The sequence below is a fragment of the Aegilops tauschii genome, chromosome 1 (assembly GCF_002575655.3).
Source record: "Aegilops tauschii subsp. strangulata cultivar AL8/78 chromosome 1, Aet v6.0, whole genome shotgun sequence".
NCBI classification, from domain to species: Eukaryota; Viridiplantae; Streptophyta; class Magnoliopsida; order Poales; family Poaceae; genus Aegilops; species Aegilops tauschii.
This window is the reverse complement of record NC_053035.3, coordinates 160,051,895-160,123,983: the sequence shown is the minus strand read 5'-3', so window position 1 is coordinate 160,123,983 and position 72,089 is coordinate 160,051,895. Positions and strand designations below refer to the sequence as shown.

At 47.4% G+C, this 72,089-nt stretch overlaps 1 protein-coding gene across 1 annotated transcript; it reads right to left on the bottom strand.

The window, feature by feature from the left end:
* Positions 1–21,371: 21,371 nt before the first annotated feature.
* LOC141027882 (uncharacterized) lies at positions 21,372–40,301 on the bottom strand. The gene is made up of 7 exons (XM_073505453.1): positions 39,678–40,301; positions 23,777–23,932; positions 23,450–23,698; positions 23,304–23,368; positions 22,811–23,231; positions 22,287–22,563; positions 21,372–22,195 (listed from the first exon to the last, which is right to left on the bottom strand). Exons 1-7 carry the CDS (start codon positions 40,299–40,301, stop codon positions 21,552–21,554), a joined length of 2,436 nt encoding a protein of 811 aa, XP_073361554.1. The 3' UTR covers positions 21,372–21,551.
* Between the last annotated feature and the right edge of the window lie 31,788 nt (positions 40,302–72,089).

The following is a 72,089-nucleotide window of genomic DNA, read 5'->3' as shown; positions in this document are numbered from 1 at the left end:
TTACAATTGCTTCTGATCAATAAACAAATTTTCTAGGTCTTCCTATTTTGGCTGATTTTTTGGAGTTCCAGAAGTTTGCGTTAGTTACAGATTACTACAGACTGTTCTGTTTTTGACAGATTCTGTTTTTCGTGTGTTGTTTGCTTATTTTGATGAATCTATGGCTAGTAAAAGAGTTTATGAACCATAGAGAAGTTGTAATACAGTAGGTTTAACACCAATATAAATAAATAATGAGTTCATTACAGTACCTTGAAGTGGTCTTTTGTTTTCTTTCGCTAACGGAGCTCACGAGATTTTCTGCTGAGTTTTGTGTTGTGAAGTTTTCAAGTTTTGGGTGAAAGATTTGATGGATTATGGAACAAGGAGTGGAAAGAGCCTAAGCTTGGGGATGCCCATGGCACCCCCAAGATAATCCAAGGACACCAAAAAGCCAAAGCTTGGGGATGCCCCGGAAGGCATCCCCTCTTTCGTCTACTTCCGTCGGTAACTTTACTTGGAGCTATATTTTTATTCACCACTTGATATGTGTTTTGCTTGGAGCGTCTTGTATGATTTGAGTCTTTGCTTTTTAGTTTACCACAATCATCTTTGCTGTACACACCTTTTGAGAGAAACACACATGATTCGGAAATTATTAGAATACTCTATGTGCTTCACTTATATCTTTTGAGTTATATAGTTTTGCTCTAGTACTTCACTTATATATTTTAGAGCACGGTGGTGGATTTGTTTTATAGAAACTATTGATCTCTCATGCTTCACTTAGATTATTTTGAGAGTTTTAAATAGCATGGCAATTTGCTTAAATAATCCTAATATGCTAGGTATTCAAGATTAGTAAAAAACCTTCTTATGAGTGTGTTGAATACTATGAGAAGTTTGATGCTTGATAATTGTTTTGAGATATAAAGATGGTGATATTAGAGTCATGCTAGTTGAGTAGTTGTGAATTTGAGAGATACTTGTGTTAAAGTTTGTGATTCCCGTAGCATGCACGTATGGTGAACCGTTATGTGATGAAGTCAGAGCATAATTTATTTATTGATTGTCTTCCTTATGAGTGGCGGTCGGGGACGAGCGATGGTATTTTCCTACCAATCTATCCCCCTAGGAGCATGCGCGTAATACTTTGCTTTGATAACTTGTAGATTTTTGCAATAAGTATATGAGTTCTTTATGACTAATGTTGAGTCCATGGACTATACGCACTTTCTTCCTTCCACCATTGCTAGCCTCTCTAATACCGCGCACTTTTCGCCGGTATCATACACCCACCATAAACCTTCCTCAAAACAGCCACCATACCTACCTATCATGGCATTTCCATCGCCATTCCGAGATATATTGCCATGCAACTTACCACCGTTCCGATTATTATTACACGCTCCATCATTGTCATATTGCTTCGCATGATCATGTAGTTGACATTGTATTTGTGGCAAAGCCACCGTTCATAATTCTTTCATACATGTCACTCTTGATTCATTGCATATGCCGGTACACCGCCGGAGGCATTCACATAGAGTCATATTTTGTTCTAAGTATTGAGTTGTAAGTAAATAAAAGTGTGATGATCATCATTTTTAGAGCATTGTCCCAAGTGAGGAAAGGATGATGGAGACTATGATTCTGTAACGCCCACGATGCGGCTATATCTCCCATGTGTCGAGGCACGACTTAGAGGCATAACCGCATAGTGGTTTTGTCGCAAGAAGGGTCATCTTCACACAATCCCATGTAATGAACAAGAATGGGATAAAGAGTTGGCTTACAATCGCCACTTCACACAATACATAAATATAAATCATACATCATCCAAAATACAATCATATAGACCAACTACGGTCAAAATCCAGATGAAAATAAGACAACCCCAAATGCTAGATCCCCGATCGTCCCAACTGGGCTCCACTACTGATCATCAGGAAAAGACACATAGTAACGACCACGTTCCTCGTCGAACTCCCACTTGAGATCGACCCCATCATCTGCACTGGCATCGTCGGCACCTGCAACTGTTTTAGTAGAAACTGTGAGTCACGGGGACTCAGCAATCTCACACCCGCGAGATCAAGACTATTTAAGCTTGTAGGAAAGGATGGTGTAATGAGGTGGAACTGCAGCGGAAATAAGCATATATGGTGGCTAACATACGCAAATGAGAGCGAGGAGAGAAGCAAAGGAATGGACGTCATCTAGCAATGACCAAGAAGTGATCCTGAACACCTACTTACGTCATACATAACACAGACCGTGTTCACTTCCCGGACTCCGCCGAGAAGAGACCATCACGGCTACACACGCAGTTGATGTATTTTACTTGGGTCAAGTGACAAGTTTTCTACAACCGGACATTAACAAATTCCCATCTGCCTCATAACCGCGGGCACGGCTTTCGAAAGATAATACCCTGCAGGGGTGTCCCAACTTAGCCCATCATAAGCTCTCACGGTCAACGAAGGATAAACCTTCTCCCGGAAAGACCCGATCAGTCTCGGAATCCCGGTTTACAAGACATCTCGACAATGGTAAAACAAGACCAGCAAAGCCCCCGAATGTGCCGACAAATCCCGATAGGAGCTGCACATATCTCGTTCTCAGGGCACAACGGTTGAGCCAGACGTCGGGTTGGCATAGACCCTGGTTGCCCAGGGGGCGCCGGACATCGCTCGGTTTGGGCCAGCACTCGAAGGAGCACTGGTCCGGGGGTTTAAAATAAAGATGACCCTCGGGCTCGCGAAAACCCGGGGGAAAAGGCTTAGGCGGCAAATGGTAAAACCAAAGTTGGGCCTTGCTGGAGGAGTTTTATTGAAGGCGAACTGTCAAGGGGGTCCCATAAATCACCCGATCGCGTAAGGAACGCAAACTCAAGGAACATAATCCCGGTATAACAGAAACTAGGGCGGCAAGAGCGGAACAAAACACCAGGCATAAGGCCGGGCCTTCCACCCTTTACCAAATATATAGATGCATTAATTAAATAAGAGATATTGTGATATCCCAACATATCCATGTTCCGACATGGAACCACTTCAACTTCACCTGCAACTAGCAACGCTATAAGAAGGGCTGAGCAAAAGCGGTAACTTAGCCAAACAACGGTTTGCTGGGAAAGGATGGTTAGAGGCTGACATGGCTAAAATGGGAGACATGATATAGCAAGAGATAGGTAGCGTAGCATGGCAATAGAGCGAACAACTAGCATAGCAAAGATAGAAGTGATTTCGAGGGGTGGTCATCTTGCCTGCAAGGTTCTCAGAGTTGTCGAAAGCTTGATCCTCGTAAGCGTACTCAACAGGTTCCTCGTTTACGAAATCGTCTCCCGGCTCTACCCAAGACAAGAACACAAACAAACGGAACCACAATCAACAACGAGAAATGCGCACGCAACATGATGCAAAACATGTATGATATGCAAGATATGATATGCGATGCATATGCGTGCTCCGGAAGGAAAATGATGAATATGGCAGTAACTTGGCAAACCAAGCATGCCACTGAAAGATGAGATGATTTCGGTCGAAATCGATATAAAGATCACCGGAAACGGATGCACGGTTTGCAAATGGCAAGCAAAACAAGAATGACACGAATCTGCGATAAACAGCAAGATAGCACTTAAAATGCAACAAACAACAATGCTACAGCATTCCAACATGGCAACAAAGCACATGGCAGTAATCTACAGGAGATGCTTGACAAAAGATGAACACTGAGCTATGACTAGATCACAACATATCAAGCTCAAACAGGCATGGCAAAAATGCAAAAGATAACAGGATCACAGACTTGGTGAAAAACTGGACATGGCAGAAAACAGCATCAGGTAGCAGTGTTCAGAGCACGAAATCAACATGCTACAGGAACTTCACATATCAAAACAAGGCATGGAAGTGTTCTACTAAATACATATGACAAAAGTTCCTTACTGACCATAAGCCAAAAAGGACCAGAAGATATGATGGCAAGCATGTAAACATAGCAAGTTTCATTATCAGGTTTCAGACTTAGCAGAAAACAGAGCATGACAGAAATAATAATAAGTAGGCCTCTTTGTGAGCTTGATGCACTCACTACAGAGAAATTCATGACAAACCAAGCACACCTACAGCAATATGGCATGTTTATGAAGCTATCCAGGGCAAGAACAAATACATAGCATGTATGGATCAACTACAATAAGCTTGGAAAAATTGTATATCATGTTAAGAATCTGCCAGAAATATTTTATAGCAACAGTAGAGAAAAATTGAGTCATGCTATGGCACTCCATAATTGCAAACAATTGCCGGAATGGATCAATTACAACTATATCTACAAAACATCCTTAGTGAACATCTCCAAAATATGCATGGATCTCTCTGTAGCATCAAGTTTACATGGCAACAAAATAACAGCAGACAAGGACTTAGAGAAATCACTAAGTCCCTGAAATCAGAAATATTACGGAGCCTACTTTGCATGCTTGTGCTAGTCACCACAGAGATCACAAAAATACATGGCATACACCCTTGGAAAGATGGCATGGCATACTTCAAAACAAATCTCCAAGTTCTGATAAGAACCAGAGAATAACAGCAACTAGCCCTCTCCCAACAGAGATTTGGGCATCAAGATGACCTCTAATGAACATGGTGCAATTGAACAAAATGAACAGCATCGTGAGAAGAACAATTTGACATATTACACGCGCGAATCGGAGCTACATGCAAGGAGTTATAGCATCACGAACAAGTGCACATCCTGTAGAATTTCAGGGACTTAGGAAATTTGAGGGGGTACGAGAAAGTCAACGCCGGGGCTTTACCAGATCCGATCGAGGGAGAGGCCGGCTCGGGCTGGTGGAGGAGCTCGAGCTCGCCGACGGGCACGGGAGAGGAGAGGCCGCCGGAGAGGGGAGGAGAGGCGGCGGAGGGCGGCACCGGCGGCGGGGCGGCACGGCGGCGCGGGGCGGCGCGGCCGCGGCGGCGGGGCACGGCGTGTGTTGAGGATATAGACCTTAGAGTTACCCGCCAGGAGGGGCCGGGTTACTCATATGGTCGTTGCCAGAAGCCCGGAGCCAAGCTTGAAGACGATAGGCCAGAGATGGGCTTAAGACCCGGCTATGGCTTAAGGCCCGTAGTTACAATCATTATTATGGTAGAACTTGTAGTGTAAGGCAAGACTAGTTGAGAGACCGAGCCGGACACTCTTATGAGCCGGCCGGGACTCTAAGAGCTGCTGGGCGTCAGCCTCCCTATATGAAGGGACGACCCGGCAGCGGTTTAGGGGGGAGAAAGATCTCGTCGAAAGCCAGGCAAAGTAGTTAAGCTCCCTGGTCATCGAAACCCTAATCAATACCACCTCAAACTGGACGTAGGCTTTTACCTTCACCGTAAGGGGCCGAACCAGTATAACCCTCGTGTTCCTTGTCCCACTTAACCCCTTCAAGCTTCCCAGTTGTGATGGCTCCACGACTAAGTCCTAGCTCGAGGACATCTGCCGTGAAAATTCCACGACAGTTGGCGGCCACCGTGGGGCCAGCGCACGGTGGATTTGAGTTCTTGAAGGGCAGCTTCGAAGGGCTCAAGGGATACGCTGTGGGCCGGATGACCAAGAGTCATCGCGGCAAGCTCTACATCGACGATGCAAACTGGGGCCCCGACGCCGGCTCAATTGAGTACGGGTACCGGGTCCCCTTCGGCGGAATTCACGTTTTCATCGGCAAGATCGGGGAGGCGGGCCCTGAGCCGGATCTCTGCGCCGATCTCATCGAGACGGCTCAGCGTGCACGACCCGCCCGGGCCCGGCCTGCCGTAAGACATGCTTTTGTGGGATGCGTCCATGGAGGGATCTCTGATCGATCTGGGTCTGGTGATGAGACGGCCGCCGGCTCTGACGGCGAGTCGTCCACCGATGAGTCAAACTTGTTGTATCAACTTCAAGATGGCCGGCTCATGGGTTATTCCGATGGTGACAGTGTTCCGGACCCGTTTGAGCCGCCAAGTCAGGTTGGGGTCTTTATGACCGGTGCACAGCCTGTTCAGAACCCTGCTGCTGGAGCGGGAAACCCGATGCCTCGCCGACTCAGGTGCTAATGGATCTCACGGACAAGATGACGGCCCTGTTAACCACCACGGTTGACCCGGTGGATCAAGCTCAGCATGATGCGGAGGTGGCACAGTTAAAATTGGATCTAGTGAAGGCTAAGGAGGATCTGGCAGCGGAAGGGGTCAGGATGGCTGCCGAGCGGGCGGCTCCCGATGCCCAAACCCAGTTGATTCAAGCGCAGTCCTTCCGACTCACGATGGATCAAAACGCGTCCAATGAGGTCCTGAGAAGGAGGCATCAAAAGGCCCAATCTTGACTCCCTCCGGTTTGCGATCCACGCAACCTCTTCAACACGCCAGGTGCAGGGTCTAGTAACCCGCCAGGGGTCATAGTGCCCGGGTCGGGGACCCCTATTCAGCCACAAGTAATGGGGCCTCCCCAGATGCCCCCTGCCCCGCCTCAGTACGTGCCAATACCACCGAGTCATTATAACAATCCGCTGGAGAACATGGTCGCTGCGGCAGCATGGCTGGTGGCTCTCCCGGTCGACGGCGACTCTCCGACGGCTATTGAAACCCGCCGGGTCAGGGAACTCCTTCAGACAGCACTGGCACAGCAAGAGGCGTACTCCTACAGCCGGGACAGGATCCACTCGACCCCTCGTCCAGGCCGGAGCCCGAGTTACATCCGGCACATGGTCTCAACGACCGGCTCAAGTAACGTCCGACGCCATGACCCGCCCCCTGGCCATGGCCCGGCTCATAACGGAGCCTTTCACGTAGCAAACCAAGACAGAGCGCGGCAAGAGGCGGAGCAGGTGCCTCAGTTGACGGCCTACCAGACTCCCCCGGCTTATCCGACGACGTCCGTTGATGTGGGTATCCCTACCAGGACTGGGGGTGTCCCTTGCTTAGTACCAGCTATCCGCAATGAACGTTTACCCAAGGACTTCAAAGGCCCTAGGAAGGTGCCCAACTACACGGCTGACTTACAACCCGCGGCCTGGATCGAGAGTTACGAGATGGCCATGGAACTGCTGGAGGTCAGTGAGGCGGCAATGGCCAAGTATTTCACCATGATGTTGGACGGGACTGCCCGCACTTGGTTGAAAGGGCTCCCACCGAACTCCATCGGGTCTTGGGCTGAGCTGAAAGCCCGGTTCATCCAAAACTTTAAGGATACCTGCAAGCAGTCTATGTCAATTGTGGATTTGACTAACTGTAAGCAGCAGGAGGTTGAATCCACGACGCATTGGGTTCGCCGGGTCAAGGAGATCATACATTCGTCAGATAAGATGGATGCCGGCTCTGCAGTCTTAATGCTGGAACAGAATTGTCGTTTCGTGCCCCTGAAGATGAAACTCGGGCGGCTTAAGCGCGACTGCAGTGATATGGGTACACTAATGGCGGCTCTTGTCAAGTACGCCGATTCGGATGGTCCAAGGATCCCCCTTCAGATGATGAAAGGGCAGGGAAGGGAAAGAAGAATGGCAATGGCAAGGGTCCTCAGCATAACCCGGGGAACCAAGGAGGAGGCAAGCGCAAGGCCGATGGCAGCCTAGAGTTTGTAGCCAACGCCAGCTCACAAGGTAATAACCAGTGACGCAAGGGGAGGCCCCCTCCCCGAGGCGGCGGGTCGGGCCCGACACTAGAGCAACTGTTGAATGAGCCTTGTCCAAGGCATGGCTCTAGAGAGAAGCCAGCGAATCATCTATGGAAGGATTGTGCAATCATGAAGGCCTTTAAGAATTACAACGGCCCGGGCGGCGGCTCAGGCGCCGGCGGCTTTCATGGTCCGGGCGGCGGCCCAAATTTTGGTCCTCCGAACGGTCAAGGGGGCTTTAATCAACAGTCTGGTCAGGGTCATCAACAGCAGCAGGGGGGTTATCAGACCAATCCAAAGCAGCTTAGCGGTGGACAATATCATGTATTTACCACCAGTTTGTGTAAGCGAGATCAGAAGCTTCATAAGAGGGCTGTGAATGCTGTTGAGCCGGCGGTTCCACGCTACTTGCGATGGTCTGAGCAGCCTATAGTGTGGAGTAGGGAGGATCACCCTCCACGGGTGGATAATCCGGGTCACTTGGCCCTAGTGGTGGCTCCTCAGGTGGGAGGATATAAGTGTTGGGAAACGTAGTAATTTCAAAAAAAAATCCTACGCACATGCAAGATCATGGTGATGCATAGCAACGAGAGGGGAGAGTGTTGTCCACGTACCCTCGTAGACCGACAGCGGAACCGTTATCACAACACGGTTGATGTAGTCGAACGTCTTCACGATCCGACCGATCAAGTACCGAACACACGGCACCTCCGAAGTTCTACACACGTTCAGCTCGATGACGTCCCTCGAACTCCGATCCAGCCGAGTGTTGAGGGAGAGTTTCGTCAGCACGACGGCGTGGTGACGATGATGATGTTCCACCGACGCAGGGCTTCGCCTAAGCTCCGCGACGGTATTATCGAGGTGTAATCTGGTGGAGGGGGGCACCGCACACGGCTAAAATATCGTATATCAAGTGTGTTCTTGGGTGCCCCCCTGCCCCCGTATATAAAGGAGCAAGGGGGAGGCCGGCTGCCTATGGGGCGCGCCAAGGAGAGGGGGGGAGTCCTCCTCCTAGTAGGAGTAGGACTCCCCTTTCCTAGTCCTACTAGGAAAAGTAGGGGGAAGGAAAGAGAGGGAGAGGGAGAGGGAAAGGGGGCTGCGCCCCCCTCTCCTAGTCCAACTAGGACTCCTCTGGGAGGGGGCGCACCACCTCCTGGCTGCTGCCCTCTCTCTCCCCTCAAGGCCCACTAAGGCCCAATACTTCCCCGGGGGGTTTCGGTAACCCTCCGGCACTCCGGTTTAATCCGAAACTTCTCCGGAACACTTCCGGTGTCCGAATATAGTCGTCCAATATATCAATCTTTACGTCTCGACCATTTCGAGACTCCTCGTTATGTCCGTGATCACATCCGGGACTCCGAACAACCTTCGGTACATCAAAACATATAAACTCATAATAAAACTGTCATCGTAACTTTAAGCGTGCGGACCCTTTGGGTTCGAGAACTATGTAGACATGACCGAGACACCTCTCCGGTCAATAACCAATAGCGGGACCTGGATGCCCATATTGGCTCCCACATATTCTACGAAGATCTTTATCGGTCAGACCGCATAACAACATACGTTGTTCCCTTTGTCATCGGTATGTTACTTGCCCGAGATTCGATCGTCGGTATCTCGATACCTAGTTCAATCTCGTTACCGGCAATTCTCTTTACTCGTTCCGTAATACATCATCCCGCGACTAACTCATTAGTCACAATGCTTGCAAGGCTTATAGTGATGTGCATTACCGAGTGGGCCCAGAGATACCTCTCCGACAATCGGAGTGACAAATCCTATTCTTGAAATACGCCAACCCAACAAGTACCTTTGGAGACACCTGTAGAGCACCTTTATAATCACCCAGTTACGTTGTGACGTTTGGTAGCACACAAAGTGTTCCTCCGGTAAACGGGAGTTGCATAATCTCATAGTCATAGGAACATGTATAAGTCATGAAGAAAGCAATAGCAACATACTAAACGATCGGGTGCTAAGCTAATGTAATGGGTCATGTCAATCACGTCATTCTCCTAATGAGGTGATCCCGTTAATCAAATGACAACTCATGTCTATGGCTAGGAAACATAACCATCTTTGATTAACGAGCTAGTCAAGTAGAGGCATACTAGTGACACTCTGTTTGTCTATGTATTCACACATGTATTATGTTTCCGGTTAATACAATTCTAGCATGAATAATAAACATTTATCATGATATAAGGAAATATATAATACTTTATTATTGCCTCTAGGGCATATTTCCTTCAGTCTCCCACCTGCACTAGAGTCAATAATCTAGTTCACATCACCATGTGATTTAACATCAATAATTCACATCACCATGTGATTAACACCCATAGTTCACATCTCTATGTGACCAACACTCAAAGGGTTTACTAGAGTCAATAATCTAGTTCACATCGCTATGTGATTAACACCCAAAGAGTACTAAGGTGTGATCATGTTTTGATTGTGAGATAATTTTAGTCAACGGGTCTGTCACATCCAGATCTGTAAGTATTTTGCAAATTTCTATGTCTACAATGCTCTGCACGGAGCTACTCTAGCTAATTGCTCCCACTCTCAATATGTATCTAGACCGAGACTTAGAGTCATCTAGATTTAGTGTCAAAACTTGCATCGACGTAACCCTTTACGATGAACCTTTTGTCACTTCCATAATCGAGAAACATATCCTTATTCCACTAAGGATAATTTTGACCGCTGTCCAGTGATCTAATCCTAGATCACTATTGTACTCCTTTGCCAAAATCAATGTAGGGTATACAATAGATCTGGTACACAGCATGGCATACTTTATAGAACCTATGGCCAAGGCATAGGGAATGACTTTCATTCTCTTTCTATCTTCTGCCGTGGTCGGGCTTTGAGTCTTACTCAATTTCACACCTTGTAACACAGGCAAGAACTCTTTCTTTGACTGTTCTATTTTGAACTACTTCAAAATCTTGTTAAGGTATTTACTCATTGAAAAAACTTATCAAGCGTTTTGATCCATCTCTATAGATCTTGATGCTCAATATGTAAGCAGCTTCACCGAGGTCTATATTTGAAAAACTTCTTTCAAACACTCCTTTATGCTTTGCAGAATAATTCTACATTATTTCCGATCAACAATATGTCATTCAGAAATGCTGTAGTGCTCCCACTCACTTTCTTGTAAATACAGGCTTCACCGCAAGTCTGTATAACACTATATTCTTTGATAAACTTATCAAAGTGTATATTTCAACTCCGAGATGCTTGCACCAGTCCATAGATGGATCGGTGGAGCTTGCATATTTTGTTAGCACCTTTAGGATTGACAAAACCCTCTGGTTGCATCATATACAACTCTTCTTTAATAAATCCATTAAGGAATGTAGTTTTGTTTATCCATTTGCCATATTTCATAAAATTTGGCAATTGCTAACATGATTCAGACAGACTTAAGCATAGATACGAGTGGGAAACTCTCATCGTAGTCAACATCTTGAACTTGTCGAAAACCTTTTTGCGACAATTCTAGCTTTGTAGATAGTGACACTACTATCAACATCCGTCTTCCTCTTGAAGATCCATTTATTCTCAATGACTCGCCGATCATTGGGCAAGTCAATCAAAGTCCATACTTTGTTCTTATACATGGATCTCATCTCAGATTTCATGGCCTCAAGCCATTTTGCGGAATCTGGGCTCATCATCGCTTCCTCATAGTTGGTAGGTTCGACATGGTCTAGTAACATAACCTCCAGAAGAGGATTACCGTACCACTCTGGTGCGGATCTTACTCTGCTTTACCTACGAGGTTTGGTAGTAACTTGATCTTAAGTTACATGATCATCATAATTAACTTCCTCACTAATTGGTGTAGGAGTCACAGGAACAGATTTCTGTGATGAACTACTTTCCAATAAGGGAGCAGGTACAGTTACCTCATCAAGTTCTACTTTCCTCCCACTCACATCTTTCGAGAGAAACTCCTTCTCTAGAAAGGATCCATACTAAGCAACGAATGTCTTGCCTTCGGATCTGTGATAGAAGGTGTACCCAACTGTCTCCTTTGGGTATCCTATGAAGACACATTTCTCCGATTTAGGTTTGAGCTTATCAGGATGAAACTTTTTCACATAAGCATCGCAACCCCAAACTTTAAGAAACGACAACTTTGGTTTCTTGCCAAACCACAGTTCATAAGGCGTCGTCTCAACGGATTTTGATGGTGCCCTATTTAACGTGAATGTAGCTGTCTCTAATGCATAACCCCAAAACGATAGTGGTAAATTGGTAAGAGACATCATAGATTGCACTATATCCAATAAAGTACTATTATGATGTTCGGACACACCATTATGCTGTGGTGTTCCAGGTGGCGTGAGTAGTGAAACTATTTCACATTGTTTTAACTGAAGGCCAAACTCGTAACTAAAATACTCTTCTCCACGATCAAATCGTAGAAACTTTATTTTCTTGTTACGATGATTTTCGCTTCACTCTGAAATTATATGAACTTTTCAAATGTTTCAGACTTCCATCTGTGAAGGTCAGAAAATAATGATACCTGCTACGAGCCTCAATATTCATCGGACCACATACATCCGTATGTATGATTTCCAACAAATCTGTTGCTCTCTCCATAGTTCCGGAGAACGGCGTTTTAGTCATCTTGCCCATGAGGCACGGTTCGCAAGCATCAAGTGATTCATAATCAAGTGATTCCAAAATCCCATCAGTATGGAGTTTCTTCATGCGCTTTACACCAATATGACCTAAACGGCAGTGCCACAAATAGTTTGCACTATCATTATTAACTTTGCATCTTTTGGCTTTAATATTATGATTATATGTATCACTACGATCGAGATCCAACAAACCATTTTCGTTGGTGTGTATGACCATAGAAGGTTTTTATTCATGTAAACAGAACAACAATTGTTCTCTAACTTAAATGAATAACCGTATTGCAATAAACATGATCAAATCATATTCATGCTCAACGCAAACACCAAATAACACTTATTTAGTTTCAACACTAATCCCGAAAGTATAGGGAGTGTGCGATGATGATCATATCAAACTTGGAACTACTTCCAACACACATCCTCACCTCGCCTTTTACTAGTCTCTGTTTATTCTGCAACTCCGTTTTCGAGTTACTACTCTTTAGCAACTGAACCAGTATCAAATACTGAGGGGTTGCTATAAACACTAGTAAGTACACATCAATAACTTGTATATCCAATATACCTTTGTTCACTTTGCCATCCTTCTTATCCACCAAATACTTGGGGCAGTTCCGCCTCCAGTGACCAGTTCCTTTGCAGTAGAAGCACTTAGTCTCAGGCTTAGGACCAGACTTAGGCTTCTCCACTTGAGCAGCAACTTGCTTGCCGTTCTTCTTGAAGTTCCCCTTCTATCCCTTTGCCCTTTTCTTGAAACTAGTGGTCTTGTTAACCATCAACACTTGATGTTTTTCTTGATTTCTACCTTCGTCGATTTCTGCATCACGAAGAGCTCGGGAATTACTTTCGTCATCCCTTGCATACTATAGTTCATCACGAAGTTCTACTAACTTGGTGATGGTGACTAGAGAATTCTGTCAATCACTATTTTATCTGGAAGATTAACTCCCACTTGATTCAAGCGATTGTAGTACCCAGACAATCTGAGCACATGCTCACTAGTTGAGCGATTCTCCTCCATCTTTTAGCTATAGAACTTGTTGGAGACTTCACATCTCTCAACTCGGGTATTTGCTTGAAATATTAACTTCAACTCCTGGAACATCTTATATGTTCCATGACGTTCAAAACGTCTTTGAAGTCCCGATTCTAAGCTATTAAGCATGGTGCACTAAACTATCAAGTAGTCATCATATTGAGCTAGCCAAACGTTCATAACGTCTGCATCTGCTCCTGCAATAGGTCTGTCACCTAGCGGTGCATCAAGGACATAATTTTTCTGTGCAGCAATGAGGATAATCCTCAGATCACGGATCCAATCCGCATCATTGCTACTAACATCTTTCAACATAATTTTTCTCTAGGAACATATCAAAAATAAACAGGGAAGCAACAATGCGAGCTATTGATCTACAACATAATTTGCAAAATACTATCAGGACTAAGTTCATGATAAATTTAAGTTCAATTAATCATATTACTTAAGAACTCCCACTTAGATAGACATCCCTCTAATCATCTAAGTGATTACGTGATCCAAAGCAACTAAACCATGTCCGATTAACACGTGAGATGGAATAGTTTCAATGGTGAACATCACTATGTTGATCATATCTACTATATGATTCACGCTCGACCTTTCGGTCTCTGTGTTCCGAGGCCATATCTGTACATATGCTAGGCTCGTCAAGTTTAACCTGAGTATTCTGCGTGTGCAACTGTTTTGCACCCGTTGTATTTGAACGTAGAGCCTATCACACCCGATTAACACGTGGTGTCTCAGCACGAAGAACTTTCGCAACGGTGCATACTCAGGGAGAACACTTTTGTCTTGAAATTTTAGTGAGAGATCATCTTATAATGCTACTGTCAAACAAAGCAAGATAAGATGCATAAAGGATTAACATCACATGCAATCAATATAAGTGATATGATATGGCCATCATCATCTTGTGCTTGTGATCTCCATCTCCGAAGCACCATCATGATCACCATCGTCACCGGCTCGACACCTTGATCTCCATCATAGTATCGTTGTCGTCTCGCCAACTTATTGCTTTTACGACTATCGCTACCGTTTAGTGATAAAGTAAAACTATTACATGGCGATTGCATCTCATACAATAAAGCGACAACCATATGGCTCCTGCCAGTTGCCGATAACTCGGTTACAAAACATGATCATCTCATACAACACATTATATCACATCATGTCTTGACCATATCACATCACAACATGCCCTGCAAAAACAAGCTAGACGTCCTCTACTTTGTTGTTGCATGTTTTACGTGGCTGCTACGGGCTTAGCAAGAACCGTTCTTACCTACGCATCAAAACCACAACGATAGTTTGTCAAGTTGGTGCTGTTTTAACCTTCGCAAGGACCGGGCGTAGCCATACACGGTTCAACTAAAGTGAGAGAGACAGACACCCGCCAGTCACCTTTAAGCAACGAGTGCTCCGAACGGTGAAACCAGTCTCGCGTAAGCGTACGCGTAATGTCGGTCCGGGCCGCTTCATCTCACAATACCGCTGAACCAAAGTATGACATGCTGGTAAGCAGTATGACTTATATCGCCCACAACTCACTTGTGTTCTACTCGTGCATAGCATCAACGCATAAAACCAGGCTCGGATGCCACTGTTGGGGAACGTAGTAATTTCAAAAAAAATTCCTACGCACACGCAAGATCATGGTGATGCATAGCAACGAGAGGGGAGAGTGTTGTCCACGTACCCTCGTAGACCGACAGCGGAAGCGTTATCACAACGCGGTTGATGTAGTCGAACGTCTTCACGATCCGACCGATCAAGTACCGAACGCACGGGACCTCCGAAGTTCTACACACGTTCAGCTCGATGACGTCCCTCGAACTCCGATCCAGCCGAGTGTTGAGGGAGAGTTTCGTCAGCACGACGGCGTGGTGACGATGATGATGTTCCACCGACGCAGGGCTTCGCCTAAGCTCCGCGACGGTATTATCGAGGTGTAATCTGGTGGAGGGGGGCACCGCACACGGCTAAAATATCGTATATCAAGTGTGTTCTTGGGTGCCCCCCTGCCCCCGTATATAAAGGAGCAAGGGGGAGGCCGGCTGCCTATGGGGCGCGCCAAGGAGAGGGGGGGAGTCCTCCTCCTAGTAGGAGTAGGACTCCCCTTTCCTAGTCCTACTAGGAAAAGTAGGGGGGAAGGAAAGAGAGGGAGAGGGAAAGGGGGCTGCGCCCCCCTCTCCTAGTCCAACTAGGACTCCTCTGGGAGGGGGCGCACCACCTCCTGGCTGCTGCCCTCTCTCTCCCCTCAAGGCCCACTAAGGCCCAATACTTCCCCGGGGGTTCCGGTAACCCTCCGGCACTCCGGTTTAATCTGAAACTTCTCCGGAACACTTCCGGTGTCCGAATATAGTCGTCCAATATATCAATCTTTACGTCTCGACCATTTCGAGACTCCTCGTTATGTCCGTGATCACATCCGGGACTCCGAACAACCTTCGGTACATCAAAACATATAAACTCATAATAAAACTGTCATCGTAACTTTAAGCGTGCGGACCCTTTGGGTTCGAGAACTATGTAGACATGACCGAGACACCTCTCCGGTCAATAACCAATAGCGGGACCTGGATGCCCATATTGGCTCCCACATATTCTACGAAGATCTTTATCGGTCAGACCGCATAACAACATACGTTGTTCCCTTTGTCATCGGTATGTTACTTGCCCGAGATTCGATCGTCGGTATCTCGATACCTAGTTCAATCTCGTTACCGGCAATTCTCTTTACTCGTTCCGTAATACATCATCCCGCGACTAACTCATTAGTCACAATGCTTGCAAGGCTTATAGTGATGTGCATTACCGAGTGGGCCCAGAGATACCTCTCCGACAATCGGAGTGACAAATCCTATTCTTGAAATACGCCAACCCAACAAGTACCTTTGGAGACACCTGTAGAGCACCTTTATAATCACCCAGTTACGTTGTGACGTTTGGTAGCACACAAAGTGTTCCTCCGGTAAACGGGAGTTGCATAATCTCATAGTCATAGGAACATGTATAAGTCATGAAGAAAGCAATAGCAACATACTAAACGATCGGGTGCTAAGCTAATGTAATGGGTCATGTCAATCACGTCATTCTCCTAATGAGGTGATCCCGTTAATCAAATGACAACTCATGTCTATGGCTAGGAAACATAACCATCTTTGATTAACGAGCTAGTCAAGTAGAGGCATACTAGTGACACTCTGTTTGTCTATGTATTCACACATGTATTATGTTTCCGGTTAATACAATTCTAGCATGAATAATAAACATTTATCATGATATAAGGAAATATATAATACTTTATTATTGCCTCTAGGGCATATTTCCTTCAATAAGTTCACTAAGGTGCTCATGGACGGAGGCAGTAGCATCAACATCCTCTATTATGAGACTTTTCCATCGTATGGGGTTGATTGATAAAAACCTCAGGCAGTCCAACACTATTTTCCACGGTGTGGTACCTAGTAAGTCGGCTTATCCAGTCAGCAAGATTGAATTGGAAGTGGCCTTTGGAGATGAGAACAACTACAGGGTGGAGAAATTGACCTTTGAGGTGGTCAAGATAAGAAGCCCATACCACGCTATATTTGGACGGCCGGCTTACGCCAAGTTCATGGCACGGCCGTGTTATGTGTACTTACAGCTCAAGATGCCGGGTCACAATGGGACCATTACGGTTCACGGCAGCCGGAAAGTGGCTCTGGAGTGTGAGGAAGGCGATGCAGCTTATGCAGAATCTGTTTGTGCAACAGAGGAGTTGAAGTTTTACAAAGATAATGTTGACCCAACAGATATGACCTCTCTGAAAAAGCCAACTACGGAGAATGAGCCGGCGATGAAATTTAAGTCGGCTGATGAAACTAAGCTCGTTGATTTTGTCCCAGGAGATTCATCTCAGCAGTTTAGCATCAATGCAAATCTGGATCCGAAATAGGAAGGCGCGCTCATCGAGTTCATCCGTGAGAATAGGGACATCTACGCATGGAAACCTTCTGACATGCCGGGTGTACCTAGGGAACTCGCTGAGCACACTCTCAATGTTGATCCGAAATTTAAGCCGGTCAGACAGTTCCTTCGGCGGTTTAATGAAGAGATGCGGAAAGCCATTGGTGAAGAGGTGGCCAGGCTCTTGGCGGCCGGGTTTATTGTTGAAGTCTTCCACCCAGAGTGGTTAGCTAACCCGGTGCTCGTACTCAAGAAGAACGGCACTTGGCGGATGTGTATAGACTACACGGACTTGAACAAGGCGTGTCCGGCTGATCCTTTTGCCCTTCCCCGTATTGATCAAATTATTGATGCTACGGCCGGTTGTGCGCGTTTAAGTTTTCTGGATGCTTATTCTGGATATCATCAGATTAAAATGGCGGTTAAGGACCAGGAGAAGACGGCGTTCATCACTCCCTTTGGAGCCTTCTGCTATGTGTCCATGCGCTTTGGACTCAAGTGTGCACAGGCGACTTATCAGCGTTGCGTGCAGAACTGTCTTCATAAACAGATTGGGCGCAATGTTCACGCCTATGTGGACGATATTGTGGTTAAGTCCATAAAGGAGGAAACCCTGATAGATGATTTGAGAGAAACCTTTGATAATCTCCGGGTCTACAAGATGATGCTTAACCCGGCCAAGTGTGTCTTTGGTGTTCCTGCAGGCAAACTCTCGGGTTTTTTGGTTTCTGACAGAGGCATTGAAGCTAACCCAGAGAAGATCAAGGCCATCACCTCCCTGGCTAAGCCGGCGTGTATAAATGACGTTCAGCGCTTGGCGGGTCGCATCGCTGCATTAAGCCGGTTTATAAGCCGTCTGGGTGAGAAGGCCATGCCATTATATCAGTTGATGAAAAAGACTGATAACTTTGTCTGGAATGATGCAGCTAATACTGCCTTCGAGGATTTGAAGAAGCAGCTGGCAGAGCCTCCAGTCCTTGCTGCTCCGGTTGATAAGGAGCCCTTGTTATTATATGTAGCGGCGAACACACGAGCCGTCAGTGTGGCTATTGTGGTGGAGCGCAAGGAGGAGGGCAAGGAGCATCCGGTTTAGCGGCCGGTTTATTATGTCAGTGAGGTGCTCATTGAGTCCAAGCAGTGGTACCCGCATTGGCAGAAGCTTGTGTATGGTGTGTTCATGGTGAGCCGGAAACTTAAGCATTATTTTCAGGGTCATCCCATCACTGTCGTCAGTTCTGCCCCTCTTGGTGATATCATTCAAAACAGAGAGGCCACAGGGAGAATTGCTAAGTGGGCTATAGAGCTTGGACCTCATGGTCTCAAATACGTGCCACGCACTGCTGTTAAATCTCAGGCCTTGGTGGATTTCATCAATGATTGGACAGAGTCACAGGTGCCCGAGCAGAAGCCGGATACCACATATTGGACTATTTACTTTGATGGGTCCAGGCAGTTGGAGGGATCGGGGGCTGGAGTCGGGTTGGTTTCCCCTAAAGGTGACAAGTTCCATTATGTGCTACAGTTGCTGTTTCCTTGCACTAACAACGCTGCTGAGTATGAGGCCTTGCTCCATGGTCTTCGGATGGCTAAAGAGATGAGCTTAAGCCGGGTAAGGTGCCTCGGCGACTCAGACTTGGTGGCTCAACAAGTATCAGGGAAGTGGGATTCCAAGGACCCTCTCATGGCGGCTTATCGCCGCGAGGTTGATGCCATTGCTGGGCATTTTCAGGGTTACCAAGTGGAACACATCGACCGCAGGAAGAACGAGGCGGCGGATGCGTTAAGCCGGCTAGGCTCCCAGCGAAAGCCGGTGCCACCTAATACTTTCCTGGATGTCCTGTATAATCCTTCTGTTAAGCTGCCTACGGAGGAAGACTTGGTTGTCCCTGACCCAGTGGCACGACTGGTGGCGGCTCTCCACATCATACCGGACTGGACAATGCCCTATTTGGCTTACATGACCCGGGGTGAGTTGCCTGAGGATGAAACTTTGGCCAGACAAATAACCCGGCGGGTTAAGTCAATGATTGTTATCGATGGCGAGTTGTATCACCGCAGTGTTACAGGGGCGTTTTAGCGTTGTGTCTCCCCTGAGGAAGGTCAAGAGATCTTGCATGAGATTCATGAAGGGGATTGTGGCCATCACGTCGGTTCAAAGTCTCTTGTAGCCAAGGCTTTTCGCCATGGTTTTTATTGGCGGACGGCTCATGCGGATGCGGAGGACTTGGTCAGTAAATGTGATGGTTGCCAGAGGTTTTCACGACGGGCTCATGTGCCGGCTCAGGAGCTGAGGATGATCCCAATCACTTGGCCCTTTGCGGTCTGGGGGCTTGATATGGTTGGGCCTTTTAAAAGGTCCAAGGATAAGAAGACCCACCTCTTGGTGGCAGTTGAGAAATTCACAAAGTGGGTGGAAGCTGAGCCAGTTAGCAAGTGCGATGCAGCCACGGCGGTTCAATTTATGAAAAAGGTGATTTTCCGCTTTGGCTTTCCGCACAGCATTATAACTGACAATGGCACCAATCTATCCAAAGGTGTCATGGAAGAGTTTTGTCAACGAGAGCATATCCGACTTGATGTCTCCTCAGTTGCTCATCCTCAATCCAATGGTCAAGCTGAGAGAGCTAATCAGGAGATTCTGAAGGGCATCAAGCCACGGCTTTTGGTCCCTTTGCAACGAACGCCGGGTTGTTGGGTGGAGGAGTTGCCCTCCGTGTTATGGAGCATCAACACTACTCCTAACAGGTCTACAGGTTTTACACCTTTCTTCATGGTTTACGGGGCAGAAACAGTCCTCCCCAGTGACATCCGTCATGACTCACCACGAGTGGCGGCTTATGTTGAGGCGGATAATGAGCAGGCGCGTGATGTGGCAGCAGCCCGTTCAGCGATTTACCAACAAGACCTGCGTTGTTATCATAGCCGCCGGGTTAAATCCCGGGTCTTTCAGGAAGGGGATCTCGTGCTCCGGCTTGGCCAAGATCAAACTGATACGCACAAACTCTCCCCGCCTTGGGAAGGGCCCTTTGTGGTCAGCAAGAACTTGCACAACGGGTCATATTACCTCATTGACGTCCGGGAGCACAAGGATTCACGTACGTCGGAGGAAGAGACCCGTCGGCCGTGGAACATAGCTCAGCTACGGCCTTACTACACTTGAGCCACCGGCTCTCATAATGTACATATTTCTCTCAGCCATGTATATATTATGATAAAGCAATAAAGCAGGGCCTCTGTCCTTTTTTCTCCTCCAAATGTGCATGTGTTTTCTTTGCAAGATCAACATGGTAACCTGAAGGAGGATCCGGCTTATGATCGTATCCGAATCTAGCCGCAGGTAATAAGGTCACTTGGGGGCTTCCTGTTCAAACATGGGTCGTATTCGAACCAAAGAGAACATAGCTGTCGATACCCATTTGATTGGCAAAGTGCCGAGCTCATTGGGAGGTTTTCTCTGATCATATTTGAATCATAGTTTAACCCCTTTGAGAACCAACGTGGATCATATTCGAATCAGCGTCGTTAAACAATTCTTAAAATCACTTGGGGGCTTCCTGTTCAAACATGGGTCGTATTCGAACCAAAGAGAACATAGCTGTCGGTACCCTCTTGATTGGCATCGCCACACCCACTGGGGGCTATATGATCGTATCCGAATCATAGCTTAACCCCTTTGGGCCGGGTCTCTGGTCGAATTCGAACCGGAAGCCCCTGAGTTCTTCTGCTTTATCACAAGATTTCTCTGATTATGTCAAAGTGTGTACAGCCGGGTCTCGCTTGGCCGGTTTAAATTTTGATTTCTAGTGTTGGTTCAGCACAATAGGTGTCATTAAAACAGATACACCGGAGTTAAGGTACCAACCTTATTACCCGGGTTATCTAAACCAGAAGTATGCTTGCAGGCCGCTAAGTATGATATTACGGCTGCATTAAGGATATAATTGGAGATTAGTCCTTTTTTATTCATATTCCGGGTTATATATCTAAAACTTATGATTCTCAGGGCGGTAAGCCGCCTTGAGACTTGTGATTTGCCCTTCTATGCAGGATAGTTAAAGGCAGCTATTTTGAGATTAAGGAAAACAAAGGATTGATTATGACCCGGAGAAACATAAAGGAGACAACTTCATCAAACTTTAACATTCAAGGCGTGCACGATGGCACGGCAAGGATAAAAGTATTGGTCCTACTCTATTACAAAGACTCATTGAGTCCAAAAGGGTGAGGCATTGATTGATAAGCCGCCAGCTGAATTACAACGCTTGCTGAGTTGAAGTCTCCAGCTCATTCCTCTCTTCTCCTCCGGCTGATCCCAAGACCCGGAAAGTTGATGACTTCCAGTCGATGCCGCTGAGAGCTTCGAATTGGGCTTCCTCGTCAATTAACCCGGCCGGGTCAATCTCCGGGGCGAAAGTGTGCTGACGAGCCGGCGGGATCAAGTTGAGGGCTTCATAGCGCGGAGTAGGGATCCTCTGATTTTCTGCGTCGTAGCCCGGCTGATACTTGGTCAGATCAGTATCGTTGCCAATAAGAGTGGCCACCGGGCGTACGGCCTTCACGCAAGCTGCGAAGTCCTTCTGATCAAAGGCGGTGCCGTCTTCCTTCAGACTTGGGTAGCCGAGGGCGATGTCCGCCGGGTCTAACTCTGGCAAGAACGCCTTGGCCCGGCTCAGCGCAGCGATCGCTCCGGCTCTTGCAGAGGCCCGTCGCAGCTCTTGGATCCGTTGAGGCAGAACGGCGAGCCGACGAAGGACTTCTGCCAGATGAGTCGGCACCTCGTTGGAGAGGGCCACCACAGCCAGAGCACGTTGTGACCCGGTGTAGAGTTGCTCCACCAGGGTGTATACGGCCTTCAGCTTGGTCACCACACCCTGATTCAGGTTGGCACTTCTGGGACCTGTTTAACAGAGTCAGATAAGCCGCCGACAAGGATGAAATTATGAGATATAAACATTCTAAACTTGATGAAAGCCGGTGAGATGGCTTACCGAAGATTGCGGCCACCATCTGGGACACTTGGCGCTTTAGGCCGGAGAGCTCGGCGGTCTTCTCGGAGAGAGCCTTCTCCGCCTGTTCAGCCCGGTTCACCAATGCGGCCTTTTCTTCGGCCCACGCCTTCCGCTCAGCGTCGAACTCCGTCTTCAGCTTCTCTTGCGCGGCGATGCTGGACACAAACTTGGCGTTTGCCTTCCGGGTCTCCATCTCTTGCATCTTCAGCCGGTTCTTGAGATCAGCAAGGTCAGCCTCAAGCTTCTTGCCAGCAGCCTGTATAAATTTCTGGGTTATGGCATGAACAATTACTCTACAAATTTAAAGTCCCAAGCGTTTTCCAAGCAAAGACACTTGGCACTTGGGGGCTAATGCATATTGAACGTTTCTATCTACACATTGCCGGTTCAAATGGAGTAAGCCGGAACTTAAGTCTACAACATACTCAATCATAAGTCATCGACTTGGGGGCTAGCATGGTACAGGTAACTAAGCAGTAAGTAAGAGGACAGAAGAGTATTACCTCAGATTTCTGCTGGATCTGGGTCACCATAGCAATCTCGGCGTCCCGGCTCTTGTGCACTTGGCTGATGAAACCGGAGACGATCTCTCCAATGTTCAAGTTGGAGTAGTCGGTGAGGTCCAGGTTAACCCGGCGCGACTCTAGCAGCTCCCCTTTGGCGGAGCACTTGGCCAGCACGGTAGGTCTCCCCGGCTCAACGAACTCCGTCCGGGTGATTACCACGTCCGGGTCATCAGCTGGGGGAGCCGATCTGGAGGCCTCCGGGTTAACAGCAGCTTCTGTAGTTGTCTTGGTGGTTGGGGCTGCGGCCTCAGGTGCAGAGGCAGCTGGCGGCTCTTGAGCGGCTGCCTTTGGCTCAGGCAAGTCCGGCTCATCGACCGGCTTGGACCTCTTCGCCCTCTTGGTGATCTTGGCCTGGGCACTGAAAGGACAAAATGATTAAGCATAATAGGTAAGTGAAGACAAAAGTATAACATGAGATGGTTATCATTACCCAGGCACGGTCTTGAAAGCCGGCAGGCTTGATTGCATAGAGTCGCCGGAAGAGGGGGAAGTTTCCTGATAATTTGAGTCAGAAGAGTTGAGCGGTTGACGTGTAACACCTGCCAAAGGATGAAAAGGGAACAATTTTGAGATCACCTCGGTCCGGCGTTTCCTCGATGCGTCAGGTAACCCGGAGGAGAGGTCGGTGCTTTTGTCGGTCCGGGTGTGCCGCCGGCTTTCATGAACCTGTCGCTTCAAAATAAATTGAGGGTCTTGATAAGCTAAAGGATGTGAAAAGCTTACTTTCTGGGTTACCCTTCGGACTTTCAGCTTTGGCAAGGGCTCCGAGTCGGAGGAAAGTGACATTACCTCTTCAACCACAGGGTTACTTGCGCCGGTGTCATCCTGTCAATGAACAAGTATTGATAAGGCGGACAACAACAAACAACAAATACAGCAAGGACTTAAAGGCTCAGGGGTTACCTCTGACTCGGAGCTGTCGCTTAATTGCATCAGCTCTGAAGTAGTAGGCCTGCTTCCTTTCTTGCGAGGGGCGGCTTTCTTGGCGGTTTTCTTCGCCTTTCTGGCCTTCTTGGCCGCCTCATGGTCATATTTGACCCGCCAGAATTTATCATCAGCCTGAAAAATGCAATGAGGTTTTTTTAAAATGATTCGGATAAAAGTTATGTACAGGTAAGATGTTTAGATCAGCACCTTACCGCTGGGGCTGGGTTGGTCTTGCAGAAGGGGGCTAACCCGGTCCTCCCGCAGTCTGCCAGGCTCTCGTTCAAAAGAGCCTTGGTCATATCTTCCGCAACGTCTTCAGGAAGATCGTTGCGGCTGTGTCTCTGAGGGTCATCCTTTCGGCCCGTGTACTCGCACATTAAGCCAGGGCGGCGGCTCAATGGGATCACCCGCCACAATATCCAGACCCGGACCAGATCAATTCCATTCAGACCATTACCCAGGAGAGCCTTGATCTTGTTGATGGTGGGGAGCAGAGGTTGGCGCTCCGCTTGAGTCAGCTTGTCTGACAGTGGGTGAGTCGGCTCCAGACGCGAGGGGCGAAAGCCGGGCAACGGACTCTCGTCAGCCGGCGACGTATCTTGGCAGTAAAACCACGTCAGATTCCAGTCCTTGGGGTGGCTGGGCGGCTCTGCGTAAGGGAAGAGGCAGTCCCTACGCCGCTGGATGGAGATGCCACCTAACTTCAGACTTGGCCCATTGGCACACTCATTCTGACGGTTCAAGTAAAAAAGCTCTCTGAAGAGCAGCAGACTAGGTTCTTCTCCAAGGTAAACCTCGCAGAATACTTGGAAGTTGCAGATGTTGGACACTGAGTTGGGTCCTATGTCCTGAGGCCGCAAGTCGAAGAAGTTTAGAACGTCTCTAAAAAACTTTGAGCCGGGCGGTGCGAAGCCCCGGCTCATGTGATCCGCAAAAATCACTACCTCCCCGTCCTTTGGCTGTGGTCTCTCTTCTGACGAGTCGGGGGCACGGTAGGACATGACGTCCTTCTTGGGCAGATATCCAGACTTAACAAAATCTGCTAGTGTCTCACTGGTGACATTGGACCTCATCCAGTTGCAAGTGATGGAGGCTTTGGGAGCTTTGGGAGGCATGGTGAAAGTCGGAAGTCTATGACAAAAAGGAAAACGTCCGGATTAATTATAGGCCGGAGGAGATCTGCAGTTCAAAGCCAAGGTGGCGGCTTATGAAGGGGACTAATGGTATATACCTAAGTACAGCGGGTTATTTAAGCCGCGGGAGGATTCAGAATAATTTGATTGCCTACGGCCTTATCGCAGCTAAGCCGGAGGATTCTATGGAGCATGGTTTTCTTTAACCCGGAAGGTTCTATGGCGTGTGGTTTCTTTAAGCCGGAAATGTAAACCGCCGTGATTCAATGGTTGCAGTTTTTTACTAAGTGTGGTAAAACAGGTTTCACACTTTGTAGTAACTATTTCGGATCAAAATGGTCGGGCAACAGAAAAGTTTCTAGACCTAGAAACAGAAGCGAGGGAGTTCTTGGGCTCGAACAAGGTTCTTATGCAGCACAAAGAGGGCTGCTTGCATATAAAATGGGTGCTAAGCAGTCACCGCAATAGTTCTATGCAGGTCTAAGATCAAAAGAAGGCAGTAAAAATCAAATCTACTGAGGCCTGCAATGAACTACGAGGAACACGGATGAACTACTCGAACCCTACTGCAGATCTGTTCTACAGGGCAGAAGAAACTTACAGGGGCTGGTGAGTCGCGGAGGTCGTCGCGTTTCTCTGGTCAAATCAGGGTGATGCAGCGGCCTGAGTTGGTGACGACGAGAAGACCCGCGGCGGCGGCAGCATCAGAGCTTGAGCAGGGGAGCAGTGGCGCGAGGAAGAAGACGAAGAAGAGAGAAGTGGCTGAAAGCCCGTCGGGCCGGCCTATTTATAAGGGAGAGCTCATAAGTGGGCGCGAGAATCAAGGAGACCACGGCGTGGTTATCTCCTCACGAAACGCCTCGATTTTCGGGATGACAGTAAATGTAAAGATCCGTTGCGGATCTGGCGGAGTAAAAAGGGCTTAATGGAAGATGACGTCACGGCGGATTATCCGGAGTCCAGAGGATGACGTCATGCCGGGTTATGGTCTTCACACAAGTATAAGCCGGCGATTTTCTGTCGAAGGGATTGAAGATTGACATGAGCCGGCTCAAATCAATCTGGGGCCTAATGTTGAGGATATAGACCTTAGAGTCACCCGCCAGGAGGGGCCGGGTTACTCATATGGTCGTTGCCAGAAGCCCGGAGCCAAGCTTGAAGACGATAGGCCAGAGATGGGCTTAAGACCCGGCTATGGCTTAAGGCCCGTAGTTACAATCATTATTATGGTAGAACTTGTAGTGTAAGGCAAGAATAGTTGAGAGTCCGAGCCAGACACTCTTATGAGCCGGCCGGGACTCTAAGAGCTGCTGGGCGTCAGCCTCCCTATATGAAGGGACGACCCGGCAGCGGTTTAGGGGGGAGAAAGATCTCGTCGAAAGCCAGGCAAAGCAGTTAAGCTCCCTGGTCATCGAAACCCTAGTCAATACCACCTCAAACTGGACGTAGGCTTTTACCTTCACCGTAAGGGGCCGAACCAGTATAACCCTCGTGTTCCTTGTCCCACTTAACCCCTTCAAGCTTCCTAGTTGCGATGGCTCCACGACTAAGTCCTAGCTCGAGGACATCTGCCGTGACAATTCCACGACAGCGGGGCCGGGCGGCGGCGGAGGGCGGCGAGCGCGACGGCGGACCGGCGGACGCGGGAGGCGGCGGCGCGCCGGATCCACGGGCGAGGGGCGGCAGGCGGCGAACGGGCCCGCGGGCTCGCGGCGGGCTTCGCGGGCCGGCGGCGGGGTGAGGACGCCGGGCCACGTGGCGGCTTCTGATTCGCCGGGACGCGGCGGCGGACGTGTCCGGTCCGGTCCGGACGTGTCCGGCGGTGAAGAGGGAGCGGAGCTAGGGTTGGACTGAGTTCGTTTTTGGGGATGCCCACATATTTATAGGTAGAGGGAGCTAGGAGGCTCCAAATGAGGTGCGGTTTTCGCCCACACGATCGTGATCGAACGACCTAGAGCATGGAAAAGAGTTTGGTGGGTTTTGGGCTGGTTTTAGAGGGGGTTTTTGCTGGACACTCAAATGGACATTGCGGATGCCCGGTTAACCGTTGGAGTACCAAACGACCTCCAAATGGAACGAAACTTGACCGGTAGTCTCCGAGTGGTAAATTAAGGCCACTTGACAAGCCTCGGTCCATTCCGAGAAAGTTTGACACCCGCACACGAAAGAAAACGAAAGGGGTGCACCGGAGGAGATAGGAGCGCCGGATTGCAAAACGGACAACAGGGAAAATGCTCGGATGCAAGAGACGAACACGTATGCAAATGCAATGCGCATGATGACATGATATGAAAATGCATGACATGATAAAATGCAAAACGAAAGACAAAACCCGACCACGGAGGGAATAACATATCACAAAGCCGAAAATGGCAAGAGTCAGAGTTACAAATATGGCAAGTTGCATGCGGGGTGTTACAACACTCCACCACTACGAGAGGATCTCGTCCCGAGATCTAGGACTGAAAGAACTCTGGATATTCGGAACGGAGATGATCCTCGCGTTCCCAGGTGGCTTCCCGGTCAGAATGGTGCGACCACTTCACTTTCAGGAATTTGAATGACTTGTTGCGAGTCTTGCGCTCAGTTTCTTCAAGAATAGCAACGGGATGCTCATGATAAGACAAATCTTCTTGGATGTCAATCTCTTCGAAGTTGATAGTGCGCTCAGGAGTCTTGAAGCACTTGCGGAGTTGTGACACGTGGAACACATCGTGCACGTTCGCGAAGTTGGAAGGAAGCTCAAGTTGATAGGCGAGGTCGCCTCTTTTGCCAATGATCTTGAAAGGACCCACGTATCTAGGGGCAAGCTTCCCTTTGATACCGAAGCGACGAGTGCCCTTCATTGGAGAGACGCGGAGGTAGACATGGTCTCCGATCTCGAAAGCCAAATCACAATGCTTACTATCATAGTAACTCTTCTGGCGCGATTGCGCGGCTTTGAGGTTATCACGGATGACTTTACACATTTCTTCAGCTTCAGTGATTAAATCATTGCCAAGAAGTTGGCGTTCACCAGTCTCTGACCAATTGAGAGGAGTACGGCACTTTCTGCCATAGAGAATCTCGAATGGGGCCTTGCCCGAACTCGCTTGGAAGCTGTTGTTGTAGGAGAATTCAGCATAAGGAAGACAATCTTCCCATTTCATGCCAAAGGAAATGACACAATCCCTGAGCATATCTTCAAGAATTTGATTGACTCGCTTGACTTGGCCACTAGTTTGAGGATGGAAAGTTGTGCTGAAGCGAATGTTAGTGCCCATGGCCTTCTGGAAGGAGTCCCAGAACTTAGAGGTGAAGATGCTTCCACGATCTGAAGAAATCAATTGTGGAATGCCGTGCAAGGAGACAATTCTGGAGGTGTAAAGCTCTGCCAGCTGAGCTGCTGTGATGGATTCTTTGATTGGAAGGAAATGAGCCACTTTAGAAAGCTTGTCAATGACAACGAAGATAGCATCATTTCCGCGCTTGGACTTGGGAAAACCAGTCACGAAGTCCATTTCAATATGATCAAACTTCCACTCTGGGATAGCAAGAGGTTGGAGGAGACCAGCTGGTCGTTGGTGTTCTGCTTTCACTCTTCGACAGACATCACATTCATTCACGAATTGAGCGATCTCTCGCTTCATTCGAGTCCACCAATACGACTGCTTGAGGTCATGATACATCTTCATACTTCCAGGATGAATGGATAGGAGAGAATTGTGCGCCTCGTTCATTATGACTTTCTTTAGATCACCTTTAGGAACCACAATCCGGTCCTCGAAGAATAAAGTGTCTCTGTCATCAATGCGATAGCACTTGTATTTGGAAAGACCCTTGTCGATACCACGTTTCACCTTCTTCACCATGGCATCAAGGAGTTGTGCCTCACGAATTTGATCTTCCAAAGTAGGAGAGACTATGAGGTTGGCAAGAAAGCCTTGAGGAACAACTTGGAGATTCAGCTTGCGGAAAGCTTCACAAAGATCCGGTTGGAAAGGCTTGAGAATTAAGCTGTTGCAATAAGCCTTCCTGCTTAAAGCATCTGCAATGACATTGGCCTTGCCTGGAGTATATTCAATACTCGGATTGTACTCTTGAATCATTTCGACCCATCAAGTCTGCCTGAGGTTGAGGTTGGGCTGAGTGAAGATGTACTTGAGACTCTTGTGATCAGTGAAAATGTCCACTTGTCTTCCCAACAAGAGATGTCTCCACGTTATTAATGCATGGACAACTGCCGCCAACTCAAGATCTTGAGTGGGGTAGTTCTTCTCGTTGGGCTTCAACTGATGAGAGTTATAGGCCACAACTTTCTTCTCTTGCATTAACACAGCACCGAGACCTTGGAGAGAAGCATCACAGAAAACTTCATACGGCTTGGATTCATCAGGAGGAGTCAAGACAGGAGCTGTGACTAGTTTCTCTTTGAGAGTGTTGAAAGCAACGTCACACTCAGGAGACCAGACATACTTCACATGCTTCTGGAGGAGGTTGGAAAGAGGCTTTGCAATCTTGGAGAAATTCTCAACGAATCTTCGACAATAGCTTGCAAGACCAAGAAAACTGCGGAGCTGCTTGACATTTTGAGGAGGTTCCCAATTCACAATTGCGGACACCTTCTCGGGGTTAACAGCGATGCCCTTGGCAGAGATGATGTGACCAAGGAAAAGAACTTCATCGAGCCAAAACTCACATTTAGAGAACTTCGCATAGAATTGATACTCTCTGAGCTTGTCGAGCACCAATCGCAAATGTTTGGCATGATCCTTCTTATTCTTGGAGAAAACCAAGATATCATCGAGATACACCAGAACGAATTCATTGGTATAGGGGTTGAAGATGAAATTCATCATCCGAGAGAACACCGGAGGAGCATTGACAAGGCCGAAAGACACGACAGTATATTCATAAGAACCAAAGCTTATTCTGAATGTTGTCTTGGGGATATCTTCTTCACGAATGCGAATCTGATGATAACCCATACGAAGGTCAAGCTTCGAGAATACTTTAGCCCCTTTGAGTTGCTCAAATAGCTCATTGATGTTGGGAAGTGGATACTTGTTCTTGATTGTCTTCTTGTTCAATGGGCGGTAGTCGACACAAAGTCGGTCTGTGCCATCCTTCTTCTTGACAAAAAGAACACCACAACCCCATGGAGAAGAACTCGGTCTGATCAAACCCAGACGCTCTTGTTCATCGAGTTGTTTCTTCAATTCCTTCAGCTCGTTGGGTCCAAGCTTGTATGGACGCTTGCAAACGGGTTCAGTGCCAGGCTCCAGTTCAATAACGAACTCAACTGGCCGATGAGGAGGCATACCCGGAAGCTCTTCTGGAAAGACATCTTGATACTCACAAACGACTGGAATTTGAGAGATGGCATTCAATTCGCCCTTCTCATTGAGAGAGAAAAACCCAATGGTTTCATCACGAGCGGCATAAATAATCACATCCTCAGACGAGTGTGTCAATTGAATTTCCCTGGCAGCAAAATCAAGTTGAGCCTTGTGCTTAGAAAGCCAGTCCATCCCGAGAATTAGATCAATATCCGAGTCACCAAGAACAATTGGAGAAGACTGAAATTTATAGTTGCCCATCTTGATGGTAACATTCGGAACCATAGAGCTTGCATTCATGAATTTACCCGGAGAGACAACTGATAACGGTCTAGGCAAATCTTGATAAACCAACTCATGCTTAAATGCAAATGGCCTTGATATGAAAGAAAGCGATGCACCAGTATCAAAAAGAACTTTTGCAGGAATATCATTAACAGGAAGATTACCCATTATCACATCAGTAGATTCCTTCGCTTGAGCTGCATTCATCATGTTCACCTTTGCAGACTTTGGATTATGCTTGACCACTGCATTGCTGGAAGATCTGACAGGAGGAGGAGGAGGAAGGCGCCTTTGGTTGAAGCACTTGTTAGCATAGTGACCTTTCTGCTGACATTTGTTGCAAGTCACCTCTGAGAGTGGACGGTGATAAGGAGCATTGGACTTTGGAGCTTGATTCTGAGACTTGTTCTGATAGCCAGAGTTGGAAGAGTTGGAAGAACCATGGCCACCTTTGTTCTTCTGCTGATAAGGCTGGCGAAACGGAGGAGGAGGAGGCAACCAGAACTTCTGTTGCTTAGCTGTCACAAGTGAGGAAGAAGAAGACTGAACTGCGTCTCTGACTCTCTTCTTAGAAGCCTCACACTTGAGCTGAGCAGCCTCTTGCTTCAGTGCCATATTGTAGAATTGATCAAAGTGAGTAGGCTCAACAAGAACGAGAGCTAACTGCAGATCCTCTTTAAGGCCACCTCTGAAGTGATAGATCATGCTATTTTCATCAGGAACGTCTTGTTTAGCGAAGCGAGCAAGTTTCTGAAACTGGATGTTGTATTGATACACAGACATGTTGCCTTGCTTGAGATTGTGGAACTCCTCACGCTTGCTCTCAACAACACTTTGTGGAATGTGGTGCGCTTTGAAGTCCCGACAGAAGTCAGTCCAAGTGATCACACGACCTCCTCTGGAATCTTTGTATTGTTGATACCAATCAGCAGCTTGGTCCTTGAGCTGGAAAGAAGCGAACTTGACATAGTCCTCAGGCCTGACATTGCTACATTCAAAATGCTTGTTGATGTCCACGAGCCAATCATCGGCATCCGTGGCCTCGGCACAGTAGCTGAAAGACTTGGGCTGATTTGCGAGAAACTGGTTGAGAGTAGCAAAGTGAAACTGATTGCTGCCTTGACCTTGATTGCCTTGCCCTTGAGTACGTTCTTGCAAGAGTTGCAGAATCATCTGAGCATTGGCGTTGGTGGCTGCCATGATTGCTTGCCATGCCTCCGGAGGCGAAGGTGGTGGCGGAGGGTTCGCTTGACTCCCTTCATTGCGATCCGGATTCTGACGCGTTGGCGGAGCCATCCTGAAGAGGGTGACATCCGTTAGCATCTTGATAGACAAATAGACAAGTAGAATCAACGGATAGAAATTGCAACATATAGTCTTCACAATAAGCATTCGAACGAAGATGAACGAATGAATTCCGTAGTAAAACATCACACTTCCATAAGTTGAGAAGCCACTTGAAAGAGATATGGAATCAACATATGAATTCGAAGCAACTCGAATACCACAATACAAAACAAAGCAAGTATTGGCTTGCAGAGTAAGCCGGAACAAACATATGATAGATATTTCGTCCGAAGTTTTCATGGTGGGGCCCACACGGGCTCAATCGTACAGCACCATCATGTACAAGGCTGTGCACATGACATACGAAGCGTCCCCGAGTCGGCATAGCCATGGACTCTTTAAGACACTACGAGACCACTGTAAAATCAATCGTGTACAGGCGGACCACTAGACGTCGAACCCCAATCTCATATCATGCGTCTGTCGGAAAGATATCCTAAGGCTACTTGAATTCCCACTTATAAACTCCCGAAACTTTCTGGTTATGCAATCTGGTGTTGGGGATACAGGGGACACAAAATATATCACCCAAACTAACAATCCCTAGATCCAGCTGTATCCATCCGTCAACACATAACTAAGAAACCTTCGGAAATCGTTTACCTCAACCTTCGAAAAACATCCGTTATACAAGTTATGGCAATACTCCCGAACTCCCGCCCCAGTACTGGGTGGCGTCGAGGTGATCTCACCAACAACTGCATAAAAGAGATTTCGATGTCGGCGAAACTCAGGTATTCCAGAACTGCAACGATAAAATTGTGACGACAACACCTCGGAGCTCAACTCCCCGGGACACTGCCACAACCCCTAAATGTCAGGAGGCACCAAGAACAATGTTCTCGTCACAAAACCATCGGAATGATTCCAAGATACCCGCGTGATCCTAAAAAAAATTTAGTGAAATTTGAGGAGAGAATAGTCAAAACTTCTACGTCAGGAGACCTCACCAGAGCGACGAAGGGACTGAGGAGTAAAAAGAATCCTACTCTCCGATATATATAATCCTAAGACTCAAAACATTTTTATTCTAGACTCAACAACGCCAGCGATTCGATCAAGCAGGGGCTCCTAAGTCGGGGATGGCTCTGATTACCAACTTGTAACGCCCACGATGCGGCTATATCTCCCACGTGTCGAGGCACGACTTAGAGGCATAACCGCATAGTGGTTTTGTCGCAAGAAGGGTCATCTTCACACAATCCCATGTAATGAACAAGAATGGGATAAAGAGTTGGCTTACAATCGCCACTTCACACAATACATAAATATAAATCATACATCATCCAAAATACAATCATATAGACCGACTACGGTCAAAATCCAGATGAAAATAAGACAACCCCAAATGCTAGATCCCCGATCGTCCCAACTGGGCTCCACTACTGATCATCAGGAAAAGACACATAGTAACAACCACGTTCCTCGTCGAACTCCCACTTGAGATCGACCCCATCATCTGCACTGGCATCGTCGGCACCTGCAACTATTTTAGTAGAATCTGTCAGTCACGGGGACTCAACAATCTCACACCTGCGAGATCAAGACTATTTAAGCTTGTAGGAAAGGATGGTGTAATGAGGTGGAACTGCAGCGGAAATAAGCATATATGGTGGCTAACATACGAAAATGAGAGCGAGGAGAGAAGCAAAGGAACGGACGTCATCTAGCAATGACCAAGAAGTGATCCTGAACACCTACTTACGTCATACATAACACAGACCGTGTTCACTTCCCGGACTCCGCCGAGATGAGACCATCACGGCTACACACGCAGTTGATGTATTTTACTTGGGTCAAGTGACAAGTTTTCTACAACCGGACATTAACAAATTCCCATCTGCCTCATAACCGCGGGCACGGCTTTCGAAAGATAATACCCTGCAGGGGTGTCCCAACTTAGCCCATCATAAGCTCTCACGGTCAACGAAGGATAAACCTTCTCCCGGAAAGACCCGATCAGTCTCGGAATCCCGGTTTACAAGACATCTCGACAATGGTAAAACAAGACCAGCAAAGCCCCCGAATGTGCCGACAAATCCCGATAGGAGCTGCACATATCTCATTCTCAGGGCACAACGGATGAGCCCGACATCGGGTTGGCATAGACCCTGGTTGCCCAGGGGGCGCCGGACATCGCTCGGTTTGGGCCAACACTCGAAGGAGCACTGGTCCGGGGGTTTAAAATAAAGATGACCCTCGGGCTCGCGAAAACCCGGGGGAAAAGGCTTAGGAGGCAAATGGTAAAACCAAAGTTGGACCTTGCTGGAGGAGTTTTATTCAAGGCGAACTGTCAAGGGGGTCCCATAAATCACCCGACCGCATAAGGAACGCAAACTCAAGGAACATAATCCCGGTATAACAGAAACTAGGGCGGCAAGAGCGGAACAAAACACCAGGCATAAGGCCGGGCCTTCCACCCTTTACCAAATATATAGATGCATTAATTAAATAAGAGATATTGTGATATCCCAACATATCCATGTTCCGACATGGAACCACTTCAACTTCACCTGCAACTAGCAACGCTATAAGAAGGGCTGAGCAAAAGCGGTAACTTAGCCAAACAACGGTTTGCTAGGAAAGGATGGTTAGAGGCTGACATGGCTAAAATGGGAGACATGATATAGCAAGAGATAGGTAGCGTAGCATGGCAATAGAGCGAACAACTAGCATAGCAAAGATAGAAGTGATTTCGAGGGGTGGTCATCTTGCCTGCAAGGTTCTCAGAGTTGTCGAAAGCTTGATCCTCGTAAGCGTACTCAACAGGTTCCTCATTCACGAACTCGTCTCCCGACTCTACCCAAGACAAGAACACAAACAAACGGAACCACAATCAACAACGAGAAATGCGCAAGCAACATGATGCAAAACATGTATGATATGCAAGATATGATATGCGATGCATATGCGTGCTCCGGAAGGAAAATGATGAACATGGCAGTACCTTGGAAAACCAAGCATGCCACTGGAAAGATGAGATGATTTCGGTCGAAATCGATATAAAGATCACCGGAAACGGATGCACGGTTTGCAAATGGCAAGCAAAACAAGAATGACACGAATCTGCGATAAACAGCAAGATAGCACTTAAAATGCAACAAACAACAATGCTACAGAATTCCAACATGGCAAAAAAGCACATGGAAATAATATACAGGAGATGCTTGACAAAAGATGAACACTGAGCTACGGCTAGATCACAATATATCAAGCTGAAACAAGCATGGCAAAAATGCAAAAGATAACAGGATCACAGACTTAGTGAAAAACTGGACATGGCAGAAAACAGCATCAGGTAGCAGTGTTCATAGCATGAAATCAACATGCTACAGGAACTTAACATAGAAAAACAAGGCATGAAAGTGTTTTACTAAATGCATGTCGCAAAAGTCCCTTACTGACCATAAGCGAAAAAGGACCAGAAGATATGATGGCAAGCATGTAAACATAGCAAGTTTCGTTATCAGGTTTCAGACTTAGCAGAAAACAGAGCATGGCAGAAATAATAATAAGTAGGCCTCTTTGTGAGCTTGATGCACTCACTACAGAGAAATTCATGACAAACCAAGCACACCTACAGCAATATGGCATGTTTATGAAGCTATCCAGGGCAAGAACAAATACATAGCATGTATGGATCAACTACAATAAGCTTGGCAAAATTGTATATCATGTTAAGAATCTGCCAGAAATATTTTATAGCAAAAGTAGAGCAAGATTGAGTCATGCTATGGCACTCCATAATTACAAACAATTGCCGTAATGGATCAATTACAACTATATCTACAAAACATCCTTAGTGAACATCTCCAAAATATGCATGGATCTCTCTGTAGCATCAAGTTTACATGGCAACAAAATAACAGCAGACAAGGACTTGGAGAAATCACTAAGTCCCTGAAATCAGAAATATTACGGAGCCTACTTTGCATGCTTGTGCTAGTCACCACATAGATCACAAAAATACATGGCATACACCCTTGGAAATATGGCATGGCATACTTCAAAACACATGTAGAGCTCATGCCCGAAGGTGCACAGATTAAATGATACAAAAAATAACAAATCTCCAAGTTCTGATAAGAACCAGAGAATAACAGCAACTAGCCCTCTTCCAACAGAGATTTTGGCATCAAGATGACCTCTAATGAACATGGTGCAATTGAACAAAATGAAGAGCATCGTGAGATGAACAATTTGACATATTACACGCGCGAATCGGAGCTACATGCAAGGAGTTATGGCATCACGAACAAGTGCACATGCTGTAGAATTTCAGGGACTTAGGAAATTTGAGGGGTTACGAGAAAGTCAACGCCGGGGCTTTACCAGATCCGATCGAGGGAGAGGCCGGCTCGGGCTGGTGGAGGAGCTCGAGCTCGCCGATGGGCAAGGGAGAGGAGAGGCCGCTGGAGAGGGGAGGAGAGGCGGCGGAGGGCGGCACCGGCGGCGGGGCGGCACGGCGGCGCGGGGCGGCGCGGCCGCGGCCGCGGGGCACGGCGGGGCCGGGCGGCGGCGGAGGGCGGCGAGCGCGACGGCGGACCGGCGGACGCGGGAGGCGGCGGCGCGCCGGATCCACGGGCGAGGGGCCGCAGGCGGCGAACGGGCCCGCGGGCTCGCGGCGGGCTTCGCGGGCCGGCGGCGGGGCGAGCACGGCGGGCAACGTGGCGACTTCTGATTCGCCGGGGCGTGGCGGCGGACGCGTCCGGTCCGGTCCGGACGTGTCCGGCGGCGGAGAGGGAGCGGAGCTAGGGTTGGACTGAGTTCGTTTTTGGGGATGCCCACATATTTATAGGTAGAGGGAGCTAGGAGGCTCCAAATGAGGTGCGGTTTTCGCCCACACGATCGTGATCGAACGACCTAGAGCATGGAAGAGTGTTTGGTGTGTTTTGGACTGGTTTTAGAGGGGGTTTTTGCTCGACACTCAAATGGACATTGCGGATGCCCAGTTAACCGTTGGAGTACCAAACGACCTCCAAATGGAACGAAACTTGATCGGTAGTCTCCGGGTGGTATATTAAGGCCACTTGACAAGCCTCGGTCCATTCCGAGAAAGTTTGACACCCGCACACGAAAGAAAACGAAAGGGGTGCACTAGAGGAGATAGGAGCGCCGGATTGCAAAACGGACAACGGGGAAAATGCTCGGATGCAAGAGACGAACACGTATGCAAATGCAATGCGCATGATGACATGATATGAAAATGCATGACATGATAAAATGCAAAACGAAAGACAAACCCCGACCACGGAGGGAATAACATATCACAAAGCCGAAAATGGCAAGAGTCGGAGTTACAAATATGGCAAGTTGCATGCGGGGTGTTACAGATTCCCCCACAAGTCGGGATGAGACTCCGGACAAAATAAATAAATAAATAAAAAGAGGCCATAAAAAAAGAAAAGGCCCAAATAAAAAAATTATTATGGGAGAGAAAGAGAGAAGGGACAATGCTACTATCCTTTTACCACACTTGTGCTTCAAAGTAGCACCATGATCTTCGTGATAGAGAGTCTCCTATGATATCACTTTCATATACTAGTGGGAATTTTTCATTATAGAACTTGGCTTGTATATTCCAATGATGGGCTTCCTCAAAATGCCCTAGGTCTTCGTGAGCAAGCGAGTTGGATGCACACCCACTTAGTTTCTTTTGTTGAGCTTTCATATACTTATAGCTCTAGTGCATCCGTTGCATGGCAATCCCTACTCACTCACATTGATATCTATTGATGGGCATCTCCATAGCCCGTTGATATGCCTAGTTGATGTGAGACTATCTTCTCATTTTTTGTCTTCTCCACAACCACCATTCTATTCCACATATAGTGCTATGTCCATGGCTCACGCTCATGTATTGCGTGAAGATTGAAAAAGTTTGAGAACGTCAAAAGTATGAAACAATTGCTTGGCTTGTCATCGGGGTTGTGCGTGATTTAAATATTTTGTGTGGTGAAGATAGAGCATAGCCAGACTATATGATTTTGTAGGGATAACTTTCTTTGGCCATGTTATTTTGAGAAGACATAATTGCTTAGTTAGTATGCTTGAAGTATTATTATTTTTATGTAAATATTAAAATTTTGTCTTGAATCTTTCGGATCTGAATATTCATACCACAATTACGAAGAATTACATTGAAATTATGCCTAGTAGCATTCCACATCAAAAATTCTGTTTTTATCATTTACCTACTCAAGGACGAGCGGGAATTAAGCTTGGGGATGCTTGATACATCTCCAACGTATCTATAATTGTTATTGCTCCATGCTATATTATCTTATGTTTTGGACATTATTGGGCTTTATTATTATCTTTTATATTATTTTTGGGACTAACCTATTAACCGGAGGCCCAGCCCAGAATTGTTGTTTTTTGCCTATTTCAGAGTTTCGCAGAAAAAGAATATCAAACGGAGTCCAAACGGAATGAAACCTTCGGGAACGTGATTTTCAGAACGAACATGATCCAGGAGACTTGGACCCTACGTCAAGGAAGCTTCCAGGAGGCCACGAGGTAGGGGTGCGCCTACCCCCCCCCCAAGCGCGTCCTCCACCCTCGTGGGCCCCACGTTGCTCCACCAACGTACTCCTTCCTCCTATATATACCTACGTACCCCCAAACGATCAGATACGGAGCCAAAAACCTAATTCCACCGCCGCAACCTTCTGTACCCACGAGATCCCATCTTGGGGCCTATTCCGGAGCTCCGCCGGAGGGGGCATCGATCACGGAGGGCTTCTACATCAACACCATAGCCTCTCCGATGAAGTGTGAGTAGTTTACCTCAGACCTTAGGGTCCATAGTTATTAGCTAGATGGCTTCTTCTCTCTTTTTGGATCTCAATACAATGTTCTCCCCCTCTCTCGTGGAGATCTATTCGATGTAATCTTCTTTTGCGGTGTGTTTGTTGAGACCGATGAATTGTGGGTTTATGATCAAGTTTATCTATGAACAATATTTGAATCTTCTGAATTCTTTTATGTTTGATTGGTTATCTTTGCAAGTCTCTTCGAATTATCAGTTTGGTTTGGCCTACTAGATTGATATTTCTTGCAATGGGAGAAGTGCTTAGCTTTGGGTTCAATCTTGCGGTGTCCTTTCCCAGTGACAGTAGGGGCAGCAAGGCACGTATTGTATTGTTGCCATCGAGGATAATAAGATGGGGTTTTTACCATATTGCATGAATTTATCCCTCTACATCATGTCATCTTGCTTAAGGCGTTACTCTGTTCTTATGAACTTAATACTCTAGATGCATGCTGGAGAGCGGTCGATGTGTGGAGTAATAGTAGTAGATACAGGCAGGAGTCGGTCTACTTGTCTCGGACGTGATGCCTATATACATGATCATACCTAGATATTCTCATAACTATGCTCAATTCTGTCAATTGCTCAACAGTAATTTGTTCACCCACCCTAAAATACTTATGCTCTTGAGAGAAGCCACTAGTGGAACCTATGGCCCCCGGGTCTATCTTCATCATATTAATCTTCCAACACTTAGTTATTTCCGTTGCTTTTTACTTTGCTTTTATTTTACTTTGCATCTTTATCATAAAAATACCAAAATATTATCCTATCATATCTATCAGATCTCACTCTCGTAAGTGACCGTGTAGGGATTGACAACCCCTTATCGCGTTGGTTGCAAGGATTTATTTGTTTGTGTAGGTGCGAGGGACTCGCGCGTAGCCTCCTACTAGATTGATACCTTGGTTCTCAAAAACTGAGGGAAATACTTACGCTACTTTGCTGCATCACCCTTTCCTCTTCAAGGGAAAACCAACGCAGTGCTCAAGAGGTAGCATCCTGCCTGCAGCCTCGGATTCAACGAGCTTCAGCTTCAGGTCATACCTGCCCGCGAGATCCGCGCGAGCCTCGGCCACGCGGCGGTCGACCTCCTCCTGGGCTCGGGCCTCGCGCGCACCGACAATGTCCTCCGCTTGGGCGACTTGCCGCTCCCTCGTCTCCAACCGCTCAAGTTCAAGCCTGTGCTCCATGGCTTCTAGCGCCAACGCTTCCTCATGCTTCAGGATCTCTTCCTCCTTGGCAGGCGTCCCCCTCATCAACGCAAGGGTGGCTTGGCGCGCCTCCACCTGCCGTTCCAAGGAGGCGCTCCAGGTTTGGAGCTCCCATGTGCGTTTCTCGGTGATCCCGCGGCGGCGGTCGGCTTCCCGGGCTTCCTCCAAGGCTCGGGAGCAGGCCTCCCGCGAGGTCGCAAGAGACGCCTCGGCCTTCGCATTATGCCGCTCCTCCATCAGCCGAAGACCCTTGGCTTCGAGGAGCGCGTCTACGTCCGCGAGTTCTCCACCGAGCCGGCTCATCGCTCCCATTGCCTCCTGAAAGAGCTCGTGGCGGACGACACTTCGTTCATGCACATGCTTAAGCGCGCGGCCGATGACGTCCTCCATCACGAGGGCCGTCGACGGGATCCAAAGCGGCTCACCCCCTCTCAGCAGGGAACCGGGGGCTGGCGCCCCCTCGGCCGCTGACCAGGCCCCGTGAGAGGTCTGGATTGGCATAGGCCCGCCGCTTGAAGAGGAGCCCAGGATCGAAGCCAACCAGCCGTCGTCCATGATCAGAGGAGGAGCCCTTGGCACGCTGGCCGCACTCCAAGCAAGGCCGCGAAGGAGAGACGACAAGGGCACGGGCTCGAGGCGCCTTGCAGGCAGGCTTGCTTCTCCAGCTGACCCTGCGCCAGGGGCGGCGTGCAGGCTTGGGGTGCTCAAGGCTAGCGGGGAAGACGAGGCAAGAGGAGGTTGCTTCTCGGGGGACTCCACGGCCTTGGCAGAAGGGAGCCTGAAGAGCCACCGTCAGGAAGGGAAGCAACACTCGAGGAATTACAAAGATAAGGTACTCACTCGTCTATGGCGATGTACTTCCTATGATTCAATGGCCGGACGGTGCCACTGCTGCAGCTTGGAGAATCCTTCCTCTTACGGAGCGTCGCGAAGTCCACGCGAAACCGGCCAAAGCGTTGGACGTGGCGACTAGCGCGGGGCGCGACTGGATAGTCACCCAAGGAGATGACCTCAGGAGCACCAAGCTGGGGAGAGCTATCGGGCTCCGCCTCTCGATGACATGCCGAGGCCTCAGGAGCCGCAGACTACATCGCCCCCTCAACTGCTGCCCCAGGGCAAGAATCACGGGTTCCCAAGGATGGCGCCTCGGGAGCCTCAGGCGGCATCGGCACCTCGGCACCCGTGCCTCCGGTCTCCAGCGGTGCTTGCCTCCCTGCGTCCACTCTTGGGGCAAGCTCGGTGCCGGTGACAAGGAGAGGAACCACGATGATGGGGTTCTCACGGGGCCCCACAAGGCCAACTAGACGCAGCCCCCATTCATCGAAGGAATCTGCCCCGCGAACTCCACCCTGTTCGAGCAGCTGTACAAGCAACAACCCTCCTATGGAAAATCACCTGGCGAGGGGTCACCGGCCAAGACTTCGAGCACCGTTCTTCGTGCCTCGGCCGGAAGCCCCGATGCCTGAAGCCTCATGCGATCCTGGTCGCCGGCTGGGAATGGCGCTGGAGTGGGGCTATGCGACGTTGGAGGAACTCCTTCATCACCTTGGGCGCGGTCACACCAAGATCCTTTAGCCTCCTCAGCCGGAGCCAGACGAAAGCAAGACGGGAGCTCACGAGCTCCTCGTGACCCCAGCCGGAGCTGGGGACGGCGGGTGACGACGGAGGCAAGAGCAGGGGGCTGAGTACTCCGACATAAACATACACCCACCGCATCCGAAACTCGCTCGTCGATGGCGGGAGATCAAAGTCAATCCCCGAGCCGGCTGTCGCCGCCACGGCCTGGAAGCTCAGGCACCCCGAGCTCTGCCGGGGGTTGGTCAGGTGCAGCGAGAAGAAATGGCGCAAGAGGGCCACAGAAGGAGTAATGCCCACCATGGCCTCGCAGACAAAGGCGAAGACAGCAAGAAGGGCGACAGATTGGGGATCAAGGTGCAGCATATGGATCTGGTAATGAGAAAGCACGGCATCGAAGAAGGCGGAGAAGGGAGGAACCAGGCCATCCCATAGGGCATCAATGAAGAACTGGACCTCGGTGGCCGTCCTATCGATGGTGGCTCGGGACGCAGGCCAGGCCACCGTCCCTCCCCATTCGTTGAAGCTGGTAGCGAGCACCGGGCAGACCTTATCCATGGCCTCCTGGTTGAGCACCCACGATTGGCCGACGGCGGGCTCGACGGCCGGAGGCGGGCCGGCTGAGGACAGGGGCTTCTTCCCTTTCTCCGTTCGGTTCGGCGCCTTGGCGATAGAGAGGACTGAGCTCGAGTCAGATTGGAAGAGGAAGCAGGGGTACGAGGAAGCGAAGAAGTTGGGGAGTGCGTTGCCAGCAATGGGGAAATAACTGTGTAGGATGCCATGGCCGCCTAGCCAGGCGGATTTCAAGGCTGCATGGGGAAGCAGGGTCGCCCACGTCCAATCAATCGCCACGCGTCGACCAAGGCCGCAGGCTATTGGGGCCTGCGGCACTCCACAGTTGCCCTTTGGCTTCGCCTCAAAGCCAAGTCCGAGTGCGCCTTGGGCCCGGGGGCTACTGTCGACGTCCTGGGAATGGGGGTCCCCAGACTTGCCTGCCTGCGGCCCACGGCGTGGCTCTACCAGCGGCCCAGTACGGCCCGTCTTCACCAGCAGACGCTCAAGACCTTCACGAGGGGCCAAGCCTCGCGAGGCGGACGACACAAGACCTCCTCAGGGGCGGCCTCACCAGGCTGGCTCGCGAGGGGCAGAGAGATCAAGGCAAGGCGAACCTCATGAGGTTCCCATGACGCAAGCCATGACGACCAAGACCAGGCGGGCGCCAGCACGCACAGTGTCCTCGTTTCCTCTTTGGTGCTAAGGAGGCAAACGCAGGTGAGGTGTACCGAGGCGTCAGGAAAAGGTTTCCATATCGGGGCAACAAGACCAAGGCCAGCAGGGCGGCAGGAAGGAGGTCACCGCGGAGCCCAAGACGGCGTCACCACCAGAGCCTTTGGCAGGCGAAGACCACCTTTAGTCAGGATAGCTTGTACTAGCTGTCCCCTTCAAATTGGCCGTTGTGGCATCCCTTCCCGCTCAATATTTGGGAAGAGGACCAAGGCCTCTATAAATAGGACTAGCCACCACAGTAGGAGGCAACTGGTCTGAGGCAAACTGATTCAGATCATCCTCACCCACACAAGTTCGCCAAGCACAAGAACACCTCGCCTCAGGAGGCTGTTCTTCCCTTGTACTGTTCATCCTCGGCCCGAGAGGCAATCCACCACACCACACCGGAGTAGGGTATTACACCACATCAGTGGCCCGAACTAGTATAAATCTCGTGTCTCTTGTGTTGCGGGTTCGTCGAGCTAGGCCTTGACATCGCGGTGAGGCTGAGGGCGTGATTAGGTAGGGGAAAATCTTCGTGCGCACCCTAGTGTTCGAACCTCAAGGGTTTTGCCAGAACCCGAAATCCGACACATACTTAAAGCATCACGGAGATAAACAAGCGGTGTGCATGCAAGTGCCGGAAAAAAGGAAGAGACAAACAATGTTTGTGCGCACGTGTGTGTGTGAGAGAGAGAGCGAAATCTCAAAACAAAAGGTGCTCTGCTGGAATCCCATTGTATGTATTCATATGGTTCCGGGACTCGAGTTAACCTTACGCATATGTGTGCGAGACTTAGTTATACTCGAGCAACTGGAACTGGTCTACCAAATCCTTGTCTTCACCAAGCTACTAGTTCTATCCCTTAGCTTCTTTACATTTCAGTTTGTCTTCATGAAGTCATTGCTTGCTTGCCTAATCTGTTTGACTTCACTGTGCGAAGACTATTACCTATTTGGCTTCATATTGTGTTGGAGTAAATGACCACGGGTAGCCACATCTGCTCCCCACGGCAGTTCAAGACATCGGGGCTAGCTGCGCCCCTCAAGCCTCGAAGACAAAGAGCCTCCTTCTCTGGGCCGGCTGCCAGAGAGCGGCAGTTCCCAGAAGACAGCCTTGAGGTGGGCCGACTCCCAGGAGGCGGCCCCCCACTGCCCCCTTGAAGTTTGCACCACATTAAGACAATGAGACGGGGTGTGGCTACAGTGCAACCTGCCACACACGAATCCAGGGCAGAACGTGGCCACAGTGTGGCGTACAGGGCGGACATCTCTCGCCCGGCGTGGCACTATTGCCACACGGCCCATGGCATCACCCATGGCAGAGAAGGTCATACTCCCATTACGGGCTGTCGATACGGCCCGCAGGAGGCGGGCCCTACCTGTCCGTGAGAAGCCAGAAGGCGGCGAATCTCGACCAGTCGGCGTGGGGGAGGCTGGCTCCTAGCAGGCGCCCCCTTCCCTCAAAGTCTTTGCGCCATTAATCAGAAGAGACGGGGAGTGGCTACGGTGAACTCCCCCCAGGCGGCGGTACTGTAGCCACGCCTTCCCCAACAAAGCACACATCATCAGAGGTATTGCATAGTACTAGGCAGCCGGCAGGACCCGCCAGCGGCGGGCGCGGCCTGTCGGCCAAGTACGAGACAGCCGGCAGGACCCACCAGGCGGCGGGCCCCAGCGGCTAGCGGAGAAGCCGGTGACCACAGACACTGACAGCCGGGTCCTACACCCGGCTAGATTACCTTTGTACCCCTGGGGGGTAGGCCTATATAAACCCCCCAGGGCACCCATGCAAAGGGTTCAGACCTTAGTTCGCCCACACATACACATAGAGAGAGGAAGCTAGGGCTAGCTTGTTCTTCTTCCCCCTCTAGAGAAAGAGCTCAAGGAGCAAGCTTGTAGCCACCATTGTTGCTTGAGTGATCATGCGGAGACCCCGCAGAGTAGGAGTAGGGGTGTTATCTCCTAGGAGAGCCCCGAACCTGGGTAAGATTCGCCGGCGGGCATGTTTGTGCCTTACCCCGTTTCCTGGCACCGGCGACGTATTATTAGCCACCTCCATGATAAGCCATCCTTTGGCATATGTCGCACAACACCCCCGACATTTGGCGCCCACTGTGGGGCTAGATGCACCGTCGTCCGGAGATCTGTTCTAGATGGGAACCTTGTTCCTCCCGAGCGAGCGCAGCCAGCCCGGCATGCCTGATGGCGTTGGCACCGGCGCGCTGCATGACGTTGAGCTCGCCTGCACTGCGAGCTGCCTCGCTGACCTCATCGGCGAGATCCGCATCTCCGAGAGCTGCCTTGTCGACCTCCTTGGCTAGCTCGACATCGCCAACGAGCCGGCCTCCGACCTGGAGTCGATCGGCTCCACCGACCCAATGCTCGTCGACTCCGACACACCATCCCTTGACGCCTTCCCCACCAACGTGGTGATCATCGACGACCTACTTCCTCGCGCCGACAGCGGCGGCAGCACCGTCACGGAGGTGCTCGTCATCAGCCATGACGAAGCCTCTGGTGGGGGTGCCCAAGACCCGCTGCAAGCGGCACTACGGGATCTGTCTGCGCCCATTGCAGAAGACGCCAACTCCGAGACACTAGAAGCCTGCCGCGTCTCGCTCGTCGAAAGCGCTAAGAAGTTTGCCACCATGAGACGCCTCTCAGAGGCCTACCAGCGCGAGATCGATCGTGCTGTTGGCGGCACGCCGGTTGCTAGCGGGCCCAACCGCATCGGCACGGTCCGGTAGCGTGGCACTGCCATCGCCAGCATGTACGGGGTTCCCAGGCGGCAGCAGACGAGCTGGACCACCTCGAGGGCGACGAGCGTCGCTGCATGACGGAGCGTATTCAGCAGCTCATTGACGCGGCTGCCGCACTACAAGAGGCCGGCTGCCGCACAGAAGAACCCGGCCAGCGGGTTGAGAACCCGCCCCCTCGCCGAGAGCAAGGCGCGACCTCTCGGACGCCGACAGGTGGCGTCCGCGACAGACAAGACAAAGAGCTGGCTGCTAGCCGCAGCCGCACACGCCTCACCATCGAGCGCGACCAAGACGGCTGCCCACGAGCAGTGGAACGACCGGATGACTACCCGCCTCCTCCTCCTCGAAGGGAGAGGCGCGCCTCCCCGCCGCATGTTGAGCATCCGACTCTCGGCGACCGGCTGGGCCGCCGAGAAGGAGTCGGAGAGAATGATGCCCGCCACCGGATCGACCGTCTCAATCGATCCCTAGCACTAGAAGAGGATGACGCAATGGGCCTGCCTTGTTTTTGGCCCCTGCATCCGCGATGATCCCTTCTCCAAATGGTTCTCGCTCCCACGAGACACGCCCAAGTACAACGGCTCCGTGAAGCCAGAGGATTGGCTGGTCGACTACTCCACGCCCGTCAACATAGCAAACGGCAACAAGCGCGTTGCCGTGAAGTACGTTCCGCTCACGCTCCAGGGCATGGCCCGAACATGGCTGAACAGACTGAAGCCCCGCAGCATCAATAGCTGGGTAGATTTCACTGAAGTCTTCGTCCGCATGTTCACCAGCACCTACAAGCGGCCGCCCAAGCCCCGCCAGCTCTCGTTGTGCATTCAAGGCCCTGACGAGTCCACCCGCGACTACCTGACGCGGTGGGCTGAATTGTGCAACTCTTGCGAAGGGGTGCACGAGGTGCAGGCCATAGAGTACTTCACTGCCGGGTGCCGAGAGGGCACCTTACTCAAGCACCGACTCCTCTGCGACGAGTCAGCTACACTCGACGAGCTGCCGATCATAGCAGACAAATACGCCATTGCCGACTCCTCCATGAAGTCAGAGCTCCAAGTGGATGCTTCTGGGAAGGTGCTCCCTCCGGCTCCTCGAACACCGGCTGGAGACAACAGTCGGCGCCAGCAGCCGAACGACAACAAGCGCAAGGCCCCGTAGCCGGCTTCCACCAGCTAGCAGGTGGCGACAGTTGAGGACCAACAGCCTGAAGGACAACCACTCCCCAAGCGCCAGAAGGGCGGCAAGCCAGCTTGGTCGCCCGCTTTCTCCTTTGAGCAGACCCTCGATGCCCCCTGCAAGTTCCACAGCGGCGCAAAGCCGTCCAACCACACAACCCGGAAATGCCACTGGCTCGTCCGCATTGCCAGGGAGAAGTACTGCCTCCTCCGCCTGCTGGCCAGCTGGCCCCGCCTCCCCAGTAGCCGGCAGCCCGTCCAGCAGTCGGCGCAGTCCAAGATGATTTCCTGAAGAACATGGTGCTTACGTTATCTTCACCAGCGTGGCCAACGACAGACACAGCCGACGTCAGCAGCACTGTGAAGTGAATGCAGTTGCCTCAACTGCTCCAGAGTTCATGTACTGGTCTGAGAAGCCTATCAGCTGGAGCCGTGCTGACCACCCAGAAGTGATGCCTTCTCCGGGTTCCTATGCCTTGGTGTTGGATGCCACCCTTGCAACGGAGAGGCGAGCTGCTTGTTTCTCCCGAATTCTGATAGATGGCGGCAGCAGCATCAACATCCTTTACCGCGATACCATGGAGAAGTTGTGCATCAAACAAAAGCAGCTCCAGCCCAGTCGGACGGTGTTTCATGGCATTGTGCCCGGCCTTTCCTGCTCACCAATCGGCATGGTCAAGATAGATGTCCTCTTCGGAGACAAGAATCATTTCTGCCGTGAGCCAATTTGGTTTGAGGTGGTGGACCTGGAGAGCCCTTACCACGTGCCCTTAGGTCGGCCAGCTCTAGCCAAGTTCATGGCAGTGCCACATTATGCTTACCTCAAGATGAAGATGCCAGGAACCAAGGGCATTATCACGATAAACAGAGACTATGAGAAGTCGGCAACCTGTGCTGCAGCCAGCAGCCGGCTGGCCGAGTCACTTGTGATTGCCGCTGAGAAGAAGCTCTTGGACCGGGTGGTAGCCGTGGCTAGCAAGCAGCCGGACCAGTCACCAGAACCCATAGAGTCAGAGACCCAGGGCTCTTTCCAGCTAGCCAAAGAAACAAGGAAGATCCCCTTGGACCCTGAGCACCCGGAGAGGCACGCTATCATAGGTACCAACCTTGATAGCAAATAGGAAAGCGAGCTCGTCGATTTCCTCCGTGAGAATCGGGACATCTTTGCACGGTCTCCCAAAGACATGCCGGGTGTTCCGACGGATTTCGCCGAGCACAAGCTACATGTCAGAGCAGACGCCAAGCCTGTCAAGCAACCCCTCCACCGACTGTCAGAAGAGAAGAGAAGAATCGTTGGAGAAGAGATCGCCCGGCTTCTAGTAGCCGGCTTCATCATGGAAGTGTTTTTTCCAGAGTGGTTGGCCAACCCAGTCCTTGTACTGAACAAGAACAACAAGTGGCGCATGTGCATTGATTACATCAGTCTCAACAATGCCTGCCCCAAGGATCAGTTTGCTCTGCCTCGGATTGACCAAGTGATAGACTCCACAGCCGGATGCGAGCTGTTGAGTTTCTTGGATGCCTACTCAGGTTACCACCAGATCAAGTTGAACCCGGCAGACCGCCTGAAGACCGCCTTCATCACACCATTCGGAGCCTTCTGCTACCTGACCATGACATTCGGCTTGAGAAATGCCGGTGCCACTTTTCAGCGTGGCATGCAGAAGTGCCGCCTCAAGTAACTCGGCAGAAATGCCCACGTCTATGTAGACGATATTGTGGTGAAGACGGAGAACAGCGGAACCCTCTTGGAAGATCTCAAGGAAACTTTTGAGAACTTGCGCCGGTTTCAAATCAAGCTCAACCCGGAGAAGTGTGTTTTCGGAGTACCAGCCGGCCAGCTCCTCGGCTTCCTGGTCTCAGAACGCGGCATCGAGTGCAACCCTGTGAAGATCAAGGCCATCGAGAGGATGGAGAGGCCCACCCGACTGAGAGACGTCCAGAAATTCATTGGTTGTTTGGCGTCCATCAGCCGTTTCATCAGTCGGCTGGGCGAGAAGGCTCTTCCCCTGTACCAGCTCATGAAGAAGACCACTCATTTCGAGTGGAATAACAAGGCGGGCGAAGCTTTTCTCCAGTTGAAGAAGATGTTGACCACGCCGCCTGTCCTAGCGGCTCCGACTGCTAAAGAGCCCATGTACCTCTACATCGCCGCCACCAGCCGGGTGGTCAGCACTGTCATGGTAGTAGAGCGCCCAGAAGACGGCAGAGCACAGCCGGTCCAGAGACCTATGTACTATTTGAGCGAGGTGCTGTCAACCTCGAAGCAGAACTACCCTTGATACGTCTCCGTCGTATCTACTTTTCCAAATACTTTTGCGCTTGTTTTGGACTCTAACTTGCATGATTTGAATGGAACTAACCCGGACTGACGTTGTTTTCAGCAGAATTGCCATGGTGTTATTTATGTGCAGAAACAAAAGTTCTCGGAATGACCTGAAACTCCACAGAACTTATTTTTGGAAAATATTAAAAATACTGGAAGAAGAATCCATGTCAGGGGGGCCTCCACCTGTCCACGAGGGTGGGGGCGCGCGCCCCTGCCTCGTGGGCCCCCTGTTGCTCCACCGACCTCAACTCCAACTCCATATATTCGTGTTCGGGGAGAAAAAAATCAGAGAGAAGGATTCATCGCGTTTTACGATAGGGAGCCGCCGCCAAGCCCTAAAACCTCTCGGGAGGGCTGATCTGGAGTCCGTTCGGGGCTCCGGAGAGGGGAATCCGTCGCCGTCGTCATCATCAACCGTCCTCCATCACCAATTTCATGATGCTCACCGCCGTGTGTGAGTAATTCCATCGTAGGCTTGCTGGACGATGATGGGTTGGATGAGATTTATCATGTAATCGAGTTAGTTTTGTTAGGGTTTGATCCCTAGTATCCACTATGTTCTGAGATTGATGTTGCTATGACTTTGCTATGCTTAATGCTTGTCACTAGGGCCCGAGTGCCATGATTTCAGATCTGAACCTATTATGTTTTCATGAATATATGTGAGTTCTTGATCTTATCTTGCAAGTCTATAGTCACCTACTATGTGTTATGATCCGGCAACCCCGAAGTGACAATAATCGGGACCACTCCCGGTGATGACCGTAGTTTGAGGAGTTCATGTATTCACTATGTGTTAATGCTTTGGTCCGATACTCTATTAAAAGGAGGCCTTAATATCCCTTAGTTTCCACTAGGACCCCGCTGCCACGGGAGGGTAGGACAAAAGATGTCATGCAAGTTCTTTTCCATAAGCACGTATGACTATATTCGGAATACATGCCTACATTACATTGATGAATTGGAGCTAGTTCTGTGTCACCCTATGTTATGATTGTTACATGATGAACCACATCCGGCATAATTCTCCATCACCGATCCAATGCCTACAAGCTTTTCACATATTGTTCTTCACTTATTTACTTTTCCGTTGCTATTGTTACAATCACTACAAAACCCAAAAATATTACTTTTGCTACCGTTACCGTTACTTCCATAATACTTTGCTACTAAACACTTTGCTGCAGATACTAAGTTGTCCAGGTGTGGTTGAATTTACAACTCAGCTGCTAATACTTGAGAATATTCTTTGGCTCCCCTTGTGTCGAATCAATAAATTTGGGTTGAATACTCTACCCTCGAAAACTGTTGCGATCCCCTATACTTGTGGGTTATCAAGACTATTTTCTGGCGCCGTTGCCGGGGAGCATAGCTCTATTCTTTGAGTCACTTCGGATTTATATCTGCTGGTCACTATGAATAACTTGAAAGACGTGAAAACAACAATTTATCCCTCAACTACGAGGGGAGGTAAGTGTTGGGGAACGTAGTAATTTCAAAAAAATTCCTACGCACACGCAAGATCATGGTGATGCATAGCAACGAGAGGGGAGAGTGTTGTCCACGTACCCTCGTAGACCGATAGCGGAAGCGTTTAACACAACGCGGTTGATGTAGTCGTACGTCTTCACGATCCGACCGATCAAGTACCGAACGCACGGCACCTCCGAGTTCAGCACACGTTCAGCTCGATGACGTCCCTCGAACTCCGATCCAGCCGAGTGTTGAGGGAGAGTTTCGTCAGCACGACGGCGTGGTGACGATGATGATGTTCTACCGACGCAGCGCTTCGCCTAAGCACCGCTACGATATTATCGAGGTGTAATATGGTGGAGGGGGGCACCGCACACGGCTAAAAGATCGTTGATCAATTGTGTGTAGAGAGGTGCCCCCCTGCCCCCGTATATAAAGGAGCAAGGGGGAGGCCGCCGGCCAAGGGAGGAGAGGCATGCCAGGAGGAGTCCTACTCCTACCGTGAGTAGGACTCCCCCCCTTTCCATGTTGGACTAGGAGAGGAAGGGGGAAAGGTGGAGGGGAGGAAGGAAGGGGGGGCGCCGCCCCCCTCTCCTTGTCCTATTCGTACTGGGGGGGAGGGGCACGCGGCCCTGCCCTGGCCTCCTCTCCTCTCTTCCACCTAGGCCCAATAAGGCCCATTAAGTTACCGGGGGTTCCGGTAACCTCCCGGTACTCCGGAAAAATCCCGATTTCACCCGGAACACTTCCGATGTCCAAACATAGGCTTCCAATATATCAATCTTTATGTCTCGACCATTTCGAGACTCCTCGTCATGTCCGTGAACACATCCGGGACTCCGAACAACCTTCGGTACATCAAAACATATAAACTCATAATATAACTGTCATCGTAACGTTAAGCATGCGGACCTACGGGTTCGAGAACTATGTAGACATGATCGAGACACCTCTCCGGTCAATAACCAATAGCGGAGCCTGGATGCTCATATTGGTTCCCACATATTCTATGAAGATCTTTATCGGTCAGACCGCATAACAACATACGTTGTTCCCTTTGTCATCGGTATGTTACTTGCCCGAGATTCGATCGTCGGTATCTCGATACCTAGTTCAATCTTGTTACCGGCAAGTCTCTTTACTCGTTCCGTAATACATCATCCCGCAACTAACTCATTAGTCACAATGCTTGCAAGGCTTATAGTGATGTGTATTACTGAGTGGGCCCAGAGATACCTCTCCGACAATTGGAGTGACAAATCCTAATCTCGAAATACGCCAACCCAACAAGTACCTTTGGAGACACCTGTAGAGCACCTTTATAATCACCTAGTTACGTTGTGACGTTTGGTAGCACACAAAGTGTTCCTCCGGTAAACGGGAGTTGCATAATCTCATAGTCATAGGAACATGTATAAGTCGTGAAGAAAGCAATAGCAACATACTAAACGATCGAGTGCTAAGCTAACGGAATGGGTCAAGTCAATCACATCATTCTCCTAATGATGTGATCCCGTTAATCAAATGACAACTCATGTCTATGGCTAGGAAACATAACCATCTTTGATCAACGAGCTAGTCAAGTAGAGGCATACTAGTGACACTCTGTTTGTCTATGTATTCACACATGTATTATGTTTCCGGTTAATACAATTCTAGCATGAATAATAAACATTGATCATGATATAAGGAAATAAATAATAACTTTATTATTGCCTCTAGGGCATATTTCCTTCAGTCTCCCACTTGCACTAGAGTCAATAATCTAGATTACACAGTAATGATTCTCACACCCATGGAGTCTTGGTGCTGATCATGTTTTGCTCGTGGAAGAGGCTTAGTCAACGGGTCTGCAACATTCAGATCCGTGTGTATCTTGCAAATTTCTATGTCTCCCACCTGAACTAAATCCCGGATGGAATTGAAACGTCTTTTGATGTGCTTGGTTCTCTTGTGAAATCTGGATTCCTTTGCTAAGGCAATTGCACCAGTATTGTCACAAAAGATTTTCATTGGTCCCGATGCACTAGGTATGACACCTAGATCGGATATGAACTCCTTCATCCAGACTCCTTCATTTGCTGCTTCCGAAGCAGCTATGTACTCCACTTCACAGGTAGATCCCGCCACGACACTTTACTTAGAACTGCACCAACTGACAGCTCCACCGTTCAATGTAAATACGTATCCGGTTTGCGATTTAGAATCGTCCGGATCAGTGTCAAAGCTTGCATCAACGTAACCATTTACGATGAGCTCTTTGTCACTTCCATAAACGAGAAACATATCCTTAGTCCTTTTCAGGTATTTCAGGATGTTCTTGACTGCTGTCCAGTGATCCACTCCTGGATTACTTTGGTACCTCCCTGCTAAACTTATAGCAAGGCACACATCAGGTCTGGTACACAGCATTGCATACATGATAGAGCCTATGGCTGAAGCATAGGGAATATCTTTCATCTTCTCTCTATCTTCTGCAGTGGTCGGGCATTGAGTCTTACTCAATCTCACACCTTGTAGTACAGGTAAGAACCCTTTCTTTGCTTGATCCATTTTGAACTTCTTCAAAACTTTGTCAAGGTATGTGCTTTGTGAAAGTCCAATTAAGCGTCTTGATCTATCTCTATAGATCTTGATGCCTAATATATATGCAGCTTCACCGAGGTCTTTCATTGAAAAACTCTTATTCAAGTATCCCTTTATGCTACCCAGAAATTCTATATCATATCCAATTAGCAATATGTCATCCACATATAATATCAGAAATGCTACTGAGCTCCCACTCATTTTCTTGTAAATACAGGCTTCTCCAAAAGTCTGTATAAAACCAAATGCTTTGATCACACTATGAAAGCGTTTATTCCAACTCCGAGAGGCTTGCACCAGTCCATAAATGGATCGCTGGAGCTTGCACACTTTGTTAGCTCCCTTTGGATTGACAAAACCTTCCGGTTGCATCATATACAACTCTTCTTCCAGAAATCCATTCAGGAATGCAGTTTTGACATCCATTTGCCAAATTTCATAATCATAAAATGCGGCAATTGCTAACATGATTCGGACAGACTTAAGCATCGCTACGGGTGAGAAGGTCTCATCGTAGTCAATCGCTTGAACTTGTCGAAAACCTTCCGCAACAAGTCGAGCTTTATAGACAGTAACATTACCGTCAGCGTCAGTCTTCTTCTTGAAGATCCATTTATTTTCAATGGCTTGCCGATCATCGGGCAAGTCAACCAAAGTCCATACTTTGTTCTCATACATGGATCCCATCTCGGATTTCGTGGCCTCAAGCCATTTTGCGGAATCTGGGGTCACCATCGCTTCTTCATAGTTCGTAGGTTCGTCATGGTCTAGCAACATAACCTCTAGAACAGGATTACCGTACCACTCTGGTGCGGATCTTAATCCGGTTGACCTACGAGGTTCAGTAATAACTTGATCTGAAGTTTCATGGTCATTATCATTAACTTCCTCACTAATTGGTGTCGGTGTCGCAGAAACTGATTTCTGTGATGATCTGCTTTCCAATAAGGGAGCAGGTACAGTTACCTCATCAAGTTCTACTTTCCTCCCACTCACTTCTTTCGAGAGAAACTCCTTCTCTAGAAAGGATCCATTCTTAGCAACGAATGTCTTGCCTTCGGATCTGTGATAGAAGGTGTACCCAACAGTCTCCTTTGGGTATCCTATGAAGACACATTTCTCCGATTTAGGTTCGAGCTTATCAGGTTGAAGTTTCTTCACATAAGCATCGCAACCCCAAACTTTAAGATACGACAACTTTGGTTTCTTTCCAAACCATAGTTCATAAGGCGTCGTCTCAACGGATTTCGATGGTGTCCTATTTAGAGTGAATGCAGCCGTCTCTAAAGCATAACCCCAAAACGATAGCGGTAAATCAGTAAGAGACATCATAGTTCGCACCATATCTAGTAAAGTACGATTACGACGTTCGGACACACCATTACGTTGTGGTGTTCCGGGTGGCGTGAGTTGCGAAACTATTCCGCATTGTTTCAAATGTAGGCCAAACTCGTAACTCAAATATTCTCCTCCACGATCTGATCGTAGAAACTTTATTTTCTTGTTACAATGATTTTCAACTTCGCTCTGAAATTCTTTGAACTTTTCAAATGTTTCAGACTTATGTTTCATTAAGTAGATATACCCATATCTGCTCAAATCATCTGTGAAGGTGAGAAAATAACGATATCCGCCACGAGCCTCAATATTCATCGGACCACATACATCTGTATCTATGATTTCCAACAAATCAATTGCTCTCTCCATAGTTCCGGAGAACGGTGTTTTAGTCATCTTGCCCATGAGACACGGTTCGCAAGTACCAAGTGATTCATAATCAAGTGATTCCAAAAGTCCATCATTATGGAGTTTCTTCATGCGCTTTACACTGATATGACCTAAACGGCAGTGCCACAAATAAGTTGCACTATCATTATCAACTCTGCATCTTTTGGCTTCGACATTATGAATATGTGTGTCACTACTATCGAGATTTAATAAAAATAGACCACTCTTCAAGGGTGCATGACCATAAAAGATATTATTCATATAAATAGAACAACCATTATTCTCTGATTTAAATAAATAACCATCTCACATTAAACAAGATCCAGATATAATGTTCATGCTTAACACTGGCACCAAATAACAATTATTTAGGTCTAAAACTAATCCCGAAGGTAGATGTAGAGGTAGTGTGCCGACCGCGATCACATCGACTTTGGAACCATTTCCCACGCGCATCGTCACCTCGTCCTTAGCCAATCTTCGCTAATCCGTAGCCCCTGTTTCGAGTTGCAAATATTAGCAACAGAACCAGTATCAAATACCCAGGTGCTACTGCGAGCATTAGTAAGGTACACATCAATAACATGTATATCACATATACCTTTGTTAACCTTGCCATCCTTCTTATCCGCCAAATACTTGGGGCAGTTCCGCTTCCAGTGACCAGTCTGCTTGCAGTAGAAGCACTCAGTTTCAGGCTTAGGTCCAAACTGAGTGCTTCTATGTATTCACACATGTATTATGTTTCCGGTTAATACAATTCTAGCATGAATAATAAACATTTATCATGATATAAGGAAATAAATAATAACTTTATTATTGCCTCTAGGGCATATTTCCTTCAGTAAGGAACTGCCATCTAGCTCTGCACTTGATTCACCTTCTGTTTTGAGTAAGCTTGCGACACCTAAACCTGCTTCTGCTATTAATTCTGATATGTCGCATGTTATTGATGATGCCACTTCTGCTATGCATGATACTTATGATGAAACTACTTCTATGCTTGATACTACTGTGCCACTTGGTGAATTTCTTGATGAACAACTTGCTAGGGCTAGAGAGAATGAAATTATTGAAACTGATAATATTGATGAGAGTGATGATGAAGACTCTCCTCCTAATAAGTATGAATTACCTGTTGTTCCTGAGGGTTATGTTATGGATGAAGAAGCTGCTAGAGCTATTTTAGCTTGCAATGATAGATATGATCTTAAGAAGTTATTAGCTAAATGGAAGCAGCAATCTCTTAATGCTAGAATGAAACCTGACCCTGCTTTTGCTACTTCACCTATCTGTGTTACTGATAAGGATTATGAATTCTCTGTTGATCCTGATATAATTACTTTGGTTGAATCTAATCCTTTTTATGGCTATGAATCTGAAACTATTGTGGCACATCTTACTAAACTAAATGATATAGCCACCCTGTTCACTAATGATGAGAGAACTCGCTACTTTTATATCCTTAAAATATTTCGGTTCTCATTAAAGGGTGATGCTAAGATATGGTTCAACTGTCTTGATCCTGGTTGTGTGCATAGTCCCCAGGATATGATTTATTACTTCTCTGCTAAATATTTCCATGCTCATAAGAAACAAGCTGCTTTAAGGGATATATACAATTTTGTGCAAATTGAAGAAGAGAGTCTCCCACAAGCTTGGGGGAGGCTTCTCCAATTACTTAATGCTTTGCCTGATCATCCTCTTAAGAAAAATGAAATACTTGATATCTTTTATAATGGACTAACCGATGCTTCCAGAGATTACCTGGATAGTTGTGCTGGTTCTGTTTTCAGGGAAAGAACACCGGATGAAGCTGAAATTCTATTGAATAATATGCTAACAAATGAAAATAATTGGACACTTCCTGAGCCAACTCCTGAGCCTATTCCTAAACCAACTCCGAAGAAGAGGGGTGTTCTATTTCTCAGTCCTGAAGATATGCAAGAGGCAAAGAAATCTATGAAAGAAAAGGGTATTAAAGCTAAAGATGTTAAGAATTTACCTCCTATTGAAGAAATACATGGTCTTAATTTACCGCCTGTTGAAGAAATATATGATCCTAATCCATTACCTGAAGAAACTCATGGTCTTGATAACCCGACACAGGTAGTAAAGGTAAATTCTCTCTATAGATATGATAAAGCTGAAATCCCTCCTACTAAGTTTGCTAGCCAATGTTTGGATGAGTTTGATAACTTTAACTTTATGGTTAAGCAAGAAGATTTTAATGCTTATTTTGGTAGACAATTAAAACAAAATGCTTATATGATTGAACACTTGGGTGATTATATGTCTAGAGTTAAAGGTGAACTTAAACTCATTAGTAAACATGCTTCTATGGTTACTACTCAAGTAGAACAAGTACTTAAGGCTCAAAATGATTTGCTCAATGGATTAAATAGTAAGAATAATGATTTTGTTGTTAGAGTGTCTACTAGAACTGGTAAAATGAGTTAGGAACCTTTGTATCCTGAAGGCCACCCTAAGAGAATTGAGCAAGATTCTCAGAGAAATAATATGGATGCACCTAGTCCTTCTAAAAAGAAGAAAAAGAAAAATGATAGGACTTTGCATGCTTCTAGTGAACCTATTGCTGAACCACCTGAGAATCCAAATGATATCTCTATTTCTGATGCTGAAACACAATCTGGTAATGAACATGAACCTAATGAAAATGTTAATGATGATGTTCATGTTGATGCTCAACCTAGCAATGATAATGATGTAGAAATTGAACCTACTGTTGATCTTGATAACCCACAATCAAAGAATCAACGTTATGATAAGAGACTTTGTTGCTAGGAAACACGGTAAAGAAAGAGAACCATGGGTTCAGAAACCCATGCCTTCTCCTCCCAAACCATCCAAGAAAAAGGATGATGAGGACTTTGAGCGCTTTGCTAAAATGATTAGACCTATCTTTTTGCGTATGCGATTAACTGATATGCTCAAAATGAATCCTTATGCTAAGTATATGAAAGAAATTGTTACTAATAAAAGAAAGATACCGGAAGCTGAAATTTCCACCATGCTTGCTAATTATACTTTTAAGAGTGGAATACCAAAGAAATTGGAGATCCAGGAGTACCCACTATACCATGCTCTATTAAAAGAAACTATGTTAAAACTTCTTTATGTGATCTTGGTGCCGGTGTTAGTGTTATGCCTCTCTCTTTATATCGTAGACTTGATTTGAATAAGTTGACACCTACTAAAATATCTTTGCAAATGGCTGATAAATCAACTGCTATACCTGTCGGTATTTGTGAGCATGTGCCTGTTGTGGTTGCAAATGTTACTATTTTAACGGACTTTGTTATTCTTGATATTCCCGAGGATGATAGTATGTCTATTATTGTTGGAAGACCCTTTTTGAATACTGCGGGGGCTGTTATTGATTGCAACAAAGGCAATGTCACTTTTCATGTTAATAGTAATGAGCATATGGTACACTTTTCGAGGAAACAACCTCAAGTCCACGGTATAAATTCTATTGGAAAAATTCCATCGATTATTTTTGAAGGTTTTGAATTTCCTCTTCCTACTGTCAAGAAGAATTATGATATTCTTATTATTGGGGATATGCATATCCCCGTTGAGGTAACATAGTATTATTCGAAATTTCTTCGGTTCCATGTTAGTCGGAATGAGTTTGTTAACAAGACTTGATCAACCTTGTTAGTGGATTCCTTTTGATGAGCATGAGATGGATGAAATTAGAAGGCACAACCTTCTGTACCCCCTCTCTACTTTCTGTTATTTAGTTGAAATAAAGTGAAAATAGTATTCTGTGCAATATTAAAATACCCCAAAAATAAAAGTTCTCCAAATGCCCTGCCAATTTAATATGATTTTTTCTGGAATATTTGAGAATATCTGGCACTGAGAACACAGCAGGGGGAGCAAGCACCTGGCCACGAGGGTTCAGGGCGCACCCCCCTGCCTCGTGGGCCCACAGTGGCTCCCCTCCACTTATTCCTGCACCCACACACTTCTTCGTCCTCCCAAAACAATCACCATCCAGCTCAAGCACGAGTTCTAGCTCATTTTGCTACGATTTTCGATCTCCTTGCTCAAAGCACCTCTCACAAAACTGCTTGGGGGATTGTTCCTTGGTATGTGACTCCTCCATTGGTCCAATTAGTTTTTGTTCTAGTGCTTTATTCATTGCAAATTTGTGCTGCCTAGGTGACCATGTTCTTGAGCTTGCATGTCAAATTTATATGGTTCCAAGTAGTTCTAATGCTTGATATAGTCTCTAGGCACTTGTAGGAGTAGTTGCTATCAATTTTGTTGAGCTTGGTTCACTTTTATTTGAAGTTACTAAAAATTTCAGAAATTTTTCAGAGGAAGAAATATGTTTAGGAAAATGTACCAAGGTGGTCCTTCAAGGAAGCAAGGACCCAGGCTTCCAATGCGCGATGCTGACGATGAACCACCAAGGGACGCCCCAGTGCGGCCTTGTGAATGGCCTTCAGAAGACTTATGGATCGAGCAGAAATCAAGGAAGAATTTAACGCATATTTGTGTAACGCTGATCTTGTGAGCTTCGAGGCAGAAAAGTGCCGTCAGTACCACTATCTCACTAGTTCCTTTGTGAGGAGGTTTGAATATTCATATTCACGCAATTCTCAAACTGTCCTGTTTGATCTTTATGAGAATTCTTATACTATGGACTTAGAGGATTTTACCACTGCTTGCAAACTTCCACAATGGGGTAGTCCTCGTGAACCTCGCAAATCTGAATTTAGAGATTTTCTTGCCAGTATAACTGTGGCTGAATCTAGAGACATAACACAAGCTACCATAGGGAGTATTCATTTTCCTGCTATACATTATTTTGCTCTCTTCATAGGTAGGTGCATAAATGGTAAGGATGAAGCATGTCACATGTGTGTCCCTGACCTCAGTATTCTTAGGAGTGCTGTGTTAGGAGATAAATCTTATAATTTGGGAGCTATTGTTGCACGTAGGTTGCATAATAATACAATTAATGGAGATTTCTTTGGAGGAATTTATGCAACCCGTCTAGCTAATTTTCTTGAGGTACCTATACGTGAGTATGATGTTGAGCTGCCTAATGTTTATTTAGATTATAATGCCATGGTTCATCATCATTTTCTTGAGAGGAATGAGCAGTCCCTCCAGTATCGCTTAATCTTTGACAGACGTCGTGCCGTCCATATTACTCTCCCTGCTCCTGCCTTCTTTGATTATCAGGCAAAAGGAAGACATGTTATTACCAGAGAGGAGGCAGATGAGTACGAGAGGAGGGCGGAGGAAGCTCGCCGCCACGCTGCAGCTCAGGAGGCAATAGCCGCTGCATCTCAGTACGACCCCGGTTATAACTATGGATATCCGCCAGGCCAGCCGTGGCAATAGACCAACTTAGGCCAAAAGCCTAAGCTTGGGGGAGTATGTATTTCCAACCGACATTACATTCATGTTCACACACTCATTGCTAGATGTCGGTGCTCATACTTTTTCACTGTAATATCCATGCTAGTTTATTTTATTTTTCTTGCTTTCTTCTTGCGTGTTTGTTAAATCTTAAGAAAAACAAAGAAAATTAGTGTAGCTTTAAGCTAGTTTACTTTCTTGCTGTAGTAGTAATAATTAAAAGAAAACCCAAAAAGATTTCCCGTTCTTCTTTTGCTTGTTGGGAGCTTTCCCGTGTAAATAGTTTTTATTTCATTCATTTTCTTTGGGGGTCGATAGGAGAAGACCATAATTAAATTGTTGAAGTGGCTCTTATATGCATTATTGTTGATTTAACCAAGAGCCCATATTGCCTTGTCTTCTCCTGTTTATTGAATGCTCGCAGGTTCCAGCTTAGTCCAATGCACGTGCACTCTTCTTATTATACACATCGTTCGGTCGTGCAAGTGAAAGGCAATTATGACGATATATGATGGACTGATCGAGATGGGAGAAGCTGGTATGAACTCGACCTCTCTTGTTTTTGTAAATATGATTAGTTCATCGCTCCTGATTCAGCCTATTATGAATAAACATGTTTGCAATGACAATTAGAGATCATAGTTGCTCGTGCCATGCTTGATTAGCTATGAGTTATAATGGTTTACCTTGTGTGCCAACATGCTATTAAAATGGTTGTGATGTGGTATAGTGGGGTGGTATCCTCCTTTGAATGATTTAAGTGACTCGGCTTGGCACATGTTCACACATGTAGTTGAAACAAATCAACATAGCCTTCACGATATTTATGTTCATGGTGGATTATATCCTACTCATGCTTGCACTCAATGTTCATTAATAATGCATGTTCATGACTGTTGTCGCTCTCTAGTAGGTCGCTTCCCAGTCTTCTGCTAGCCTTCACTTGTACTAAGCGGGAATACTGCTTGTGCATTCAATCCCTTAAACCCCAAAGTTATTCCACATGAGTCCACTATACCTTCCTATATGCGGTATCTACCTGCCGTTCCAAGTAAATTTGTATGTGCCAAACTCTAAACCTTCAAATGAAATTCTATTTTGTATGCTCGAATAGCTCATGTATCAACTAGGGCTGTCCGTATCTTCCATGCTAGGCGGGTTATTCTCAAGAGGAGTGGACTCCGCTCCTCACTCACGAGAAAATGGCTGGTCACCGGGATGCCCAGTCCCATGCTTTACGCAAACTAAATCAAAATAATTGCAAACAAAACTCCCCCTGGGACTGTTGTTAGTTGGAGGCACTCGTTGTTTCGAGCAAGCCATGGATTGATACTTGTTGGTGGAGGGGGAGTATAAACTTTACCATTCTGTTTGGGAACCGCCTATAATGTGTGTAGCATGGAAGATATCGCCATCTCTTGGTTGTTATGTTGACAATGAAAGTATGTTGCTCAAAATATTATTTATCTCTACTTTAAAATTGAGCTCTAGCACCTCTACAAATCCCTGCTTCCCTCTGCGAAGGACCTATCTATTTACTTTTATGTTGAGTCATCACCCTCTTATTAAAAAGCACCAGCTGGAGAGCACCGCTGTCATTTGCATCCATTACTATTAATTTATGTTGGGTATGACTATGAATGGATCTCTTTTACCATGAATTACAATGTCTAGTCAGTCCTTGATCTTTAAAGGTGCTCTGCATTTATGTTTTGCGGTCTCAGAAAGGGCTAGTGAGATACCATCTTGTTATATCATATCATGATTGTTTTGAGAAAGTGTTGTCATCCGAGATTAATTATTATTGCTCGCTAATTGATTATGTCATTGATATGAGTAAACATGAGACCTAAGTGTTATTGTGAATGTGGTTAGTTCATGATCTTTGCTGAAAACTTGAATGCTGGCTTTACATATTTACAACAACAAGAGCAAACAGAGTTTGTAAAAGTTTTTCTTTATCACTTTCAGTTTATCAACTGAATTGCTTGAGGACAAGCAAAGGTTTAAGCTTGGGGGAGTTGATACGTCTTTGTCGTATCTACTTTTCCAAACACTTTGCCCTTGTTTTGGACTCTAACTTGCATGATTTGAATGGAACTAACCCGGACTGACGCTGTTTTTAGCAGAATTGCCATGGTGTTATTTATGTGCAGAAACAAAAGTTCTCGGAATGACCTGAAACTCCACGAAACTTATTTTTGGAAAATATTAAAAATACTGGAAGAAGAATCCACGTCGAGGGGGCCTCCACCTGTCCACGAGGGTGGGGGCGCGCCTGCCCCCCTTGGGCGCGCCCCCTGCCTCGTGGGCCCCCTATTGCTCCACCGACCTCAACTCCAACTCCATATCTTCGTGTTCGGGGAGAGAAAAATTAGAGAGAAGGACTCATTGCGTTTTACGATACGGAGCCGCCGCCAAGCCCTAAAACCTCTCGGGAGGGCTGATCTGGAGTCCGTTCGAGGCTCCGGAGAGGGGAATCCGTCGCCGTCGTCATCATCAACCATCCTCCATCACAAATTTCATGATGCTCACCGCCGTGCGTGAGTAATTCCATCATAGGCTTGCTGGACGGTGATGGGTTGGATGAGATTTATCATGTAATCGAGTTAGTTTTGTTAGGGTTTGATCCCTAGTATCCACTATGTTCTGAGATTGATGTTGCTATGACTTTGCTATGCTTAATGCTTGTCACTAGGGCCCGAGTGCCATGATTCCAGATCTTAACCTATTATGTTTTCATGAATATATGTGAGTTCTTGATCCTATCTTTCAAGTCTATAGTCACCTACTATGTGTTATGATCCGGCAACCCCGAAGTGACAATAATCGGGACCACTCCCGGTGATGACTGTAGTTTGAGGAGTTCATGTATTCACTATGTGTTAATGCTTTGGTTCGGTACTCTATTAAAAGGAGGCCTTAATATCCCTTAGTTTCCACTAGGACCCCGCTGCCACGGGAGGGTAGGACAAAAGATGTCATGCAAGTTCTTTTCCATAAGCACGTATGACTATATTCGGAATACATGCCTACATTACATTGATGAATTGGAGCTAGTTCTGTGTCACCCTATGCTATGATTGTTACATGATGAACCGCATCCGGCATAATTCTCCATCACCGATCCAATGCCTACGAGCTTTTCACATATTGTTCTTCCCTTATTTACTTTTCCGTTGCTATTGTTACAATCACTACAAAACCCAAAAATATTACTTTTGCTACCGTTACCGTTACTTCCATATTACTTTGCTACTAAATACTTTGCTGCAGATACTAAGTGTCACGCCCAATATGCGACCCTATCCGAGAGGAACTCGAAGGTCCCACCAAGGATAGACCCGCATATTGAAACGCTTTTGCAAGGTGGATATCATTACATCAACATTACATAATAGATGGGGATACATACAAAAGGCACAAACGCCCCAAGAATACACCAATATGTCATACATAAGATCAACATCCGACTACGGATGAACACAAACAGAAACTCAAACGACATCCACCCTGCTAGCCCAGGATGCCGACCTGGAACCTATCCCCTGATCAAAGAAGAAGCAGAAGAAGAACTCCAAAACAAATAACATTGCTCTCGCGTCATGATCATCGCATAACCTGTACCTGCAACTGTTGTTGTAGTAATCTGTGAGCCACGAGGACTCAGCAATCCCATTACCATGGGTATCAACACTAGCAAAGCTTAAAGGGTAAGGAAAGGATAGGTGGTGAGGTTGCAGCCGCGACTAAGCAAGATATGGTGGCTAACTTACGCAAATAAGAGCGAGAAGAGAAGCAACGGAACGGTCGTGAAACTAGCAATGATCAAGAAGTGATCCTGAACTCCTACTTACGTCAAACATAACCCAAAACCATGTTCACTTCCCGGACTCCGCCGGAAAGAGACCATCACGGTTACACACGCGGTTGATGCGTTTTAATTAAGTCAAGTGTCAAGTTCTCTACAACCGGACATTAACAAATTCCCATCTTCCACATAACCGCGGGCACGGCTCTCGAAAGTTTATACCCTGCAGGGGTGTCCCAACTTAGCCCATTATAAGCTCGAGCGGTCAACGAAGGATATTCCTTCTCCCGGGAAGACCCGATCAGTCTCGGAATCCCGGTTTACAAGAAATTTCGACAATGGTAAAACAAGACCAGCAAAGCCGCCCGAATGTGCCGAAAAATCCCAATAGGAGCTGCACATATCTCGTTCTCAGGGCACACCAGATAAGTCAAGCTACGAGTAAAACCAGGCCTCGAGTTTCCCCGAGGTGGCCCCGCAGGCTGCTCGGTTCAGACCAACACTTAGAGAAACACTGGCCCGGGGGGGTTAAAATAAAGATGACCCTCGGGAGCGCGACTCCCAAGGGAAAAGAAGTAGGTGATAGGCAAATGGTAAAGCCAAGGTTGGGCCTTGCTGGAGGAGTTTTATTCAAAGCGAACTGTCAAGGGGTCCCCATAACACCCAACCACCTTAGGAACACAAAATCAAGGAACATAACACCGGTATGCCGGAAACTAGGGCGACAAGAGTGGAACAAAACACCAGGCATAAGGCCGAGCCTTCCACCCTTTACCAAGTATATAGATGCATTAATTAAATAAGAGATATTGTGATATCCCAACATAAACATAATCCAACATGGAGCAATCTTCATCTTCACCTGCAACTAACAACGCTATAAGAGGGGCTGAGCAAAGCGGTAACATAGCCAAACAACGGTTTGCTAGGAAGGGTGGCCAAGGTTAGAGGTTCATGGCAATTTGGGAGGCTTGAAGAGCAAGTGATAGGTAGCGCAGCATAGCGATAGAACGAAGCAACTAGCATAGCAATCATAGTAATGAGATCCAAGGATACGGTCAACTTGCCTGAAATCCCGCTAGGAAGAAGAACGAGTCCATGAAGAAGATGAAGCCACGAAGACGAACCAAGCGTAGACGAACGAATCCTCACGATCGCAACGAAACGGGAACTATCGAGAAGAAGCACACAACATGGTAAACACACCACACATGAACAAGGCATGATGCTCAACCAAGTATGATGCATGACAAGGCTACATGAAGCTACTTATGGCAAGATATGATGCATACAAGAACAACACATCAAAGCAAGTTTAAATGAGGCCGGAAACAACATATAACAATTCCGGTAAGTCCTCATATGCAAATTTCGAAATTGGTCCAGATCTGAATAAGTCCTTATGTTCAAGTTGTTAAACAGCAAGTTAATATGCACCAAGATGATCTACACGAAATTCTAGTCAAGTTACATAAAAAGTTTATTTAGTTTGGAGCTACGGGCTAGAAGATATGAGCAAACCAAGTTAAACATGGCATTGACGCAAAATGCATTCAAACATCAAGCAAACACCTCAAAACAAGGATGCAACAAGGTAACCTGAAACTACATGCAAAACTAAGCAAGTTTAATATAGAGAATGCTCAAAACGGAGCAACGGTGCAACACATACACTCCAAACAAGCTATAACAACAATCTGTCCAAAACAGCAACTAGGCATCTTGCAACCATCTAGAACATATGCTACAGCACCTCAACATGAAAACAAAAGGCACGGACATGATGTAAAGGTAAAGCATGACAAAATATGAACACTGAGCTATCTCCAGAAATCACTAGAACATGCTCAAAAGGACATAGCAAGGTTGCAAATAATAACAGTTTCACAGACTTGGCAGAAATCACTGGACATGGCAGAAATAACATCAGGCTGCAAAGTTTAGAGCTATCAAACAACATGCTAAGGGAACATATCATAGAAACCAAAGGCAGGGCATGAATATACTAATTTCATAGAACAAGAGTCCCTTACTGATCACGAGCCAAAAAGGCACAGAAGATATGATGGCACCCATGTAAACATAGCAAGTTTCATAAACAGATTCAGACTTGGCAGAAAAACTGAGTATGGCATAAACAGAATTATGAAGGCATCTTTGCGAGCTCAAATCACTCAACACAAAGCATTTCATGGCACACGAAGGAATCCAACAGTTAGATGGCATAATTATGAAGCTAAGCATGGCAAGAGCAAGTTCATAGGGTGCATGGATCACTAACAAAACGCATGTCAAAACTGAACTTCATGTTAACAGGCTGACAGCAACATTATTTAGCAACTTTAGAGCAATATTACAACAAGCTACAGCAGGCTATACATGCGAACAAGGGCATGGATGGATAGAGCATAACATTTATAATAAAACATCCTTAGTTAACATCTCCAGATTATGCACAGAACTCATGGTAGCAGCATGGAAACATAGCAACAAAATGTAACAGACTCGGACTTAGCAGAAATGACTTAAGTCACAGAAATCAGCAACATCAGGGAGGCTACTTTGTATGCTTGTGCTAGTCACCAAATATATCACAAAAATTCAAGATAAGCACCCCTCTAAAGATGGCATGATGTAGTTCAAAACACATGTAGAGCTCATGCTCATAGGATGCACACACAAAATGCAATGAAAAAGACAAATCATCAAGTTCTGTTAACAGGCAGCAGATGGCATCACATGACAGTCTTGCAACGATGATAAGGGCATCAAGATGGACTCAAACAAGCATGACACAATGGAATGAAATGAAGAGCATCTCACAATGAACATTTTATATATCATATGCCCAAAACGGATATATATGCATGAAGTTATGGCAGGTCAAAGGAGGCAACATAACATGACAGAAAAAGGACAGTGGGATTTTCACCTCCAAAATCCCAGATCTAGGGTTCGGGTGCGCGAACCGAGGCAGGCGACGGCTCGCCGGAGACGGCGCTGGAGAGGATGAGGGAGGGCCGGAGACGGGGCGGCGGTGCCGGATCCGGGCGGCGCCGGCCCGGATCTGGCCGGAGACGGAGCCGGCGGCGACGGGCGGGGCACTCGGGCGGCGAGGCGGCGGCCGACGGGCGAGGCGCGGCGACCGGCGGGCGGGGACGCGGGTGGCGGCGACCGGGGACGCAGGCGGCGGCGACCAGCGGACGGGCCCGCGGGGAGGCGCTCGGCGGAGGCGACGGGCCGCGGGGGCCGGCTTCGGGCCCGGGCGGGCCGGCGGCGCGGGAGGCGGCGGCGAGGACACGTGGCGGCTGCCGGTTGGCTGCGGGGGCGGGCGGACATGTCCGTCGGCGCGAGGAGATGTGTCCGGCGGCGCGAGGTGGAAGGAGGCTAGGGTTTCATCCGCAAATTTCGGGAAAGAGGGCATACTTATAGGTAGAGGGAGCTAGGAGTGGCCAAATGAGGTGTGGTTTTCGGCCACGCGATCGTGATCGAACGGCGGAGAGCATGAAGGGGAGTTGGATGGGCTAGGCGGGTTGTGTGAAGAGGTGCTGGACTGCAAAGAGAAGGGGGTTTTCAGGCTACGCGGTTAACCGTTGGGGCATCAAGCGACCTCCAAATGGAACGAAATTTGACGGGTGGCCTGCCGGTGATATACCAAGGCCACTCGGAAAATCTCGGCCCATTCCGAGAACGTTTTTCGGCGGCTCACGAAACAAGGTCTGAGAGAGGCGACGGGTGCGTGCGAGAGTGTCGGGGCTCAGAACGGACAACGGAGAGAACCGGGGGAACCCGAACGGATGCAAGTTTTGAAAAACATGCAGATGAAATGCTGATGATGACATGGCAAAATGCAACACGCAAGCAAATGGCAAGGCAACTATGGTGAATAACTGGAAGACACCTGGCGCATCGGAATTGGGGCGTTACAACACTCCTCCACTAACAAGAGATCTCGTCCCGAGATCTTAGGAACAAGACGGAAGAAAAGAGGATGAGGTAAAACAAGAATGCAAGAGAGAAGATGAACAATACCGAGAGCACTCAGGTAGAAAAGAGGAATGTTGAATGAGACAAGAAGCAAAAGCTCAAGGAATAAGGCTGAATTTGGAACCACTCCGGTTAGGACAAGGTAGAAAAGGAATAATAACGAAGGAATTTATGCAGCACTCCGGCTGAACAAGGAAAGAATAGAACATGAACTTGAGAAATGGAACGATACTTGACTTGAGGAACAACACAAAACCTCCGGAAGACTTGAAAGAGTGGAATGAGAATAATAGGGAAGAAGATGACAACTTCTACCATGAATGAAATAGAGAGCATCCTTAGAAGGAAACATTGAACGGAGTTGTTGGAAATTCAACAACAACAAAAATAAGCTTGTTGTGGACTTATGGATAACATCTCAAAATTATGAGGTGGTAACCTACCACAAGCGGAAAAGATTGAAAAGCTGAGAAGAACGAGGAAATGCAAAACTCCACTTCAGAAGAATATGGAGAATTAATTGCACTTTGAGAAGCAAGAAGAAGATACTTGAGCTACGCCTACAAGAATCTTGATGAACACTTGAAGAATGAATTAAATCATGACGAGCCACCGTGATGAACTCCAGTAACAAAAGAATGACGAGATAAAATTGAAGGATGAAAGGGATAACATTAAATCCTTGCGATGATTTGGATGGAGGTTCGCGACGAAATCGGCGAGAAGCTTGGAACTCTGGAAAAGAAAAGATGAAAACACTTTGAACCGAGAATGTGATAAGATGAACAATCTCCGAAAAGAAGAGATAAAACCACTTGAAGGAAGAAGAATAAGGATTACGTTATGCTTATCCTCCACCAATTAAATTGATGAGAAACAATGGATTTGCATACTACTTATTCTCGTTGGAAAGATTAAGGGGGGAATATAGCGCGAAATTTGGGAAGGTCTTCATGAACCACTGGTAGGATTGGAAAAAACGAATTAATTGATATGCCGACAAGGAATATGAATGTTGAACGAACCACCGTTAGAAATGAAAATGAACGAAGAAAAGAGAAAGAATCGCCGGGAAGAATTAGAGCAAGCACGAAGATAGTTGGGGGAATTTAGAGACAAGAGAACGAAGAGATCACGAACTGATTGAAGAATACTTGAATGAAGCACCGGTACAAATATAGGAACGAACAGAGCTAAAAACTTGGAACGAAGGAATCTTCTGAAATGGAAGCCTCCGGATAATCGAAATGGAAGAACAACTCCTGGAATACTCCGGATGGATGAAAATAATTGCACGATTAGAAACGATATGAGCGAATAGCATCAAGCTAGTGACATGAATCTTCGGGAGAACGGACAAGATTTAAGAGAAACTCTTCTTTGGTCTTCAAATGTTGAGAATGACGACGAGAAAGAACACAAAAATTGTTGAGATACTCCGGGAGAATGAAAAGCGAAGTGGTAGAGTCAACAATGAAAATAATTTGAAATCGATCTTGGAAAGGCATCTGACTGATGAAATTCATTCTTACGTCAACTTCGAAAAGATTTTGAGAATAACTCCGGGAAAATTAGAAGAGTCAGGTAAGATCCTGGGAAAGACCTGTGGGTTAGGGCCCACCAAAAGAAACACCGTCGAGAGGAATTGAAGAAGAGACGATGCACCGAAACAACTGCAGGACTTGAATGAGGTGACAACCTTGAAAAGATTGAATGCAAACACTATTCTTCTGAGATGTCTTCATCACTCCGGAACTATTAAATGGCGAGAGGCGAACAAGCAAGGGGAAACATTTGAGCTGAGGGAAAGAATATGGTCAACACCGAATACTTGAATTGAAACCTCCGGAAGGAAAACAAGAAAAACGATGATTAAGTAGACGAGAATTCACCGGTTGAGACAATTGAGGAAAGACTGAAGATACACCGCACGAATGAAATAGGTGCTCGAATAGAGGCTCAGACTCTGGGAATAAAAAGGGTGGGAGGGCGGGAAAACACAGGCAATTGGAACGACGAATAATTGAATAGAAAAGCGCCGGTTGAAATGATTGAGGAGAGAATGCAAAGGCTTCGCACGAGTAGGATCGATACTCGATTTCGGACTCCGGTTCTGAGAAGAAGAAGGGTGGGCAGGTGGGAAAAAACAAGGACAACTTCGGACAGGGAACAACGTCGATTGAAAAGAGCTGAGGATTGATCTTGCAAAACGTGACGAGGATCGAAACCACTCAAAGAGAGGTGCGCCGGATTGAAAAGAGGATGGACAACGAACGAAAACTAACCGCGAGATCCTAAAAAAATTTGAAGGGGAAGAGGAATAGTTCAAAACACCTACGTCAAGATTTCTCACCAGAGCGACGAAGGGGCAGAGGAGTAAAAAGAATTCCTACTCTCCGATATAACTAGACTCCGAAAAAAAGTTTTCTTCTAGACTCGACAACGGCCAAACTATACGATCAATCAAGGGGGCTCCTATGGTCGGTCGAGGCTCTGATACCAACTTGTCACGTCCAATATGCGACCCTATCCGAGAGGAACTCGAAGGTCCCACCAAGGATAGACCTGCATATTGAAACGCTTTTGCAAGGTGGATATCATTACATCAACATTACATAATAGATGGGGATACATACAAAAGGCACAAACGCCCCAAGAATACACTAATACATCATACATAAGATCAACATCCGACTACGGATGAACACAAATAGAAACTCAAATGACATCCACCCTGCTAGCCCAGGCTGCCGACCTGGAACCTATCCCCTGATCGAAGAAGAAGCAGAAGAAGAACTCCAAAACAAATAACATCGCTCTCGCGTCATGATCATTGCATAACCTGTACCTGCAACTGTTGTTGTAGTAATCTATGAGCCACGAGGACTCAGCAATCCCATTACCATGGGTATCAAGACTAGCAAAGCTTAAAGGGTAAGGAAAGGATAGGTGGTGAGGTTGCAGCCGCGACTAAGCAAGATATGGTGGCTAACTTACGCAAATAAGAGCGAGAAGAGAAGCAACGGAACGGTCGTGAAACTAGCAATGATCAAGAAGTGATCCTGAACTCCTACTTACGTCAAACATAACCCAAAACCGTGTTCACTTCTCGGACTCCGCCGAAAAGAGACCATCACGGTTACACACGCGGTTGATGCGTTTTAATTAAGTCAAGTGTCAAGTTCTCTACAACCGGACATTAACAAATTCCCATCTGCCACATAACCATGGGCACGGCTCTCGAAAGTTTATACCCTGCAGGGGTGTCCCAACTTAGCCAATTATAAGCTCTCACAGTCAACGAAGGATATTCCTTCTCCCGGGAAGACCCGATCAGTCTCGGAATCCCGGTTTACAAGAAATTTCGACAATGGTAAAACAAGACCAGCAAAGCCGCCCGAATGTGCCGACAAATCCCGATAGGAGCTGCACATATCTTGTTCTCAGGGCACACCAGATAAGTCAAGCTACGAGTAAAACCAGGCCTCGAGTTTCCCCGAGGTGGCCCCGCAGGCTGCTCGGTTCGGACCAAGACTTAGAGAAGCACTGGCCCGGGGGGGTTAAAATAAAGATGACCCTCGGGAGCGCGACTCCCAAGGGAAAAGAAGTAGGTGATAGGCAAATGGTAAAACCAAGGTTGGGCCTTGCTGGAGGAGTTTTATTCAAAGCGAACTGTAAAGGGGTCCCCATAACACCCAACCATGTTAGGAACGCAAAATCAAGGAACATAACACCGGTATGACGGAAACTAGGGCGGCAATAGTGGAACAAAACACCAGGCATAAGGCCGAGCCTTCCACCCTTTACCAAGTATATAGATGCATTAATTAAATAAGAGATATTGTGATATCCCAACATAAACATAATCCAACATGGAGCAATCTTCATCTTCACCTGCAACTAACAACGCTATAAGAGGGGCTGAGCAAAGCGGTAACATAGCCAAACAACGGTTTGCTAGGAAGGGTGGCCAAGGTTAGAGGTTCATGGCAATTTGGGAGGCTTGAAGAGCAAGTGATAGGTAGCGCAGCATAGCGATAGAACGAAGCAACTAGCATAGCAATGATAGTAATGAGATCCAAGGTT

Excerpts from the sequence above, each read along its gene's own strand:
- LOC141027882 (XM_073505453.1), bottom strand. The coding sequence starts at position 40,301 with ATGGAGGACGTCATCGGCCGCGCGCTTAAGCATGTGCATGAACGAAGT. Across the intron at positions 23,232-23,303 it reads GCTTTCAAGACCGTGCCTGG|TGCCCAGGCCAAGATCACCA; the intron begins GTAATGATAACC and ends TTGTCCTTTCAG. Across the intron at positions 22,564-22,810 it reads AGATCCAGCAGAAATCTGAG|GCTGCTGGCAAGAAGCTTGA; the intron begins GTAATACTCTTC and ends AAATTTATACAG.